General features: G+C 42.6%; 2 protein-coding genes across 2 annotated transcripts; one reads left to right on the top strand and one right to left on the bottom strand.

Annotated features, from left to right (window-relative positions):
- Positions 1-23,723: 23,723 nt before the first annotated feature.
- Positions 23,724-55,459, top strand: LOC147612194 (Pseudouridine synthase family protein). Its single transcript, XM_086784085.1, has 10 exons — positions 23,724-23,846; positions 23,936-24,155; positions 25,830-25,958; positions 52,527-52,784; positions 52,877-52,958; positions 53,054-53,169; positions 53,331-53,385; positions 53,528-53,639; positions 53,814-53,983; positions 54,152-55,459. The coding sequence occupies exons 1-10, from the start codon at positions 23,813-23,815 to the stop codon at positions 54,434-54,436; spliced, it is 1,461 nt and encodes a 486-aa protein (XP_086640211.1). The 5' UTR covers positions 23,724-23,812; the 3' UTR covers positions 54,437-55,459.
- LOC147612195 (uncharacterized) lies at positions 38,108-41,481 on the bottom strand. Its single transcript, XM_086784084.1, has 4 exons — positions 39,630-41,481; positions 39,154-39,499; positions 38,837-38,998; positions 38,108-38,712 (listed from the first exon to the last, which is right to left on the bottom strand). The coding sequence occupies exons 1-4, from the start codon at positions 41,102-41,104 to the stop codon at positions 38,290-38,292; spliced, it is 2,406 nt and encodes an 801-aa protein (XP_086640210.1). The 5' UTR covers positions 41,105-41,481; the 3' UTR covers positions 38,108-38,289.
- Positions 55,460-72,089: the final 16,630 nt, after the last annotated feature.

Genomic DNA, 72,089 nt, shown 5'->3' with positions numbered 1-72,089 from the left:
CTTGTTTCCCCAGCATACATAAGCCTACCTAGATCAACATGACATGCTTCGAAGGTCCCTGTAAAACATTCTAGAGGCTGCCATTCCACACATGTTGAAGGGAAAACACCTGCATACAATAGAATACATTGGAGTTCTTAATATTCCCATAGTCTTCATGCAAGCATTTCTCTAAAGCAAAGAAACTATAAACAAGTTCTGAAACTTACAGTTAGTTGGGAACCGTAGTGGTGAGTTCTCATCTTCAAGATGTATTTGGCTTGAGGTGTAAACATGTTGCACCTTTGCAAGCCGCTTTCCATCCTTGTTGCAAACTTTGAATTCTAAGATCCTTCCTTTCTAGTGATGGCTTGTGAAAGCCATATGTCTTCGGGGAGCCTTGTGTGCACCCCTCAAACTAGGTTGCATTGTTATCCACATGAACCGCTTAAAAACGGTAGGAATCCAATAACCTTCATCATCCTGTACTTTGGAAATAGCCATGGACTCGATAGTGGAGGATGGCCTGTGTACACACTGAAGAGCCATAGATTGCCCAAATGAAAAGAAAGTGAATGTTAAGAATATGGCAAAAAAGCAAATACCTGCTCAGAGAGAGAGAGAGAGAGAGAGAGAGAGAGAGAGAGCTAAAGCTTCAAAGAAGATCGCTGCAAATCCATACACATACACACACACAATACACACACACACACACATGCACACACACAAAGAAAGCTAAAGCTTCAAAACAAAGCTAATGAGAGATTGCATTAGGTGCCTACTTGTAGAGAGAGAGAGAGTATGATAACAGAGCTTCCTCTAGAGAGAGAGAGGCTGATAACAGAGCTTCCTCTGAGTAGCTGGTAGCAAAGAGCTTTCCTCAAAAGAAAGCTAATGAGAGATTGCATTAGGTGCCTGCTTGCACACAGAGAGAGAGAGAGAGAGAGAGTCTGATAACAGAGCTTCCTCTAGAGAGAGAGAGAGAGAGGCTGATAACAGAGCTTCCTCTGAGTAGCTGCTAGCAAAGAGCTTTCCTCAAAAGAAAGCTAATCAGAGATTGCATTAGGTGCCCGCTTGCACACACACACACACACACACACACACACACACACACACACACAGAGTCTGATAACAGAGCTTCCTCTAGAGAGAGAGAGAGGCTGATAACAGAGCTTCCTCTGAGTAGCTGGTAGCAAAGAGCTTTCCTCAAGTTGGAGATGAAGATAGGGCTGCAAGTGAGGGTGTAGAGAGTGGTAGATGGGGAAAGTGGGTTAGTCTAAAAGGGAGGAGAGAGAAACACGCCCCTACTTTTGGAGAGATGTGGAGGGAAAAGGGAAGTGAGGGGGGGTAACTTTTTAAAACTTTTCCCTTATAAAAATATAAAAAGAACAAATATTGAAGATTTTCTTTGCTGCTGCAGATCTGAAAAAGGTAAGATTCTACCTTTGACCACAAGATTTAGGTTCTTAAGCAACCTAACATTTTTGTACACGTGTATTTTTCCTATTGCCTTCACACTAATTATCTCTTTAATCTCATGGCAGCTTAAAGGGCTCCCATAGACCTCAACCTTCCCCTAATGAAAGTTTAGCCTTTTCACACTAGACCGCTAGACAAAAAAATTACAGTTTGTAAAAATATTAATCAGATAGATGTGCATGAATGGATGGATGGATGTGATGTGAATAGGGGTGGAGAGATGTGAGGTGAGTAGATGTGATGAGATGTGAGGTGAATAGATGTGATGAGATGTGATGTCATGTGAATCATGATGTAAATGATGTGAGGTGAATAGATGTGATGTCATGTGAATCAGGATGTAAATAATGTGGATGTGTAAATGATGTGAATCAGGATGTAAATGATGTGGATGTGTATGCAAAGGAATGTGATGTGATGAAAAATGATGTGATGTGACATGAATATATGTGGATGTGAAGTGATAGATATGAATGTATGAATAGATGTGGGTAGTCATACAGGTGAACGATTGGATGGATGTGAAGTGATAAATATGAATGTATGAATAGATGTGGGTATTCGTACAGGTGAACGATTGGATGGATGTGTATGAATAAGATATGATGTGGATAGAAGTGATGAGATATAATGTGGATAGAATGTATGTGATGGGATGGTTATGAGAATGTATGTGGTGGTATGAATGAACGAATGTGATGGATATGAATGAATGAGATGTGATGGGTGTAAATGGATGTGATGTTATTAAATGTGATGGACGAGAATTGAATGAATGAATGAGATGTGATGGGTGTAAATGGATGTGATGTTATTAAATGTGATGGACGAGAATTGATGTGGTGTCATGTGAATTGTGATGTGAATGAGAAAGGGAATATAGATGAAATAAATGAGGAATGATGTGGAACAATGTGGAAAGACGAGAGTTCGCTATAGAAATTATATTTATGACTTGTTTTTTTTTAATAACTGTTTTATGTCAAGAATGCTGGGGAAGCATTTTGACCATCTTGTGAATGAGGTCATGGAGACCTAATCTGATAAATTTGCAATAGCTGACGGAGAGTCAATGGAGGACGTCTTGCGTAGCAAGGTCGCAGCCGAGGTCTTTACCAGCCTTGGTTCGATTAAAATGGTGAGCTTCCGCGGTACGGTGGATGGGGGACCAAGGAAGCGACCTATGAGTGAAGCGCTAGGTGACCTACGAAGTATCCTAGAGGGTGCTGACCATACGGTGCTCGGGCTCTAGGGGGTCACCGAAGATACCCACACGTGTGTTGTGGAAGATATTGGAACAAGGAGTAAGAGTTGTTTTCTGAATTCGGGCATGGATCTGGTTGATTGGCCTTGCTGGTCCTCAACGAATGAGTCCATGGCTCTTTTATATGGATTCGTTGGTTGATCTTGCTGATCTTTAATGGAGATTCCATTTTTGATATGTGAATATATTATCGGTTATACTATGAGCTAGGAACTATCGAAAAGGCCCCTGAGTGGACAGGTGGTGAGCGTTCTGGTGCCATACATATACCGATGAAGGAATGATTGGAAATAAAGATTCAACCGGAGATTTTGAGGATTATGATCAGTGACTATGGTTTCATTAAATGATTGTTTTAAAGACAGCTGATTGTTTTAAATGATTATTTTAAAGATAGCTGATTCTGTGAAAAAGGCAATTTCATATTGGGTGTGTAAGTGGTGTGACTAGTTTTAAGTTTGCATGAATATCCAGCTACGGGGCCTAGGAACTCTTTTCCTTGGTACTTGGGACAAAACCTAATGTCCAGTTTCTTCCCCTGTAATCAATCCCCTTTCCAGAATAATAAAAGATCTTGTTTCTACTTGTTTTGGCCTAGAGAGAGAAAATGTTCTAGAGAGAGATAACTCAGTTTTTAGATATCTTTCGATGGAAAAATATCCTTTCTTATCAAACTGAATTCCCCCAAAACAGAAGTTTAAAAAGAATTTCCTAAGGTGCATTAGAAATAAATTATAATCTACTCAAAAGGCCTAAGCCTAAGGGTCGAGATTTTCTCAAAATTTTGGATTAAGGTTCTAAGGGACCAATTAGATTAATCCAAATGTAGGGAGGAGATAAATTGAAGAAATAAAGAAAAACCCCCCAAAAATGAGTAAATACTCACATAAGATAAAGAGTGGGGACTAAGGACCAAGGAAAATAGTTAAAAAACTAATTTTTGACACCTCAAAATGGGGATTCCCCCTCATGAAGGAGGCACCTTTTTTCTCATCATTGCTTTCCATTTTAAATCAATAAAATGAGATATTTTATCTCTCCTCTCTCCTATTTCAAGTTTAGTTCCAAAAAGTAAGCTGCTGAACTGACCCAAAAATGGTAAAAAATTGACCAAACTGATCTGGAAAATTCTAGAATCAGTTTGCTTGGTTTGAGTCTCACTTTTTCCTATAAATAGAAGCCTCCCCCTTTGTAAAAGCTTAATAGTGTTTATGCACTGTTACTTTACTCCTCGCCCCAGAGCCAAAAACATTGAATTCACTTGTTTTTGACTAATTCCTCTACAAAGAATTGGTGGCCACTCTTGATCCAAACAAGAGTAGAACCCTCAATCCCTCAAGCCAAAGGAAAGCTCACAAAACTCCATGTAAGTTATTAATTCTACTTTTTTTAAATTCTAATCTATGGTTTTCAGAATTCTTTGCTTTTTAATGTGATTATGGATTATAAGCCTTGATGAAAAGGCTTCCCCTTCTCTTCATTAAGAATTTTAGCCTTTCTTGCTTTATTTCATCTTGGGATAAATTTTAAAGTAAATTTAGAATGTAAAAATTAAAAAATGGTCAGCCATACAAAGGAGGTTATGGCAAAATTTTCTTAAATTTTGTGGAAATAAGTTTTATCTTTATGTTATTCAAAAAGAATAATCCCCACCGTTTGTGCATTCTAAAAGAAATTCTTTTTATTTCAAAAGTGTTATTCCTATTTTATGCATAAATCTCTCTCTCTCTCTTACTCTTTATATAACTATCTCGAGCTGGTGCTTTGGTGGAACACCTAGATTTGAAGTGGTTATCAGGACTAGTTCTTTACCTTTTCCCATGCTCCCGCTTAAATGGGAGGAACTTGAACTTGGTTGTTCCGCAAGGAAAATGGGCTCCATTGAAATGCAATATTCTTGCTTGCAGATTGGTTTATGGATTGGGGCTATGGCCTATGGGTTGCCTAACCTTGCTGTGCTGATGATGTTATAAAAGAGACATGTGTCCTAGTTATACAACAAAAAGGGAGGTATTGGGCTACATGGTGGAGGCTAGTGGGGGCCATTCCCAAGTTGGGATTGATGTAAAAAGTTTCAAAAAGTGTGGTGTCTAACATGGATTGAGTGTGTGGTGTCTTAACGTGGATTGAATACTTTGGACTAGGGTAAGCCTTGATGATCTTGGTCTTGCTCCCACTCCCACTTCCTCACTAGAGCTTCACCCAAAGATAAATATCCTTTTCATGAAGTTCAGTGAGCCTATTTTGGTGAATGTGGGGCTTGGAGGACCATGGTACCTTTCATTTCCCAGAGTTCACCCAAAGATAGGATAATTAAATGCCCTTTTTGCAAAGTTCATGGCACTATTAAGTGAGCATGTTGGTAGATTTGGGACTTGGAGGGCTGTGTTTTTCACCCAAGTCTACATTATTTAGCTCATTTGTTCCTAAGACTCCTTGCTTGAGGCTCAAACGAAGGGTTTAGGTGGTTTGGTAATGATGTTATTAAAAAAAACATGTTAAGGAACACTTTAGTTTTGAGATTAGGCCATGAATTAAATTAGACATGATGGTTTGATACATCGTATGAGCCTAGCAAGTCATAATTTAATGTGATGCGAGTGTTGTGAGCCTAATCCGACATGATGTAAGCCTACCCATATGGCATGAGCTAACACAAGTGTGATGTAAGCTCTCTAAACTCGCATGATCCAATCTCATCCAAACTCGCATGAATTTTAAAAAAGATCCATCCATTTTTACATGCAATTTCAAAACCTTTGAAAAGGCTCATGACGTTACATCAAAATTTAGCTTACTTGGCTCATGCAATTTGCTGAGTTAGGCTCGTATGTTTTTGCTTGTTATTGCACAATAAAAGTGCTCATAATTGAGAATTTAGTGCTGGTACAAACTCTCTAATGTGAAAATCTTTAGATGTTGGTACAAAATCTCTAACGTGTCAATCTTTAGGCTCACATCTTGGTTGTAGCCTGGGCTCATGTCATGTATGTGTAGACTCACATCATGATGTGTAGAAGACTCATGTCATGTCTGTTCTGACTCACGACACTTCTGATTTTTGGGAGACTATGGGCTCATATCACGTCTGATTTTTATGGTCCACCATAGGCTCACATGGCCAACCAGAGAGTTGTTACGTAGTTTTGGGCCTATTTTTCTTATTTCCCTTATTCTCTTGGGACTGTTTGGGGATGTTAAACGTTCCTACTCCTAACGAAGAGGTTTATGCAAGCAATGAAATACTTAATGGTTGTTTTTTTAAATTTTATGTGCTTTATTTCTACCAAATTCATGTAACACAAGAACTAGAAAAAACACAACTTCCACAGTCTAATCCACAAGACTGAAGCTTCTAGCTAAGATAGGCCAAGCAATCCCCTAGACACAATGCTATGAACTTGCAAATCGAATATCCTAGAACCTAATATGCAAACAAGATTGAAAACAACGCAACAAATACATTCAAGGCTTCAAAACCATATACCTTTTAGAATCAGATCTTTTACAACAAACACATCCAAGGCTTCAAAATCATGTACCTTTCAGAGCGTGACCTTGTAATCGACACCGAGTGTTATGGGTGAAACGATGGGTGTTATTGGGTGATCCAATAGCTTGGAATGGATCGGATATGGAACTAAGCCCTTAGGCTATTCCTCAAGAGTGATGCCATATATGTTCAAGTTGAAAGCTTACCTACCCTGGTTGAAACATGTGTCACTGGGAGCTTTGCCTTAGAGCCGCAAAATGCAATTTCCCAATCATGGGTGTGCTAAACCTTCATCCACCAACCATTGTCACATTAGAGAGCTCCATAGCCATGGGTGTGGAGAAAGAGCTTGAACCACCTTGATAGAGGTGAGAAGAAGGTTTCCTACATTATGGATCTCACTTGCAAGAGGTGAAAGAAGAGGGGAAGCTCATGCAAGAGAGAAAGCTACAACCACTTCTATCCAAGCATTCATCATCCCTTCCTAGGGGTTAACAAGATCTACCGCCATTATCTTACATCAAGGAGCCATGATAGATACACCAAAGGGTCATACATTCAAGATATGAAGCAATGGTGTCCAAAGCTACAACTTGGACAGGCGCTCGTAATGGTGTGACGACGGAGTATTTATGGCAATTCTCACTTTTCAAGAGCGTGCGGTAGCAAGTTAGGATGAATTCCTAATAAGTGATGTACTTCATGAATATATTATGAGAGTTGTCATTGTAATAGCATTAGGCCTCTTATGAGCCTAAAGTGCCTGCCCGACCACAGTTTATTAAGTGAGTGTGAACACTTATGGCCATGTATATAAGTGAATATCTCTCATAATACAACATACTCTCCCATTGTGCAATGGAGTCTTGCTCTTGCTAATCTGTCTCCCTAATGCATACTAGTGAGTGTGTGTGAGTGATGTGAGGTGGGAGGAGGGACGAGTACTTGTGGTGCAAAGCGGCGATATGACAATGCTCGCAAGAGACACGGTGGAATTGCTTCTCAAGGAGTTGTAAAGCTTGGAGACCTCAAGGTTTACAAGCTCGACCATTGAAAACATCCTCATGATAGTTGCAGTTCACCAGGTAATCTCTTGTTAGATGTGTTTCAATAGGGTGAGCCATAACATTTTTGGTGGTGCTATCGAGGAGCCATCCCTTGGCTTTTTCCATCGTTTTTCTCTAATCTATGCATTACCCATTGCCCATTATCTTGATTAATGGTTTTCCATGAAAAAGATGTGGATTTGATGGTGATTTATGTGTGATTTGGTGTAGAATAGCTCTCTTTTTTGTTTTTGTAAAGAATGCTTTTTGCTTAATTTTTAGCTTAATTTGTTGTTTTAGTTGTTGTTATTGTGGGTTTTCATGTTCTTAGGGCTTGCATATAGTTTGTATTAGGCTTAGTTTGCATCCATTGCATTAAACAATGCAATAGAATGCAATTCTTAGTGAATGTTAGCTCTCTTTAGTGTTAAACATAGAACTAAAATCATTAATTTTAGCTTAATTATGTGTTTTTGGTGGAATTGTTTGCATTAGAGTGTTAGCAAGCATTAGGATTAGCTTAATCTTTCAAAAAATTTTCTAAAACCATAAAAAAACCCTTGAATTCGACTAATTTCTCTTAATGGACTAGTTTTTGTCATTAAGGCTGATTAATCTTGTTCAAGGAGCTCAAAAATTAGAACATGTGTTAATTGGGGTCTAAATTGATCATGTGATGAGTAGTCAAAATCAGTGTTTTTGAGTGTTTTGAGAGCATCTAGATGCATCAAAACACCTAATTACATCAATTTTTTCATTAATTGGATAAATTTGACTCTCTTTGCTTAATTTTTCCTTAAAAAAGGAGACAATAATTAAGAGTCTAATTAATCTCCTATTTTAGATTAATTTACACATTGGTTGATGTGTATATAGATTAGTGTTCCCTTGCTCTATCCAATGATGTGCTCAATTGTGTGAATTAATTAGAGATTAGTGGTTAATTAGAGCCCTTGATTAGTGTAAAAGAGGAAAAGATTAGTGAAAGGATTAATTTTTTATTAATTATTAATCACTTTTTACATAACTCATTAAGGCTAATGAGCATTCAATGAGTAGATGCTCATAAGTTGTCAAATTGTCCATTTTGGGGGTCATTTATGAAGGGTGTAAGGGGTGTCATAAAAAGGTTAACTTTTTTAAATCCCACTTGTCTTTTTGGGAAAATGCCCATATCTTCTTAATTTTAAATTCAAAAAATATCCCTCCCAAAAAAGGAAATTTGTATTTCCACTAGACTTCCCAAAAAAAAAAAGGGTTCACGTCGTGAACCATTTCTGCACTTTCAGGCCTTAGGTTTCACGCCCTAAGAGTCCGCCCGAAAAGAAATAAAATCAAATTTAACTTTTTCGTGAAGCCCGCTTCACAACATGAAACACTTCGTTCACGCCCCCACAAAAAAAAATCGAATTTAATTTTTTCATGAAGTGTGAAACCCTAAGGTTTCACGGCGTGAAACACTTTGTTCATACACCCGCAAAAAAAAATAAAATTTAATTTTTTTGTGAAGTCCCCTTCACGGCGTGAAACACTTCGTTCATGCCCCTAGAAAAAAATCGAATTTATTTTTTTCGTGAAGTCTGCTTCGCAGTGTGAAACTCTAAGGTTTCACGGCATGAAACACTTCGTTCACGCCCCCGTATATAAAAAAAAACAAATTTAAATTTTTCATAAAGCGGACTTCACGGCTTGAAACGCTAAGGTTTCACAGCGTGAAACACTTCATTCATGCCACCGAAAAAAATCTAAATTTAACTTTTCCTTGAAGTCCACTTCATGGCATGAAACACTTCGTTCATGCTGCAAAAAAAAAAAACAAATTTAATTTTTTCGTGAAGTTCGCTTCATGGCATGAAACGCTAAGGTTCACGGCGTAAAATGCTTCGTTTACGTGGCCAACAAAATTTTTTGAATTTAACTTTTCTGTGAAGTCCGCTTCACGGCCTAAAACACTTCGTTCACACCCCAATAAAAAAATAATAATATATGAAGTTCGCTTCACGCTGTGAATTGCACCTTGCTAGTTTACGACGTGAAAGGGGGTCCATCGACGAAAAAAAAAGGACTCTGGAAAACACCCCTGTTTGGAGGCCCGTATCTCCTAAATCGTATATCCGATAAAGGCGCTCTAGGGCTCATCGGTAATCTGACATCGAGCTCTTCAACTTTGGACCCAGCTATCCAAAGTCAAAATCAATCGTTTTGGCTTTCGACCAACAGCCTTAAAATTCGACCCGAAAATTGAGGCAAAAAACCCAAAAATTTGTTTAAAAAAACAGTGCAAAAACGACGTCGAACCATATTCGGGCTGCTTTTTGAGGGTCTAAACGACAAAATCACGAACGACTCAGGGAAACAAAGTTATAGTATTCCAAAAATAGTATAACTCTCTTATACAGAGTTTTTTAAAATTCCTTTAGGAACACCCTCAAAAACGTGCTGTGAAAGACAAAAAAAAATTCCAAGAATTTTTTTCATCTTGAGACAGTGATGGAAAATAGGTTTTAGGACCTCCTCTTCCATCCTGGAAGTTAGTAGCATGTACTTTTTTCATAAAAAATATCTCTAAGAGGTCGTTCACGTGCGAGAATGCCTAAGCTAATTAGGGCAAACAGAGACACTTGTTGGACCCAACGAAGAGAATGCCAAGCCTCTTGAGGCGGATTGTGAGAAAATATAAAAAGCAAAAAAAAAAAACGTGTGCTTGCTCATTAAGGAGCATTTAGGCAATCTCACATGGTAACGATAGAGGGATTGCCAAGGATTACACAAGGACTGAACCCAATGGTTGACATCTTCGAGCTATTGAGATCTATATCGCAAATGCACCTCCCAATACCATTGGCCATGCCTACTATAACAAGAGTTTCATCGGGTTTTACACCCCCTGTCACTTCAATCCCACTGGGCTTTGGTTCCTTACCTTACATTCCCAGCAATCTTATAGGTACCAACCCCTTTCAACCCCTGGATGTCCACACCTTAGATATACTAACTAGTCTAGGAAGGGGGGTTGCCCAAGGACTCAGTGAGTCTCTCCCAAAAAGAGTACTCACATACGGCCTCAGTGACTCATACAGAAATACGGATGTACAGATTTCCAAAATTATGAGCAAATACGATGGAACAACATATCCTGTTCAGTTCATACAAATGTTTGAACAGAGATGTGAAGCTTTGGAAATCCCAACTGCCCCACCAAGGTACATGCATTGAACCTATGCTTAAAGGGAAAAGCTAGTCGATGGTTCATCACATTGATGCCAACGAGATCAAGACCTTAAAAACCTTGAAAATAGCCTTTATCCATGGCTTTTCCAAACAAGGTGATCGGTGGAGTGTAGCGAAAGAACTCTATTCAATTGAGCGTCAACCAAATGAATCCATTAGAGACTTTATCCTTTGGATAAAACTCTTGGACTCATGATGTGAGTCATGGGAAAAATTAAACGATTTTCAATTGAAGAGATGTTTTATGATGGACTTAAAGAAAAATAGCTTACACAACTTCATCATTGTATCCAACCCAAAAAACATTCGATCAATGTTGTAAAGAAGCAGTACGTTTAGATAATAACATGCTAGAAGATGATTATGCTACGAGTTGTTCCTCATCTAAACCAAGTGAAGCAATCGCTAAAGAATGATCGGTCTCGGAATTGTCATTCCCTAAATTCTATGTAGCCTTGAGCTCCTTCAAAACCAAACATCCTTAATGCCTCTATAAGTGAGTTCTATATTGCATATATTGTAAAACCTTTAACCATGATACTAAAACTTGTCCCACTTCATCCACAATTGACTCAAAACCTCCATCTCCCGTGCATCAAACAGAAATAGTCCAAAGGGTAGAAACTACTCAGGAAGCAGTTAATCGAACACTTCAGTGTTTCTATTGTTGTGGACCTCACAAGGTGGCAGACTGCATAGTTTGGAATACTTCCATGCCCATAGTCACTGACACTTTGCGACCCATGTGTGAACGATGTGGCATTAATCACATGTTCCAAGATTGCCTAAGACGAGTTGCTTCAATACAACTTGTCTCACAAAATACAACTCTTAACATCTTAAGTGTACAAAACGGGCAATTGTCCATGGTACCCTTGAATGTGCTTACAAGCCAAGGCACGAGAAACAGTCAAAAAGAATTCAAAAGACAATACCTCAACATGGGTAGAAGAACATGCTTTAAAGCAAAACCCAAAACAGAAAACAAAACCTTGTATGCTTACACGCTTACAAGCCAAGGCACGAGAAACAATCAAAAAGAATTCAAAAGACAATACCTCAACATGGGTAGAAGAACATGCTTTAAAACAAAACCCAAAACAGAAAACAAAACCTTCTAAACCCAAGAAAAACAAGGGACAACAAACTATCGAAACCAAGGTTGAATTAAAGGACAGGGAAAAGGAGCCTATGGAGGACATAAACACAAAAGAGCCAAAAGATACACATGATGCATAAGCATCCACATCAAAAGCCACCACACAAACCACAAAATCCATATGCACGACACATGATACAAAAGCCCAAAAGAAAATTCAATCTTATCATACAAACATAATGAAAAACTGACAATCCAAAGAGTCAAAAAATGAAACAAGTACGTCGCTTAGTGAGGATGAAATAAGTTTTGATTCGTCACTTAGTGCACTTCACAGACCAATGAAGAAACTAGAACCCACCCAACCACCCCAAATGGAAAATCATGATCATATGACATATGCGAAATGCAAAAAGCAAGCTCAGGAGAGCATGCTTAGCTTGGTTGAGTGTCTTGCAGGATCACCGGTTGTGATTGAGCCTAATAATACCAAACCTAAAAAAACAACCAAAATACAAAGCCTAGAGGAGTACCGCTTCCCCTTTCAAGAGGAAGACATACTCTCTACAGAGAAGAGTCATTTGAGACTGATTGCATGATTTATGCGCTTGAGAAAGCACGTGAGGAATTCGATAATTCCCTTACAAAATTAAAGCAATCTCTCAAGACCTCATTTGGAGGAATGCTCTTCTCTCATGGGTGAAGCCAGCATAATATCAGCGCTTGCACCTTTAAGGGCTCACAACATGAGTTGTACCAAGATATAAAGAGCTCCATAGAACAGGACTGTGAGGATTCATGAGTTTTCAAACAGACCTCATTTAGAATTGTCAGAGGACCAAGTGTGCCAATGTACACATTGGGTACTCTTGAAAATGTTGAGAGCCAAAAAGAGGATGAAAGTGAATGGGAATATGAAACAGAAATGGGATATGAAGCTAAAACAAAAACTGAAACATCCATGGTTCCTGTAGAAGATTCTATCATGATATGGTTGGATTTCCCTACAAGCAATGATGTTAAGCGCAAATGCACATTGATTAGCCCTCGAGCTAGTCATAACATCATGACAATTGACACTTGGGTGTCACTGGGACAACCTAAATTTATCCCTATATACAATGGTCTTGCAAGAGGAGCCAATGGACAAAACATTGAAGTTCCAGGTTATTTTAGCTATGCTACTCAAACAATCGGTGGAGATGTGGAATTTACATTCCATGTTACCATAGATTCCCTTGAGTATGATGTCATCCTTGGTGGAACTTGGATACGTACCTCGTTGTATTCAATAGATGAATCCATGGAAACAGCCACCTTGGAACTCCTATAGACAATGTATAATTGCTTACGGGAGGAAGAGACTTTGAAGGAGCTGAAACTCCAACATATCTTACTGAAAAGATCCACAGGATTCTGGTTGGATTAGGAATTTCAAATAAAATCACCACAGCTCAAGCACAGCTTTATCCAACACAAGAACACAATCTCATGACCCTTGAGTTATGGGATTTGTTAGGTCAATCAACACTCACGGCTCATCCTGAAAAGATTCCTTTTACACAAGACTTGAACATGCCATATTTGGGGTACTTTGAACATACAATGTATATTGAAATTAATCCCCTTACTTGCAAGTTTTTTGTTTTTGTGGTTGAGTATATGTTAGAAGTAGATTTGATCTTGGGGCATAAATGGACTATTGCTACCCAAGCACCACAGTGATTTGCTAGCGAGAGTCATCATGGTGGTCAACGATAAAAAGTTGACAATACCATACCAGTGTAAGGAAGAGGTTCCAACTTTAATGGATTTCTATGATGCTGAACACAAAAGGTTACAAGCCTATTCCACAAAAGCCCCTCTACACAATGAACTACCATCTGCGTCAACAATGACAAACTTCGATAAAGCATCTACTCCTTCAACCCCATCCTCACACCAACGAAGTTAGATGCTAATACCTCGCAATCAACATCTATTCTTGAAGAAGTTCCCATAGCGCAACCATCTATCTCTAACAAGGAACTCAAAGGAAAAGCCTTGGAGCCTATGCCTCTTCATCAACAAACCCCACCAAAGGAGACAACCGCATGCTCGAAAGCATCATCATCGACAACCGCATGCTCGAAAGCATCATCATCGACAACCACTCCACAAGAGACTCTAGCCTCATCATTGTCAACAATGCCCATAAGTCTCAAACTTGTAGCCTCAGCGCTAACCAAAGTCAAGGAGGGCCCCAAACCTTCCACATCAACCCAAAAGGAAACTCCACCAAGACAACCACAATCAAGGTATCTTAATGGTATCAAAATGTGGGTGGAAAAGCAGCTACTTGTAGCCCAAGACTACTACAAAGGTGCCAATCAAATTTGGGTTCCTCGATAGTCAAAGCCTCTTCCTCAACGCAGCACTCAGAGGCTAAGGAAAAAGAAAAGTACTCTGCAACACCGTCCACAAAGGCCTATGCGAGTTCCTCAAAGAACTTCACTAAGTCAGCAAAACTGTGGATAACCAAAAGATTACTGCAAGCACAAGGGTACTACCAAGATAATACCAAAGCTTGGATTCCCAAGCGCTTCACAAAGCCCCCTATGCTTGCACAAAGAAGGAAACCTCAGCACCAAACGCATCAGCCACCAATTTATAAGGTTCATCAAAGATGGGTGGCTATGCATGTGCTTCAACAACAAGGATACCATGATGGTAATCCCATCATATGGTTGCCAAAATCAAACAACGTGAAGACAACCTCACCGCCAACTTCAACCCCAACAGCTTCACCTAAAGTTCGACAAGAATGGAGGCCCAAGCAACACCAAGCAAGTCACTCAACCACTCTCGTGCATTTATACAAGAGCTTGTGTGTTTAAGCAACCCCAATGGTAACCAACGAGCAGACTTATCTACTACCTCGACAACATGTGAGCCAAAAATTCAAGAATCAATTCCCAGGTCTGCCAACGGAGACTTATGAGCTCATCAAAGACAAACTCACAATGCCCTTGGATGTGAAGCATAAGTGCACAAGAACCTTTTGCTCACATGTCATGCCCTAGCTAACCCATAGAATCATTTCAATAAAAAACCATCGAGGTCAAGCCTTGCAACTTTACGAGAGGATTAAAACTTGCACTTTCACGGGTTTAGGCCATTTCACAGAATAACGTTTCACGGCCTAAAAACCTGCAATTTCATGTAATAACCTTTCACGGCCTAAAAAAACCTGCAACTTCACGAGGTCAAAACCTGCACTTTCACAAAGACACCAGCTCATAGGTTTAGGCCATTTCATGGAATAACCTTTCACGGCCTAAAAACCTACAATTTCACGAAATAACCTTCTCGGCCTAAAAAACCTACAACTTCATGGGGTCGAAACCTGCACTTTCACGGAGGCATCAGCTCACGGGTTTAGGCCATTTCATGGAATAACCTTTCACGGCCTAAAAACCTGCAATTTCACGGAATAACCTTTCATGGCCTAAAAAAACTTGCAACTTCACGCAGGATCAAAACCTACACTTTCACGGAGACACCATTTCACGGGTTTAAAGTGTTTCACGGAATTACCCTTCACGGCCTGCACTTTCATGGCCTTAGACCATTTCACGGGATTACCCTTCACTGAATTCTATTTCACGGCCTGCACTTTTATGGGATTCCCTTTCACAGCTTAAAAACCTGCACTTTCACGATTTAAGCCATCTCACACATTAACACCTTCCAAAAGATCTTCAATAACCATTATATATTTGTTAAGCTTATAGCTTACTATTATTTTGGCTATGTTAATGTAGCAGCTGCTCCATGAGTACATATCCATACTCATGCATTGGAGAACATTTGCACCAAAGCCTCGCCATCGACAACTTCCAAGTACATCTCTGGATGGCGGGGCTATGGTGGGCGAAAGCCTGGTTAATGGTACAACCCATCTCCTAGAATTTTCCTTCAAATTCCAAACCTCTCCAAATGACGCTACCATCTTCACAAATCAACGATCTCCAATCATTAGCGAAGATATCTATCTGAACCTCACAAGTCAACATAATTCTTTCAAGCCTCGCCAACAAGTGGCGACTTCAATAAGCAACAGTTCAATAAGAGTCTATATGACTCAATTCTTGTACTTCATGTATATCTGCTTCATAAGAGCACTTAAATATACATAAAAACATAAAAGCACATGGGCACAAGAAAGTAGGAACAGGTCTAACATTTGCTAAGAATCCTGCCACACAAAGGAACATCATTGAAGGCCAAATTCTTCAAATTCAAGGAATCAAATGAAGATCTGAGAATCACCATCTCGTTTTGATGATTATGTCTATGTTCCTCCGAATCCTTCCCTCTCTTCTCTCCCATTATTAACATCTCTTAGCATCCCTACTAACACAAATCACATGTAACCTTGCTTATGATTACCAAAAATAATGTGAGCAACAAACCCTTAAAAAAATGCTCACACAAATATAAAAATTCAATCGTTCGTAAAAACCCCACCCCCCACCTCGTTAGAAATTCCCAATAAACCACTAACCTTTTCATTCACTAACTAACCTTTCTCATTCGTTTCGAAGGGACAAAGACCATTGAAAGTCACTCAACATCAAAGCCACTAACAAAGCTTGTCTATTCTCCCCACACAAAGGTCTTCAACGCGATCACGAGGACGCAATCGCCATTAGGAAGGGGGAGATATTAACCCATTCCTAGGGTTAACAAGATCTACCGCCATTATCTTACATCAAGGAGCCATGATAGATACACCAAAGGGTCATACATTCAAGATATGAAGCAATGGTATCCAAAGCTACAACTTGGACGGGCACCTGTAATGGTGTGACGGAGTATTTATGGCGATTCCTGCTTCAAGAGCTTGTGATAGCAAGTTAGGATGAATTCCTAAGTGATGTACTTCATGAATATATTATGAGAGTAGTCATTGTAATAGTATTAGGCCTCTTATGAGCCAAAAGTGCCCGCTCGACCACAATTTAAGTGAGTGTGAACACTTATGGCCATGTATATAAGTGAATATCTCTCATAATACAATATACTATCCCATTGTGCAATGGATTCTTGCTCTTGCTAGTCTCTCTCCCTAATGCATGCTAGTGCGTGTGTGTGAGTGAAGTGAGGTGAGAGGAGGGACGAGTACCCGTGGTGTAACGCTTGCGGGAGGCTCGGTGGACTTGTTTCTCAAGGAGTTGTAGAGCTTGGAGACCTCAAGGGTTACGAGCTCGGCCATTTGGAAAGATCCTCACAACAGTTACGGTTCACTACGTAATCTCTTGTTGGATGTGTTTTAAGGGGGGTTAGGGTGAGCCATAACACATCCACATCAAGCAAGCAAGGATCTAATAGAGTTCATATGCAAGAGAGTTTCATGCAAGAGAGCGAGGAGAAAAGGGAAGAGAGCTCACAAGAATTCTATATTACAAGGGGAATGATTGTGTATTGTTTAATGTTAAAATTATCTTATAGTCCAAGTGGCTTGTGTTCGCACTTAGTTGGTCATGAGACTAAAAAAATAATCCAAGTGGCTTGTGTTCACACTTAGTTGGTCATGAGACTAAAAAAATAGTCCAAGTGGCTTGTGTTCGCACTTAGTTGGTCATGAGACTAAAAAATAGTCCATGGCATCTATGTCTAGCCTTAAGCAACTATATACTGTTGAGAGCTTTGATAGCCCAAGCTCATCTACATCTTCATCTATGGCAATACATCATGAGCTTGAGAGGGGCTCTTGAGATTCAAGCTCAATGTTAGCTTGTGCCAGGTGCACTATGTGCTGGCATGTTAGGTAGCAGCATGTGTGAGACATAAATGACTGTGTCCAGTTGGTCATAGTGTGTGTTGTGTATTATGGATTATAGCTTTATGCATGGTGTGAGAAGAGAGATGACTTCCCTCTATGGTTAGGGTTTGCAATATACATTAGGGTTTGCTACTGTGTGTGTGTCTCCTCTCCCTCTACCTGTTTTTCATCATGGTATCAGAGCCTGGTGCTCTCTATTAGGGTTTATGAGTGAGTGAGAGAAGAGGGAGAAGACGCTGTGAAGCTTGCCATTGATGCTGTGAAGCTTGGAGCACACCGATTTCTATCAAATCTGAGAGCTTGGCCTACCGGGTAAGGACTACTAAACACCCTTGAGCGGATTGCAGGTGATTCAAGCACAAACAAGGCAAATCAGGGTTGCCCAAAGCAAAAGAAAATTTTGGTTTTTTGCAAGCTTTCCATTGGAGCTTGAAAGCAGTGATGTATTGGAGCTTGAAAGCGGTGATGTATTGTGAAAATAGATGCAATCTAGCAAAGGAACATGTATGTGACAAGGATTAATGTATTGGCAACTCATGTGCAAGCCCTAAATTGAATTTGGAGTCAAGATTGGTGCATTTATGTGAGAGGACACTGGTTTGAACCCTTCACAAAAATAGAGAAATGATGCTCATTGTGGATGCAATTAAAGCGAGGTTTTTTGCAAAAATCACTACACTGATGGATTGGGCACATGCCTAGGTGTGTTGGGCATCTAAATGTACCATCAATTATCATTATAATCTCCTCAAATCAACCCTACAGCAGGTGGTGCAGCCAGATATGCAGAAACAGAGCAGTTTTTCACTTTTTTACTAGGTGAAGGCCAAAAATCAAGTCTTGTGGTTGACAAATTCTAAAATTCTCTTAGCAATTGTGTGGTACATACACTTGAGAAGGTTGCTATATGATTGGTTGAAGCAATTATGCATTATGGAGCTGTAAATGAGCTGATTAAACATGTTGTCTATTGTGATTAGTGAAACAGAGGGTGATTAATCGGCTAATTACTCTCTCATCTTAAACAATTGGTCTAATTCCTTTTACATGGAGTTAGTAGACATCAATGCTAAGCTAATGAATGCTTAGTCTCTCAATTTAGACAAGAATCAAAGGAATTAGAGCCATTTTACTACTGGTCTTTTCTGGTTTTACTAGTTTTTCTCAAAACAGAGAAGGGGATCTGACAAATTTGATATGTACGCACCTTGGTTGGTGTTGATATGCAACATTGAGCTTGTTTAGGTATCAATGCAAGTTATACACACTTGATTAAACCACTACATTGCAATTTGAAGCCTTGGAAAGCGTGCTTTACCTTGCGTGGTCTTGGCAAGGAGTATAAGTCTTTTGATACATCCATCTCGGTTTGGAGTACAGGTTTACCAGATTTTGATGAGTTGGTTTCACTCTTGCTTGTTGAGGAAATCAAACTCAGTGACTCTTTTCACGATGCATCTACTAGCCATGATGATAATGGCAGAAATCAGGCTTTCCATTCACAAAGGGGATTTAGAAACAGGGGGAGATTTGCATCACGTGGCCGTGGTAATGGTCGTGGATGGCAGGAGGAAAGGTCAACACAACATGTGGACATTATACACAACATGGTGGAAATTATGCAAGTGGTGGAAATTATGCATCAAGCAGTAATGATGGCAGTGCAAATCACTTGTTTGCCATGAAACATGTTGTGGAATCTATGATGACGAATGGTGAAAGTAATGACACTTGGTATATGGACTCTGGAGCATCAAACCATATGACTTGTCATGGCGAGTGGTTTGAGCATATGAAGCCTATGGTGGATGTGAGGCTATATGGAAACAGGAGATGATACCCAACATGCTATCACACATGTTGGAAGTGTACCATTGGTTATGCACAATGGTGAAACAAAGTCTATGGCAGATGTCTTGTATGTGCCTTCTATTACAAAAAGTTTGGTCTCAGTTGGTCAAATGGTGGAACACGGTTTACAGGTTCGTTTCAACGAGCATGGTTGCTTCGTTGAGGATTTTAAAAATGGATGTAGAGTCATTTGCCAAAGGCAAGAAAGAAGGCAGGTTATTTAAGTTGGATGCTGGGATTCCTGAGTTGAAATCAGCCATGTTCTCTAAAAGCCGAAATGTGGTACAGGACATTGACATGTGGCATAAAAGGATTGGACATGTGAACATACAAAGGTTAAAGAACATGCAGGCAAGAGGCATTGTTAGTGGGCTGCCTAGATTCAAGTATGATGGGAATATGGATGTTTGTGATGCCTGTCAGTTTGGAAAGCAGGCGAGTTTGCCGTTTTCTAAAGAAGGCAATATAAGTAGCAGGCCACTTGAGATAGTTCATAGCGATGTATGGGGTCCTGCACAAAACCCATCCATTAAAGGCAGCTTGTATTATGTGACATTCATTGATGATTTCAGCAGAATGACTTGGATTTACTTTCTCAGAGAGAAAAGTGAAGTGTTGGGAAAGTTTATGGACTTCAAAGCTTTTGCAGAGAAGCAATATGGCTCTTGGATAAAATGTTTGAGGATAGATGGAGGTGGTGAATACACCTCACATACTTTTAAGCATTTCTTGAGAAAGCATGGCATAAGAAGGCAGTTAACTTGTAGGTACACACCTCAGCAAAACGGTGTTGCTGAGAGGAAGAATAGAGTCATTTGTGATGTCGCCAGGGCGATGCTCAATGAAAAGAGCATGCTAGACTATTATTGGGCAGAAGCATGTGCCACCGCGGTGTATGTCCTTAATATACACCCACAGCAGCCATACATGGAAGTACGCCAGAGATGCGGCTTACAGGTTTTAGGCCAGACATTGGACACCTCAAAGTGTTTGGTTGCATAGCTTATGTACATGTGCCTGACGAGAGAAGGAGGAAGTTGGATCCTAAGGCAGAAAAGTGTGTGTTTGTTGGTTATGCACAGGATCGCAAGGCATATAAATGTTACAATCCACAAACTAGGCAAGTGGTTATCTCACGAGATGTGGTGTTTGATGAACTTGCTCTAGTTGGTACAAAGCAAAGGATGAGGGTGTCATTGATTCCCTTGATGCTGATGTGCATGTGAACTTGCCACAAGCAAGCTCTATCTCTATGTCTAGGCCAGCAGAGTCTGAGAGTAGCACTATACGTCCATGGTCAGGACACTTGAGACATGAGAGTGTGAGCACTGGGAGTAGTGCTGTGGATAAAGGGAAAAAGAAGGTTGAAGGAATTGGCATTACAGGTTATGAGTCGTCAAGTTCAGAGAGTTTGGATGGGGAACTTGGCATACCAGTTTTACGCACACCTGGTGCAAGGCAGGATAGATATGTGCCTCCACATGCTAGAGTGACAGGTGTTCAGAGTGATCCGCATGCATTGCGGAGATCCCAAAGGGTCAGGTATCCAGTTGTGACAGGTTGACATATCGTGATTTTACTATGCATTACGCATATATGACCTCTTTCGTGAAGCATGTGGAACTTACATGCTATACAGAAGCTATTGGGAAGCATGTATGGGAGAAGGCAATGGATGTTGAGATGGATGCTTTGGTTCATAATGAAACATGGGATTTGGTTGCCTTACCATCACAAGGCAAAAATGTCATTGGTTGCAAATGGGTTTACAAGGTGAAATGCAAGTCAGATGTTTCCATTGAGCGCCATAAAGCGCGATTGGTAGCTAAGGGTTATGCACAAACCCAAGGCTTAGACTATGATGAAACATTTAGTCCAGTTGCAAAGATAGGAACAATGAGAGCAGTCATTGCTATGGCTGAGCAAATGGTTGGGAAATGCATCAAATGGATGTGAAAAATGCATTTCTAAATGGTGATCTACAAGAGGTAGTTTATATGGCACAGCCAGAAGGATATGTACACCCGAGGTATCCCACTCATGTATGCAGATTAAAGAAAGCATTATATGGTTTGAAGCAAGCACCTCGTGCTTGGAGTGATAAGATAAGCCGATATCTTATCTCCCTTGGATTTCAGGTTTCTTCAGCAGATTCTTCACTCTATGTGAAGAAAACAGATCATGGGATTGTCTTACTTGTCATCTATGTGGATGACTTGATTATCACAGGAGATCATGCTACAGATGTTATGCATATCAAAAAGGCATTGAGTGGGCAGTTTGACATGAAAGACTTGGGTGAATTGAGATATTTTCTTGGGATTGAAGTGATCAAAGACCATGCAGGTACATGGTTAGTGCAACACTAATATGCATTGGATATGTTGGCAAAACTGTGTGTGGACATAACACATAGTGTGTGTTGTGTATTATAGCTTTATGCATGCTGTGATTAGAGAGATGGCTTCCCTCTATGGTTAGGGTTTGCAATATACATTAGGGATTGCTCCTGTGTGTGTCTCCTCTCCCTCTACCTGTTTTTCATCATATACATGAAGTCATAGACTTCCCCATTTAACATTAAGCATATATAATAATATATTGCATTATTGTTTTACAAAAGATAGGCTTCGCTACAAAGAAGTAAAATGGTGAAGTGCCTTGTAGTAGGATGGGTAGGCGAGACCATGTTAACTGGAGTGGTTAACACATGCCTATAGGACTTGCTATTAGAAGAGAAAGATGGGCGCTTACACTCTTGCTCCTTTTCTCGTGCTCCTGCATAATAAATGAAGTTATAAGCCTACGAAGCATGAGCTTAATGCATAATGAGAAAGTCACAACACTTCAATTGCAGCATGCTAAGGAGCTAGTCTAGAAAGCCAAGAAGTTCATATAATGAATGAAGTTGTAAGCCTACGAGGCATGAGCTTAATGGAAAATGAGAAAGTCACAACACTTCAATTGCAACATATTAAGAAGCTAGTCTAGAAAGCCAAGAAGTTTATGTATAAAATTTGGTTTTGTAAATTAATAGTGAATATAAACTCCCCATTTTAATTCAATATTGCAAGCTCTTCTCATATCCTCTCTTCCCTTCTTTCTTCTTCTTTCTCTTGTTTGATTTGGATGCATGCTTCTTGTTTTCTTAGAAGTGAGTGTGTGCATGAGGGATGCTAGGATATCATGTTTTGAACATTCTTCTTTTTCTATTGCATGGATTGAATAGCAAAATAATTAGAGATCTCCATAGCATTGTCTCATGCTCAAAGAGCCTATATGGCATGACAACGAAGAGGAAATAATGTTTTACGACCATATATCTAAACAATCATACCAAAAAATACAAGGAACACTTATTGGGGGCATGGACTAGATGACACTACTTAAATAATTGAATCAACATTGGCAAATAGGACAAAGTCACCCTTATTTAGGCCCATGAAAAGACCTAGTCTCAAGTACACTACGCCACCAACATCAAAGCACAAAATGTCCATGTGTAAGGCCAAGACCTATTTTGTTTTGCACATATTATGAACATCTAAAAAACCACAAGACTTCTCAATGTTACACCCAACACAACGATCAAGAGCAACACCAACTCCTTTATTTATTCACTTGCTTTACCAATGCCGTAAGTTGTGCAACTTCAAGTTGCCAAAGTAGCACAAGCATCACTAAACATGCCTTACTATACAGAGGATTATTAAGGATTCCATAAGCACCCTTACGACTACCCATCTTGCCTCGACAACCACCAACCCAATTAGTGCCTATGAACTAAGTGTTGATTAAAGAAGTGCAAGAAGGGAAAGTTATACACTACGAGAATCCACGAATAGTTGAAACACAAATGCTTCATAGATACGCGGTTACTTTTTAAGACGATGTTGCTATCCCTACGTGCTCAACCAAAAGGGAGAGACATAAATAATTTGGTTAAGTGGCATCCGCTACAATGTTATCACTAAGCAAGGCCCTCCAATCTTAGAACCAACACCCTTGTACGAGCGATGGGCGTGAATTCATCATCTATATAAAGATTGTCCTATGAGGACAACGACAAGCACCACACTAAACCTTCCACCCTTAACATGCTTTAGCGTAAAGAACATCTTATCCTAAGGTGTTTGAGCACTCTATCTTTTCAGTGTGCTCATCTTAGTATGTTAAAGTTTGACCATCTTTCTTAAGAAATAATAAAAGTTCTTAAGTTTCTTAGGGTTGATTCATTTTCTACAAATGAATGCTCTCGCTTGCCCTCTCTTGTGTGTATAAGCGCCCGTGCACACTAGCGAGCTCAAACAAAAAGGACCTATTTTGTGAGAGGCAAGACATCATGAGAACTTTGAATAAGAGGATTGATTGGAGTTATTTGCACAAACTAAGAGGATTGATTGGAGTTATTTTGCATGGTCCCATAGAATTTCTAAACCCCCCTCCCTCTCTCACCCCCACACACGAGAGGAGACACACACACACACACATACGAGGCATTTCTAGTAGTTCACGTGAGTTACGAGGGTTTTACAAGAGGACGATGCAAGCTCTCAAGCTATGGCGAACCTCTGCTGGTATGTGAATGCTTACGCCGAGCCCTCCCAGTATCCTACCTATTCTGCTACATTCCCTGTTTGTGGAGACCTCTCGTGTTGGGTGACAGGTACAGCGGAAGCGGCTCTTAGAGTCGCGAGCGCTCTGCCGGTGTGCGAGACGAAGCGGTGGAGAGCATTGAGAGGAGGCGGCGAGAATGGATGCCTTGGGTGGAGCTTGGTGCAGGTGAGGAGACGAGGCCTGCTGCGGCGAGACGCACGTGCTAAGCTGCAGGAGAAGAACGCCAAGAGCTGCATCGTGCTCTCCCCAGAGGACAAGATTTCCCACAGGTTCCTTACAGCTCCCCACCCTCGCAAAAAATAAGAGTATGATGCCTGTTGGTCGTACAATACCTCTCATTCTTGACTGGGCGCACATATACACATGAGGCTTTTTAAATCATAAGTAGTAATTCGCCATTAGGCATGAGCATTGCCATGATTCACCGCATGAACTTGGAGATGCTTGATGCCTGTTATTACAGTGATTCATGTGCTCGAGCCTAAACATCAAAACATGTGTTCATTACAAGTCTGTATGCGCGTGCCATTTCGTATATTTATGTATGAGTTCTCCCTTACTTTTAGGTGCTGTCATTATTGAGGGTCGCATGATTGAGTTGACGGTGACTACTATCAAATGGCTACATTGCTGTGTGTTCTTCTACCAAGGCTGCCATAGTAGAGACGGCACGTGGTCCAAAAGGCAATCTTAGTTTCCTTTGCATGGAACTTTTCGGCTATCTGCTCTTAACTGCAGATAATTTTCAGCAGCTAAAGAGGAAGCTCTTTCTATCTATAAGTTTTGAAAAGGCTGTTAGTACACATAATAATGAAGAAGCTCAAGTATGTGCCTTGGTTAGGTGCTCTCGATGTAAGGCAAGAAAAGGATGGGAAGAGCTACGTTGTGTTTTCTCCAAAGATCCAACTTTTGAGGCAGTTCCAGGTTTATCTTTTGCAAAGGAGAGGCTTCACGATGATGTCTTGTTAAACTCTGAGTTCTAATTGATGTAATTTTGCAAACTGATATGGAGAACGAATACGGTCTCACCTCCCTATCATACAGCTCAGAGACCTCATCTCTAGGAGCTCGCCCCTATGCATGGGCAAGCACACCTATGGCTTCTAGATCCTTGGACGGTGTGATTGGTGTTTGGAGTACTGTTGAGTACATCTTATCCTCACATTTAGAATCTTTTCTGGCTCATGTAAAAGACCAGGTTGTTTCATAAACTTACCAGAGAACCTCAAGCAGGGCTGATTTCACGGAATGGAGCTCAGTATGCTGATCATAGGCATTATTTGCTGCCAAGGTTCTGGCATCTTAGGCCTATTTAAGGGCTCTAACCTCTTCCCACAGGTCACATAAGGAACATCTTATGTATCAAAGCTTTGAAGTAGAGGCACCTTGAAGCAAAAGAGCAGTCCTTAGCAGTCCCTCAGCTCTAGAGCAGCTTCAGGTTTAACTTGCAGCACATGCCGCCTCCAGATCCAGCCTTTAAGAAGCTGCATTCAGCAGCAATATGAGTGAGTGGGAAAGAAGTGAAAAAGAACCAGGTGGGAGTTAGAAAAAGTGTGAGACCCAATTTCCTTTGTCATCCTCCTACAATAATTTGCGTTCTCTCTTGGGTCAGTTTGGCAGGCAGCCTACTGACTGTTTCTCATTGTGGGAGCCCTGCGTTACACTCACAGCCTTTTTGTCACTTGACAGATTTAACTGCAGTCTGGTATGTTGTGCCTCTTTTGCTAACCATACATGCTACACTTATTTTTTGAGCTTTTACTGCTATTATATAGCATGTAGTGCATGCTTTGTGTGTTGTAGACTGTGGTTTGCCAGGTGCAGCCTGGGCCTTCTTCAGGGGTTAAGGTGGTTGTGTCTCAGAAGAAATTGATGGTTTAATCATAATGAACTTCCTCGTTCAGTTGTCCATGTTATATTTATTCCTTCTTTGTGCAGTGCAGGTCTGGCACCTATAACAGCCTTTTCCCTTGTCCACAACAGAGCAAGCCACCTCGAACAGAGCATTTGGTTTGTTTAGAAGATGGAAATGTTGTTGATGTGGTGTCTAAATCTCTCGATCTTCCTCCACAGTAAGTACTTGAAGATTGAAAATGTGCAAAGATTATTCTTAAAGTTTTTAGTTAGTCAATGTTTGAAAGATGTGGAAGTGTTGAACAATGTGCAGGGATCGGATGATGAAGTGAATAATGGGGAGGCTCCTTATATAGTGGAGATGTGAACCTGGCCGACTGCTTTGGAACAGGCCGACTGCTTTGGAACAGGCCGACGTGCTCACGACTCATAATACAAGGAGAAAATAGATAAATGCCTAATAAATAGGCACAACCCAAATACACTGAGATGCACTAATTCTAACAATGGGGTGGAGCTGAGGTATCTTGTGGTGGACCCAATGGGTCCACTATGCTGATATCCTCTCCTTGGGCCAGGAAGAAATTGGTGATGGTCGGCTGGCAAGGAAGGAGGGGTGGTGGCTGTGCCCGGCACTTTGTTAGGAGTGTATCTTTGTGTCTACGAAGCTCCAGTAGGAAGAGTCCCAGTCAGCGCTGGTCTGGGAAGTCTATGATCTTGGATAATGGGCCAAAACCTCATGGAAGAGAGACAGTGGTATCTCAGGGATCATAGTACATTGGGCAGTGACATGTATAGTGCTCCTCTGTCTTGTAGGCAGTGGGAGGATACCCGTCGCTAGCCAAGCGATCCGCATGGCATGTGACATGTGAATACTGAGGTAGCGTGGCTGTTGGATGAAGCCATTCTTTGTGAGCGTGATGAAATGATTTCTGCAGAAGTGCATCTTCGGTGGGAGCTCCGAAGGTGCAATCTATGTGCTGTGTATGTGGAGGCTAAGGAGGTCGAACTGGATAGTTCGATTGATGACCTCATGGGGGAGCTAGAGAAAAGGGGAGTCCAGGCTATACTGAAGAGGTGGGAGGTGGTCCATTTGGAGCCCGTATCGTCCTGAAAACCAGCTGGAAACTCAGATGTACCATGCTTCAGTGCCCCCCTCAAGTGCGAGCTATAAACGGAAGGGCAACTTAAACACGGAAATCTAATCAATCATGAAAACTGAAAATACACATAAGTATGCTAGACCAAAGAAGATGACAAATATGCACAGTACACCACACTAGGGGCCAGAAGATGGGCTGACCCCCCCCCCCCCCCTAATGGCTAGATTACCATAAGGAGTGTGCTTCCAAATACAACTTCACGGGTGCCTAGGGATTCTCCATTGGCTAGCACCTATCTCTTTTAGTACTAGTATGAAAACAAGAAAACATAACATGAACTGAATTTGCTGACAATTATTAGCACAAGTGAGCATTCCCAGCATCAAGCACATGCAGGACAACTATAGACAGCCCATAGAACTCCCACATCAGCCCGGGACAACTCAACATCATCGTCTTCTTCCTGTCTGGCTCATAGAGGAAGCCGATCAGCCCTCAAAGGCTGTTTACAGCAGTCAACCAGCCCTCAGTAGCCACATAAGAAATCGACCAACAGCTGCACACAAGCTAGAAGGTCTTCAAATAGTAGAGGATCTGTTCCCTGCCCTTCAACCAGCTCTTCCTCTCTGTTTTTATATGCCTTGGCCAGCAGCTTTTTAGACCTGTAAACAGCCGGCCAACAGTAGGAGAACCTGCAAACACAGTTGGCCAGCCCTCTATTGACATTCGATAGGCTTCTGTCCCGAGATAGATGGCTGTGTTAGAAGTCATCTCCTGTCTATTTTTATACACCAGGGCCTTTGTTGTGGGTGCCCGCCCTTATGAGGTGTTTTCTCATTTTTTCCCACTCCGCATTTTTCCCCTATTTTTCCCATTTTTTCTGTGGCTTGGGAGGCAGCCCTGAGGTGGCAGGAGGACCCAGTAGCTGGCCGACTGGCACTGGTCCACGACTCCATTACTGAGCTGGCCGACTCTTGACACCTGGCCGACTGGCTGTTTTTGCTGGTCGTGGAGATTCAGCACCAGTTGGCTGCCTGTAGCACAGGCCGACTGGTCTATGGGGCCATATAAATAGGCCCCCAGCTCCCATACCATTTTTGTATATCACACCGGGATCTTCTTGTGTATATAGAGCAGAGTTGCACGCCTATATCTCTCTCTCTCTTGTGCTGTATTTTTCTGCATGCGTTTTTGCTCTTGTGTTCCCAGATCTTGTCATCATCTCCGCTGCATGGTATCAGAGCATAGGCTCTAGATAGTTCTTGGGATTTGTGTGAGCAAGAGGGGGATTGTTGTGTGGTTGATTGGTGGACCGTACGGGACTGTTCGGGAAGAGGAGAAGCAAGAGGACGGCGGGCTGATTTGCTGGACAGCCACTTGCAGGTGTTAGTTCTTCTTTGTTCCCATCCACCCACCCTTTTCAGAGTACATCCCTACAATGGCAGATCTGTTTGAGATGGCCGAGAGGCATGTGAAGATCCCGACACTCCCCACGTTCCCGGTGGACCGTCAGTTGGACGGGAGCAACTACGGCATATGGAAGGTTATGATGGAATCTGTTCTGGAGTCTTACGACCTCGTTGATTTCGTCGTTGTTGGAGTTCCACGGCCGCCGGAAGTTGAGGAAGGGGAGTTATCGGTGATCCGAAAGGACCGGGAGGCTCAGACACAGATGTGGGATTGTGTCAACGCCAGGGTTCGTTCGTTTATCTTTCTCAATTGCACACCGCAGGTAATCAATCATGTAAAGCATATGACGCTGGCAAGAGGTATATGGCAGCATTTGGCCTCTCTTTACAACAGGGTATCGCCCATGAAGAGGATTTCCTTGGAAGTACATATGCGGGTTATGAACCCTGCAAAGTCGTCGATGATGCGGAGCATATTAACAAGCTGTAGGCTCTTCAGTAGGAAGTTCTTCAGGCTGGGAAGGAGATATCGTCAGAGGACATGGCCATAACGTTGCTATCACATTTGCCCTCTTCGTACTCAGCATTTTACTCGTCTTTGATTACCAGTGGTGGCAGGCTCAACACCATCACGTGGGAGGAGCTTGTGCCCATGGTCCTGGACCAGGAGGAACGATTCACGAACCCTCCTCAGGGTGGAGGTTCGGAGGCCTTGACTGGCCAACGGTTGAAAGGCCGTAACACGGGCAATGGGAAGGCTTCATCGGAGAAGTCTTCTGAGAAGAAGTCCGTTAACTGACCACGAGAAACTAAAGGCAGAGAGGACCTGTAATGATTGTGGCGAGAAAGGCCACTATTGGAGGCAGTGTCCCAAGCGGAAGACCGAGAAGGGTGAAGATTTCTCAGCAGCAATCATGAAGACTTCGGCTTTTGTGCACCTGGAGGTGGTGGACACGGATGTTTCATTTTCTTCAAGCAGGAGATTGGAGGATTCTCCGCAACGGATACTCGGGAGTGGATTCTAGACAGTGGTGCTTCCAGGCACATGACTCCTTCCCGTTCCGGTTTACAGGATATCTGCAGGTGTTCTGGTCACATTCTTACTGGGGATACATCCACTATCCCAGTTCACAGGGAGGGCAGGATGGAGATAGTTCCCGATGGCAGAGGGGGGAAGCATTCCTCCCAGGTGTTGTATGTTCCGTCACTTGGTTTTCATCTGTTGTCAGTGCATCAGGTTTGCAAGACTGGCGTACGGGTGGAGTTTGATGAGCATTTTGTTGCTCTCCAGGACAAAGCAACAGGCCAAGTGGTTTGGGAAGGCGGAGTGGAGAATGGAGTTTACAAGCTTTCAGCACTCTCTCTCCCAGTTCCTCAGGTTTGTGATGAGTGGCACTCTGGTATTGGCCACTTAAGTGTGGATACGTTGTAGGTGTAGGCTTTTCGGGACCAGATGGTGGATAGCTTGCCAGTAGATGGCAGCAGTTGGCAGGAACTCTCCAGTATTGATGTTGGTAGTTCTTGTGTTCGTCAATCAGAGGAAACTGAACAGGTGACTTATGCTCTGATGTCTCGTAGTATTCGGGACAAAGAACCTCCTGTAGATGAGGATGTTCTTTCCACGGGGACCTTTCGGAAAGCCAGGCAGGTGGCAGTTGATTACTTGCAGAAGGAGGTGGTTTCTCCAGGCTTTGTGGTTCCGGATTCAGAGGGGGTGGTTGACAGGTTTCAGAAGGCCTTGCGTGGTCTTCATCAGGTTTCCAGGACTTGTTTTTGCACGGTAACAAGTGTTGATCCTTGTGAGCAGTGTGATGCCTTTTTGACTCGGAAGCAGAATGGCTCCTTGATCTGGTTGATGGACACCAGATTGGACGGGAGCTTCCTGATGAGGCAGTTGAGCTCATGGTTGCGGATGACTCTTTGGGAGGTAGGATTGCGTTTCCTGTGGTTTCTACGGCATGCGAAGGATCATGGACTCTTGTACACAGGAGGGGGATTGTTGGATGGAGTCCGACTCCACGGTTGGAGTGACTCAATTTGGGGAGGAGATCCAGACACGAGGAGATCTACTTCAGGCCCCGGAGCAGTTTTATGGAGCAGTAAGAAGCAGTCATCTTTTGCCTTGTCAAGCACAGAGGCAGAGTACCGGGGTGCTTGTGATGCTGCTTGTGAGGTGGTGAGGATGCAGAGGTTGCATTGCAGGTTTGGGCTTTCACTGGAGGAACCCATGGTCATCCAGAGGCACTTTGTTCGTGAACAGATCGTTGCTGATGACATCTTGCTAGAGTTCTGTTCGACAGAGGACAAAACGGTGGACCTCTTCACGAAGTCGCTCTCTCAGGATTTGCTCAGGCGCGGCACCCCAGCTCCCTGTGGTTGGTGTCACAGCCAGGAGCTGAGAGGGGGTGTTAGAAGTCATCTCCTGTCTATTTTTATACACCAGGGCCTTTGTTGTGGGTGTGCCCGCCCTTATGAGGTGTTTTCTCATTTTTTCCACTCCGCATTTTTTCCCTATTTTTCCCATTTTTTCTGTGGCTTGGGAGGCAGCCCTGAGGTGGCAGGAGGACCTAGTAGCTGGCCGACTGATGGCACTGGTCCACGACTCCATTACTGAGCTGGCCGACTGCTGACACCTGGCCGACTGGCTGTTTTTGCTGGTCGTGGAGATTCAGCACCAGTCGGCTGCCTGTAGCACAGGCCGACTGGTCTATGGGGCCATATAAATAGGCCCCCAGCCCCCATACCATTTTTGTATCACACCAGAGCAGAGTTACACGCCTATATCTCTCTCTCTTGTGCTGTATTTTTCTGCATGCGTTTTTGCTCGTGTTCCCAGATCTGGTCATCATCTCCGCTGCGTATTCTGACAGGCTGCAGGCAGGCTGTAAAATAGAGGGAAAACTAGTCGACCAGCTCTATATACACTAGAAAAGCATGCGCCCAGCCCTAACTGGGGTTCTCTTTCAGTAATAGAGTCCCACCGCCAGAAATAGCTATGATGGGTTCTTTTTAGGTCCAGAAGGGGGCGCCTACTTGAAGAAGGCCCAAATATTGTCCAGTGCCCAGCTTTTGGTGGCCATGTGTATTAAATATGTCCTGCTTAATGTGTACTCACTTATAAGTTGCATGCAGCGACATAACATGTTGACAGACCTACCTCTTATGGAGAAGCCTCCAGATCACATATGTGAAGGATGTATTTTGGGAAAAATGCATCGGTTATCCTTCCCACGTGATCAGGCTCTACGAGCAACTGCAAAGTTGTAGCTTATACACAGTGATCTTTGTGGTCCCATGCAGACGAAGTCATTAGGAGGTTGCTTCTATTTTGCTACATTTATTGATGACTTCTCTCGTATATGCTGGGTCTATCTGTTGACACAGAAATCACAGGTATATGATGCATTTTTGGCCTTTGTAGCACTTGCTGAAACAGAGTCAAGATGCAAGGTTAAGACTCTCCGTTCTGACGGAGGGGGGGAATATGTGTCACATATGTTGAATTCCTTTCTTGAGAGTAGAGGTATCAAACATCAGTATACTACTCCTTATACTCCACAGCAGAATGGGGTTGCAGAAAGGAAGAATCGGTCACTCATGGAGATGGCCAGATGTATGTTAAAGGCAAAGAAGCTACCACATATCTTTTGGGTGGAAGCTGTAATGTGTGCTTGTCATATTTTGAATTGATGTCCCACAAAGGCATTGGTTTCCATTACTCCTTTTGAGGCTTGGCATGGCCGCAAGCCTTCGGTATCACATTTTCGTACTTTTGGGTGTCTTGCATATGCACACATAAACGTGGGGAGTGTCGGGATCTTCACATGCCTCTCTGCCATCTCAAGCAGATCTGCTATTTCGGGGATGTACTCTGAAAAGGGTGGGTGGGTGGGAACAAAGAAGAACTAACACTTGCAAGTGGCTGTCGAGCAAATCAGCCCGCCGTCCTCTTGCTTCTCCTGTTCCCGAACAGTCCCGAACAGTCCACCAATCAGCAACACAACAATCCCCCTCTTGCTCACACAAATCCCAAGAACTATTTAGAGCCTAGGCTCTTATACCATGTCAGAATACGCAGCGGAGATGATGACCAGATCTGGGAACACGAGCAAAAACGCAGTGCAGAAAATCACAGCACAAGAGAGAGAGATAGAGGCGTGTAACTCTGCTCTATATATTATACACAAGAAGATCCCGAGAAATGATACAAGAAATGACAAGGGGTTGGGGGCCTATTTATATGGCCCCCCATCAGCAGTCGGCCTGCTGCTGTAGGGCAGCCGACTGGACACAAGAAACCTCCACGACTGAAAAATCATAGTCGGCCAGCAGCAGAGTGGGTCAGCCAGCAATCAGAGAAGTCCCACGACTTATGCAGTGCAGTCGGCCACTTCCAGAATCTCCACAGATGCAGTCGGCTAGGTTCAAGGTCCTTCCGCCACTACTAGACTGCCTCCCATGCCACAGAAAAATAGGGAAAAAATGGGGAAAAATACGGAGAGTGGGGAAAAATGAGAAAACACCTCATAAGGGCGGGCACACCCACAACAAAGGCCCTAGTGTATAAAAATAGACAGGAGATGACTTCTAACACATACATGTCCACAGGGTGCCCAGGCATCCTCGGCCCATGGACAAACATAGGTAGAAAATCCAGGCATTGTCCAGGCAAACAAAACAAGTCATCCAAAGATAAAATCAAAGTCATGTATACACATGAGTGCAGCTAGACTGGAAGAAACACCCATCTGCTCAGTTATATCCGATAACATGTCCAGGGCTCATGATCCTTCCGGAACCTTCCCATAACATAAATATAGAAGATCTCCAAGATAGCTAGTCCCAAAGAATTCCATCATGTCAGGCTCCATGAGCCATACATGTACACCTTGTCAGGCCCCACAAGCCACACATGTACTATCATGTCAGGCTACACCAACCATGCATGTACTGTCATGTCAGGCTCCATATGCCACACAGACGCACCATGTCATGCTACACCAGCGGTACATGTATGTCATGTCAGGCTCCACATACCACACATGAACAATAGAAAAAAATAGAAGCTGTGGGGAATTTTGTGACATGAGCTGTCGTGAGGACTTCAAGGCAAGCCTCGGGTACTTGTGGGGCCTCATCGTGCTGACGTGGTGGAGGTAGGTGATTGTTTGAAAAAGTGCATACACCACCATCAAGGTTGCAACGATTCTACCTGAATGATCACATGTGGGACTGATGTTTTGCTGCAAATCGTACGAGAGAACATAATGACATGGGGCCTTTCCACATGCTGCCAATCATGCTTTGATAGTTTTGGTCCCCAAAAAGGTGCTCCATACTTGGGCTCCTCGAAATGGGCCTGGAAGCATTGTCTCTCAAGTGTGGCCAAAGCTGCATATCCTTGTCACTCTGGTGTGTGCTGCTGTGGTCATGGTAAAGTGGGGGGCACTAAAGAGCGATGATGCTCCAAATCAAGTCGGATGGAACCCCGATGTCCTGCAGGCGCTTGAGTAGTCGGGCCCAGGGTCAGTCCACAAAGCAGCAATAGAGATTTTTTCAACATCTACTAAATACCCAATGGGTCTAAGACCAAAAAGTGTTACATAGGTTCCATGTGTAAACTAAACGTCATAACATCAAATGAAAGTGCCAAAAGCAAATAGACCCACATACTACGTGGGTCCTAGATGCATAATGAGTAATGGGTTGGTGTAACCAGTGGTGCTCATCATGTGTCATCCACCTCTACTATAGTACACATGGAGGTAATGCCCACATTCGGGGTGGGGCTGCTCTATGGGGCTGGAGTATATCCCAAATTTTTAGCTGATGGGAAGACGGCATGGATCTCGGAGGGCCTGAGAGGGCAAGGGTATCTAGCTCTCTGGAGGGATTGTTGTCACGTGCATCCCGCACTTGGATGCCACGTAGACACATCTGTACAAGAAGGTGCTGGACTTGGATTGGAAAACTGGTCCCATGTGAGCCCAGTCCGGGACGAGTTAGCTAGGGTTCCACTCTATGTGTCCGAGGCCAGGTGTGCATTGTTTTGCCCATGGAGCACTGCCAGTCCGCGCTGTGAGTCTCCCTCTGGAATGATGTCAGTTGCTTTGTGTGTTTGGTTTGCGAACAAGCGCCAGACCTCTGTGTAGAACTAGGCCAGCCCATAGGGCTAAACCAAGGATTAGGTTTACTTTCATAGAGTGGGCATGGGGGAGGTGTAGAACCACCCCCAAAGGGCTGTGCCCCCAGCCATGTTGTGGGCTGGTAGGTGCTGTCGGCCAGCCCTAAGGGGGCCTCGACAGCTAGCCGGCTAGGCCCCAAGCCTAGATTGGCTGCGGCCAGGTGTCGGACAGCCCACACTGGCTGCCCCCAATCTTTTGGTCCATGCGTAGGGAAGCCCGGCAGCCCAGCAGCCCAATAGATAAGCGCATTATGGACAGGAACTTGTAGTTGTGAAAACACATGAAATTATTAGCATAAAATGCTATTGGACCTAGTCGTGGAGAAAATATTGCTGGCCGCCTATGATTAGTTGGTCAACTGGATGGAATAAAGGGTATAAATACCCAGCCCAGTGCAGCGTTTTCAATCATCTGATTATTCACCAACTGCTGAAGCTACTCAAGGGGGCCAGGACAGCCAAGGAGGAGTTAACACAAGGGTGAATCCTGAAGGTCAAGGGTAGAGGATTTTCCTCAGCCAAGAAAGTCAAGTTTTCAGTCTTTTATTTTCTGATTTGCATTTGGGACCGAAGTGCACTAGGCAGTCCATCTAGGGCATCGAGGGCATCAGGCATGAGTGTACCAGAGATGTTCCAAAAGATGATGTGAGCAATCGCAGAACAGGGTACCAAATTGGAAGAGCAGAAGGCGCAGATACTGGCTTTGGAAGAGCGCACCTATTCTTGAGCTCCTCTTTTTTTGTCTCCTCCCTCCTCCCCTTCCGTTTCCTAGATTCCAGATCCTCTACAAAGGGACCCTTTCAAAGGGTCACGATTGCACCGAGTTCGATGCTTGAGTTGCAGATGCGTGCAATGGAGATTCAACAACGTGAAGAGGATGCCATGCGACGCGTGGAACATGAATGATACCTTGCGGCTTTGATGCAAGATTGACACCAGCGGCTTCCTCAAGTCATTTTTCCGAGAAAATGAACTTCAGTAAGTATAATGGTAAACTCCCCCACAACTCTTTATTCATGGTTGCATCAGTTTGAAGCTTATTTTGCCGCAATTCGAAAAAGTGATACTCAAGGTGATCTTAGCTAGTTGGTACTTGGAAGGTGAGGCCATTCCTTGGTGGACCCAGTGGACTCATGCCCACACAAGATTAGGTATAGCAGCTTCTGTTTGGGACGAGTTTGTCCTTGACCTTAAGCGGCGGTTTCTTTCGCCCCGTTGCCTTGAGCGACTGGAAGACGAGTTTAGGGGAGCGCGTCAAAATGTACAACCAGTCCTTCAGTTTGCCAATAAAATTTCAAACTTATGTTTGCAGTTGAGCTTATTTGATAAGGATAAGAAAGGGCAATTCCTTTATGGCCTTGAGACACAAATCCGGTGGGAGGTGTGTATGTTTAGGCTAACCACCTTCCAAGACACACTCTCACTTGCGCAAGAGTGCTGAAATGAAGCACAATGGCAGAAAGTCCAAGACTTCCCAGCCTGCTACTCCCAAGGCTAACACCTCGGGGAGGAAAGGCTAGAACCAGACAGGGTCTTCCCCAGGACAAAGCACGGGAGCGTCTGGCTCCAAGAACTCAACCAATGCGCCTAAGCTTACTCCAAACCATAAAGGTCAGGCAGGCAAGACCGGTGGCAAGTTGAGTGCTGAGGAGACCGCTTGGTACAAGGAGGGTAGGTATATACAAAAGGACACTTCTAGGGAGTGTTCTAAGAAGACTACCACTCCACAGACCGCCACCCTAGACTCCACGGCTTCAGTAGCAGTGAGCCTAGCTCTCGCACAGACCCCAGCGGTTGTCCCTAGTTCTTCGGATCCCAAAGCTTCGATTGGAGCAATCATTAGGCAGGAGCTCAAAGATAAGCAGAAGAGTGTCCATGACCAGGAGTATGAGCGCAACGAATTTCTCAAGACCTTTGGCTACATAGGTGGCCAGAGAGTCGTCTTGTTTGATAGCAGCAGCACGGATGATGTGGTCATGGAACAGGCCACTCGGCTTGCCCATTTTGTCCTAACTTCGGTGGACAAGCAAGCTGAGGGTTTTAGCACAGGCATGACGACGAGCATCAAGTTTGAAGCTCTAGGTGCTAAATTAGTCATTCAAGGCATAGAGTTTGTGCGTGATTTTATGGCTGCCTCTCTTGTAGGAGCAGACATAATCTTGGGCATTCAATGGTTTCACAAGTTCCTTCCTAATGTCAAGTGGGACAAGCACACTTTCTAGATTAGCCGGAATGTGTCCAACGCTCCAATGACCATTAAGTGTGAGCCAGAGATCCCGAACTTTCCGCTCATAAGCCACTTGCAGGCAGAGCAATGAGGAAAGACACACGTTGTGCGATGATTTACATCCAGACTGCCCAGACAGTGGCCAGTGCTTTCGAGAAGTATTTGGCTCTTCATGAAAAGTTCCAGAAGTTTTTTCTTCGGGACAATCTCCCTCCCCAGCTCCCCCTCGTCTAGACTGGAGGACCACAATATCAACCTCCTTCTAGGCTCGGAACCCCCGAGCAAGTTTCCATATCGCCTTTCCAAGGCAATGGAATCGGAGTTGGACCGCCAACTCCAAGAATTATTGCAATCTAGCTTCATCCATCCCAGTGTGTCGCCATTTGCAGCACCAATCTTGTTTGTCAAGAAGAAGGATGGGTCTTCTCGATTGTGTGTCGATTATCATGCACTTAATAAGTTGACTATCAAGAGTAGATTCTTGATGCCTCGAATAGACTATATTCTCGAGAGGCTGAATGGGGCTAAGGTGTTCTCAAAACTCGATTTGAAGAGTGGATACCACCAGGTGAAGATTGTTGAGGGGGACATCCCCAAGACAACCTTTTGTACGAAAGGGACCCACTATGAATTTGTGGTCATGCCTTTTGGTTTGACGAATACCCCAGCCACATTCAACCGCATGATGATGCGGGTGTTATAGGAATTGATTGGAAAGTGTGTGTTCATATTTCTGGACGACATATTGGTATTTTCAGCTATTGTTGAGCAGTATGACATTGATGTGGAGAAAGTCCTGAAGTTGTTGGAAAGCAACGAGCTCTACGTCAATGAGAAGAAGTCAGAATTTTATTTGTTCGAGGTTCATTACCTTGGATAGATAATTAGTGCAAAAGACATCCGACTTGATTCGGCCAAGGTGGCCGAGATTATCAATTGGAAAGTACCTGTAACTTGGTTGAACACAATGCTAATCAATACACTTAAATACACTAAGATTTGATGGACACTTGCTCAAATACAAGAAGTAATTTGCTAAATTGACAGGAGACACACAATGAGCCGGAATGGTCGACCCCTCCCTCAAATAAAGTATATTGATCTTGGGAGAATCAAGTACATAGTGTCATGGGCATTTCTGACCAGATTTTGATACCAATGCATATGAATACAGTATTGCAAACAAGGTTGATGTGTACGTACTGTACGTTGTGTATATGTACGTACTGTACGGTGTTCCGTACAGTAAAATTTTTTATGTACGTAAAAATACGTACCATTGGCAAACAATAGGACATTCAACACCTTTCTACATTTAAGGTACATAAAAGTTTGAAACATTCAAGAATCAAAATAAATTATAAACCAATTTGCATGTAGTATGTACTAATTTCAAAACACACATCATATACTTGACACAATGGCTGTCAAGACAAAATAGACGTAGAAAGGCTCATACTAGAGCATACAAATAACAAATGTCTGATGTCAACCTAAAAGGCTCATACTAGAGCATACAAATAACAAATCATAAATGTCTGATGTCAAGAGTCAAGACTCAAAAGTAAAAAACACTAAGCAATAACAAAGTCTCGACTCGACTCTCGAGACTCTACTCTTTGAATCTCAAAACTCCTCATCGGATGAGGATGATGACACTCCTGAAGAGAGCAAGTCCCCATCTGTCACGACGTTGCCCTCTTCATCATACTCTGGCTCTGCCATCATACTCTGCTGTCCTGGATCATCATCCTCCGTAGGCTGAATGAGAGGAACAGCCTCATTTGCCCGTCTCCGAGGAGTACGGACAGGAAGCTTTCCTCGCCGAATGGTCTCTCGTCGTGAAACTTCTGGACCTGCATCTCGCCCGACTAACGGGAGACTGAGAACTCGCGCACGTGACCTCGTCACACGTCGATCCACACTCTCCAGCTCTCTGTGCAGCATGCGAATAATCTCCTCCTGATCGTTTCTCACAAGCTGCTGCTGCTGCTGCTCAGTCTCCTCTGCACTCCCCTCCGAGACCAACTTCAATTTCGATGGATCTGTCTGTTAAAAAACAAAATGCAATTCAGTGTTCACATTATTAACAGCGTAGAAAGTAGTAATTAGTAATTACAAATATTCGCTTGTAATATGTATAAACGCTAGCCCAAAGTTTCAACTTTCTAACCTGCTTGGGTGTCCCCAAAGCGTGGTAATCTCGCACAAGCTTCATATTTGCTCGGCAGTAGACCAATCTCTCTAGCTGTGCAGTGCTGAGTCGATTACGGATCTTCGTGTGAATTAGCGAATAAGCGCTCCAATTGCGCTCGCATCCACCAGCAGAGCAATCCTACATGTCACATGTGCATTGTGACGTGTCAATGGTGACAAATTACAATGGACATTGGACATGGTCATAGACAATAGACATTGATGATTGGACAATGAACCATGGTCCCAGGTCCAAAACACATGTATGAAAAATGTAAAGATAGAAAACTTTACCTGTGAGAGGACACGTAAAGCGATACGAGTGAGCTTTGGAAGACCTTGTCTTCCATAACTCTGCCACCATGTAAGAGAGAACTTCGTTGCCTCCGGCCTCAACGCCACAGCTCTAGTAAAGGATGACCCTAAATTATTTTCATAGCTTGCGAGCTCTGCATCAATGTCCAACTGCTCATCCTCCTCGCAAATCAAGCCAATGTACGCATCCTTGCCCTGTAGTAGACTCCTGTCATTAAAAAGAGTTGGCTTCTTGTAGAAAGGATGAAGCAATGCAGCCATCGCATGAATGGGCCGACTCATAAATGTCCATCTCTTGTCTACAATAGCCAAGATCTCTTCCCGACTGTAAAAGCATTGACGCAACATTAGTTAACAGGCTGAATTTTGATTATAGTATTTACTATTATACATTATAGTATTATACTAAATAGTTAATAGACTCGAGAGTAATCATTGCAGAAGCAAGTACATACCGATCAAGCGCCAGTGATCTGCAGCCTCTGATGTGTGTCTTCATCTCTGAGAAGAGATGATAGACTAGGCCCATGGTGGAGCCCTCCATGTCTGTGACACGCAGCAACACATAAATTGGCTGCAATGCTACTATCATAGCCTGCACCTCCGACCAAAAGGACTCATCAAGCACCCGCCGCTGTATGTATCTAGTGGACTCCTCCTGTGCGTGATGCATCTCTCTCCACTTCGGGTCCACTACTGTCTGTAGAAGTGGATCCCTCACTGCATAGAGTCGCTGCAACACAAGATACATATATGCAAATCTGGTCTTCAAGGGCCGCACCATGTCAAGTGTACTGTGACTCCTAAAGATAGCCAATGCCTTGTGCTTTTTGCGGAAAAAAGTAGTCATTTTTGTGGCATCGGAAACAATAGGCAACACCCATGTTAACTTCCCAATGTCCTCCATCAACAAGTCAAGACAGTGAGCTGCACATGGAGTCCAGACAATGTTCTTAAACTCTGCCTCAATCATCTCACCCATAGCCTTGCAGTTGGAGGCGTTGTCAGTAATAACCTGCACCACATTCTCTGGGCCAACCTCAAGTATAGCCTGCCGGATGTGCTCATAGATAAACTCACCTGTAATCCGCTCTCCAGCCTTTCCTGCATCAACAGCACGCAAGAAGTACGTGCCAAGGCAAGACGACACAAGAATATTAATGATGTGTCGCCTACGAATGTCACTCCAGCCATCTGAAATGATGGTGCACCCAAACTGCCCCCAACCTGCCTTCACTGGTACCAATGCCTTATCTATCAATGCTTTCTGCTCCTCAAGCGAAGTGGTCCGCATCTTATTGTATTCCAACCCCGACCAATCCTCTGTGTGTCCAACCTGGGCTATGGCTCTGACCATCCTCTGCCACTGCTCAGTCCTCAAGACATGAAAGGAGATGTTGCACTCAATGAGAGTGCGAGCAATCTCCATCTCAGCCACTTTCTGGCGCTCCTTCACCCAAGAAAGAGAGGCAACTCGAGAAGGCAAGGTAGTCTGCCTTGGTGCATGCATCTCTCCATCATCCTCCACATAGTCCTGCTGCTCATGCATGGTACGAGCCCTCTTCCTACTACCAGTGGGCTGCTCCTCCTGAACCTGTGAAGAACCACCCAAGTCTCCCAAGAGTGCATCATGGAGAGCATCCTGTGTCTGTTGACTACCTTTCACCTTTTTCCCTGCACCCATTGCTGGAAAATTCTCAGCAATCAACTTATCCCTAATGTCCTTTGGTACTGCCTTGCACCCTGCACAGTTATTGGTTGTGCCAATGCCTGTCAAGTGCATAACGACGCGAGAAATGGTACTGGTGAGCTGAAAGTTGCAATACTTGCATTGCCATCGTCGCGTGCCAGATCCAGCTTGCCCTGGCGTGTTGACAATGCGGATCACATTGGTGTGCTCTTGCCAATACGGGTTAGTTGGCTTAGGCATGATGGCTCTTGAGACTTTTGTCTGCACCTGCCAAGTGCGCAGCACATATGCAAGAGAAAGAGATAAGACTCAAGACTCAAGAGGGAGAGAAAGAGAGAGAGAGGAAGATGCTCAGTTTACCTACACGCACGCCTGGCGGCAAATTTCCAACGCTGTGGTCGCCTGGGCTTTTTCGAAATCTTCCTGCTCTCGCCTCTCTGTAACGCACGCTCTCTGGAGTCTAATAATTAAACTTGAAAGGCCTAGTATGTACCCAAAGGCAGCCGCCAGGCGGGCGCCCATTCATACACGCTCGGCGATTTTCAGCATTAAAAAACCCACACGTACGGATCGATCCGTACGTGTACGGATCCGTACAGTACGGCCGTACGGTACGGATCAGATCCGTACGTACGTATATATCAACCATGATTGCAAACAAGTGGTTGTTGATGTAGACTTGCAATCCACACTACCCTCAAGTGCCCATGTTCCCTACCATCTGCTCTCTATTGTTCCACCAACACATGGTAGCAACAATCTGCAAGAGAGCACGTAGGACAAGAGAACACTACAAAGGGTATGTGATCTTATAATCTGGTTCCTCCCTCCTACTACTTGCTTCCATATTTAAGCATAAAAGCTTACCAATTGCAAGTAGAGTCGATGACAACGGAAGTCTTCGCGATGAGTGATGAGACCTTCGATTTGTCGCATTTCTTTGCGACAAAAGTCTTCAAGAGGATGAAGGAAACCTTGGGAAAGCTTCCCCTATGGTTCAACTTGAGAAAGGAGGACTGAAATTAGGGTTCTCAGCAAAAAGACTAGAAATTACAGCAATAAAGAGAACTGTTTTGCTGAATTTCAGTCATTGGGAGTGTGTAGGAGAGTGATTAGCATCCGGAAACACCCTTGGAAGCTTGAGAAACACCTTAGCAAGCTTGGAAATGGAGTTGGGAAGGAAAAAGTGCAAAAAATGCAGCCCAACAGTCCTCATGAAGGAGGCGCCAATCTCTAGAGAGAGGAGGAGGAGTGAGGTGGTGAGTTGTCCAGTGTAGGTGGCAGGCAAGTGCTTTGTGGAGCAAGCTAGAGTGGACACATGGCTGGTTACTCCCTTTGGACAAAGGGGATAAGGTCTGGGCGGTGGACATTGGGTTGTTGTCACGTGCACACCAGTTAGGTGTACAGTGACATGGCATCATTAGCCTCATCAGGTATTTTACTGGCATTTATGCAATTTTATAGGTATTTTATAGGCATTTATGGGGCAGCCGACAACATTTGTGGACATGGCATCTGGCCGACAGCACTTATGCTGGCCGACCAGCAGCATGCTTGCATATATATACAGGCGCCTCTCCATTCAGCAAACCAAGCTCATCATAGCAGCATTCAGCCCAGTGTGCTCCAACGCATCTCCTCCAGGAAGCTTTGGGAGCAGCATTTCCAACCAACGCATCAGCATATGCGGTAACGCATCATCATCAGCATCATTTTCAGCAACGCATCATCATCAGCCCTCAGATCTGCAAACGCATGGAGCATCCACCTTCCCATGTTGGAGAGCATTTGCGTTTCATCATCAGGTCAACATAGCATCTGTTCCAAAGCATCCCTTCAGCGTTTCCTTCCCAGGAGACAAGGGAAAGATAGTGGACAGCAGTTCATTCAGCATATTCAGCATATAGGCAGCATATTCAGCAGTATAGATCCATTTGGATCTCATTGTAAACCGCATTCATCATCTAATATAGCTGCATTGCATTGACACATATTTGTCTATCTCTTAAACATCATTAAGTGTAGTTTAGTCAGACTAAGGTTGTGATTACTACGGTCTTAAGCTCTCACATGTCACATTGGTATCAGAGCGTTACAGGGTAACCAGCCTTAGAGCATGTTCAATTCATCAGTCATTCAGTCAGTCATCATTTTTATCGCTTCCGCAGAGTTAAACCCAGTTCTCAAAATTTTGCAAGCCACCCTTAGGGATTTTCCCTTAGGTATGCATCAGTAACCCATCCATCTGCATTCTTGCACAGCATATAGGGTTGCACATGGCTTGCATAACAGTCATCTTAGCAGTCAGTCTTGCATACATGTTGCCCATGAACTCTCTGGGAAAGAATGACATCCATCATCAAAGGAGGACATAAGTTTTGGGCTTCAACTGGAACAGCAGGGGGTTTCTCTTCCACAGAAGACGGAAGTTTGCTCCAACATCGCCTCAGGAGGTTCAGAGCTTCAGGAACGACGGAGATGGTAGGTGAAAGGTTTCCAGAGGCAGGTCAAGGGTGACTCAGGCATTTGCCATTCAGTTCCCGTAGTACATGGAGTCTTGGCTCAAAGGATTTCACTCCTGCAGACGACCTCGGTCCCGGCAGCAGAAGACAGAAGGGGGCAGTGGTTCGGAGGAGAAGGATCACAAAGGAGTCGAAGGTTGCCAGGTATACCACCCAGCAACAGTTTAGCAGCGGGGAATGTCACGTGCACACCAGTCAGGTGTACAGTCACATGGCATCATTAGCCTCATTAGGTATTTTACTGGCATTTATGCAATTTTATAGGTATTTTACAGTCAGGTGTACAGTCACATGGCATCATTAGCCTCATCAGGTATTTTACTGGCATTTATGGGGCAGCCGACAGCATTTGTGGACATGGCATCTGGCCGACAGCACTTATGCTGGCCGACCAGCAGCATGCTTGCATATATATACAGGCGCCTCTCCATTCAGCAAACCAAGCTCATCATAGCAGCATTCAGCCCAGTGTGCTCCAACGCATCTCCTCCAGGAAGCTTTGGGAGCAGCATTTCCAGCCAAGGCATCAGCATATGCAATAACGCATCATCATCAGCATCATTTTCAGCAACGCATCATCATCAGCCCTCAGATCTGCAAACGCATGGAGCATCCACCTTCCCGTGTTGGAGAGCATTTGCGTTTCATCATCAGGTCAGCATAGCATCTGTTCCAAAGCATCCCTTCAGCGTTTCCTTCCCAGGAGACAAGGGAAAGATAGTGGACAGCAGTTCATTCAGCATATTCAGCATATAGGCAGCATATTCAGCAATATAGATCCATTTGGATCTCATTGTAAACCGCATTCATCATCTAATATAGCTGCATTGCATTGACACATATTTGTCTCTCTCTTAAACATCATTAAGTGTAGTTTAGTCAGACTAAGGTTGTGATTACTACGGTCTTAAGCTCTCACATGTCACAGTTGTCCACCTCGGGACATCAGTGTGTGAACACTGGGCTGGTCATAATTTGTAAGTGAGTTTTGGTCGCCCAAAACTTAATGAAGTGTGTACACACTCACTTATAAATTAGTGCTAACTCCTAAGGCTAGGTTTATGACCAATACTTACCACCTGTCACATGCCACATAACCATGTCAGTAGATAGTTTCACACGCACGATTCGCGGGCGGGCGTTCCCTCACTCGGAACTACACATTGGTCAAGTAAGCATGAAAACAGCATGCAATTTCAATTGCAAGCAAGCACATAAAGATGCTATGCAATGCAGCATTGGTATGGACAATCCCCGTTCATGAGACTATACCAAAATAGACGTGCTCCAGGCAAGTATACGAGGTACCAGACCCAATGGAACACCAATCCACCAAGCATTTCCGGGCATGTACATAGAGGCACAAGTCCCAACGGAAAGCCAAGTCCACAGTATCACATGAGTGGCATCAATCCCCGGCATATACACCTGCCATGGACACCAGTCCAATGTACATACATGATGAGAAAGCATGGGTGGACCAATTGGGTGGCCAAATGGTGACAGTACCACAGACTGCTTATGACATCAGATCCTTTGTGGGTATATGCCAGGCATACTCCACTCACATAGACAAGTTTTTTGACCTCTCGGCGGATCTCACTGTTGTACTAAAGGGTGTCAAGACTAAAAGACAGCGGATTCGAACGACTCCACGAGCGTTGGAGGCATTCAAGAACCTCAAGGTGACTTTGTCAGAAGGGCCTTGTCTAGCACTTGCCTTGTTGGACGAGCCGTTCCAAGTGATTACCGATACGAGTAACATCGCAATTGGAGGTGTATTAAAAGAAAATGGCCATCCAGTAGCTCACATGTCTCCTAAGTTACTGCCCACGGAAAAGAATTACGCGGTCTATAATCAGGAACTCCTTGCAATTATTCAAGCCTTGAAACGTTGGAAACATTTCCTTTATGGCCGGGAATTTGAGGTTCACACGGACCATAAGGCATTACGCTAGATCCAGACAATGCCAAGTGCACAGTGGAATGACCGACAACATCGTTGGAGCTAGATATTCCAGCAATTTGGTGGTATGATTGAGTACCTTCCAGGAAAGGCCAATCCCGTGGCCAATGCTTTGAGCCGGAAGGGACTAGTGACTTTGATTTAGACCACTAGACTCGACCTTGTTGTACGGGACTAGACGACATGAAGCACACGTATGCGGATTCCGAGGAATTTAGTACATAGTGGGAACATGCATTTGGATGCCACAGGACCATGCCACTTTTTGATACGTGATGGTTGGCTTTTCTACAAAGGCCAACTGTGTGTCATGAAGTCATTTAGGGTATCTCTTCTCCATGACGCCCAGGACGCCATTACTGGTGGTCATCGGGGCATGAATTCGACTTTGGAGAAGTTAAACGGCAATATTATTGGCCAAAGATGAGGTGAGATGTGTTTGCACATGTGCAACAATGTGACATTGGTCAAAAGGTGAAAGCTCCTCGTGGGAAGAAGATAGGGTTGTTATAGCTCTTACCAATTTCTAAGGGCCTTTCCAAGATATATCGATGGATTTTGCCACGAATCTGTCTCCCAGTCCGGGTAAGCGTAATACTTGGTGCTTGACTATAGTTGATAGATTTAGCAAATTTGTTATGCTTATTCCATGCAGGGCCAATGTGACCGCCGAAGATGTTGTCCATTTGTTCATTCGGCATTGGTACTTGATTGGCGGGATCTCTAGGACCATAGTGTTAGACGGAGATGCCAAGTTTACCAGTTTTCTTTTGGAGGTCATTGTTTGATAACTTTGGTACTAAATTGAAATTTTCCAGTGCATTTCACCCATAGACTGATGGCCAAACAGAAATCTAACCAGTTGGCCTTTGATGTGCTGAAGTGTTATGTCCACGACCAGCAGGATGAGTGGGATGTTTTGAATAATTTCTTTTCTTTAGCTATTGGCAGGACTCCATATGAAGCAGCGTTTGGAAGACCATTCCAATCGCTATTGACCAGAACCTCATCTTGAGTACCTAAAGCGAACAGATTGACGGAGTCTTACTAGGAGATTTTGGAGTCAGTAAAAGACAGGTTGGCTAAAGCGCAGGAGGCCTACACTCGACAGGCCAACAAAGATCGAAGGGATACGAAGTTTTCGGAAGGTGATTGGGTTTATCTTTGGATCATGAAGCAAAGATTGAAACAGGTGGGCAAGCGGTGTCCAAAGTTGTCATTCAGGAGCTTCGGACCTTTTCCCATCTAGAGAAAGATTAACGAGGTTTCAATGAAGTTGAAGCTATCTCCGAGCTGGACTATGCACGATGTGTTCCATGTCAGTTGGTTAAAACCATATCAGGTCCGATTCCTTCAGAAGTGAAAGGCGAAGCGGAACCAGATGTCATTGATAAAGGTAAAGTGATAGTTCTAGAACAAGTTCTTTTGCACCGCTTCAAGCATGGCTTAGGCCGAAGACAAAGACAGTTCCTCACAAAGTTTCAGGACCGAGGGACCCACGAAGCGGTATGGCTTGACAAAGAGTTCTTCGACAACTATTCGGCTTTATTGATGGACTATTTGGAGGCTATGCAGCTTTCGTCAAGTTAAGCAGAAGGGGATGTCACGTGCATCTCGCACTTGGATGCCACGTAGACATATTTGTACAAGAAGGTGCTGGACCTGGAGTGGAAAGTTGGTCCCATGTGAGCCCAGTCCGGGACGAGTCAACCAGGGTTCCACTCTATGTGTCCGAGGTCAGGTGTGCATTGTCTTGCACATGGAGCAGTGCCAGTCCGCGCCTCTGGAATGATACCCAGCCCAGTGCAGCGTTTTCGATTATCTGATTATTCACCAAGTGCTGAAGCTACTCAAGGGGCCCGGACAGCCAAGGAGGAGTTAACACAAGGGTGAATCGTGAAGGTCAAGGGTAGAGGATTTTCCTCAGCCAAGAAGGTCAAGTTTTCAGTCTTTTATTTTCTGATTTGCATCATTCTAATAAAAGCAAATACACCATTCGTGGTGGGGGTCCTACAGAGGGTATTGGGGACCCAATACTGTGTCCTCTTCTCCCTCTCTCTCTCTCTCTCTCTCTCTCTCTCTCTCTCTCTCTCTCTCTCTCTCTCTATTTTTTGCACATCTACTTTCAGTTTTGTGCATTATTCTCGTCGTGAACGATTGCTGATTTTTGAGCATTGAAGTTACCAACCTACCCTGAAGCTTCTGCATGTTACAATTGTCCTCGATCCTGGATAACTCTGCATTTATGGGGTGCTAGTGGGTCTTGGGTTCAAAGGGTACTCTGTTGGCGAGTGCAAGCGTCCCGTCCATGTCCTCTTAATCCCTCGGGTGTCGGCTGAGCTGAGAATGTGTCATACCCATAGACATTTCTGGTATCTATAATGTATCACTTGTGGTGGCTGGGAACTGAATTTCTCTCTGAATTGACAAAAGAGCCTCCCAGTCTCTTCTCCTCTTCTGAGCATGACGCTGAGTCAACCGAGGAGGCTATTGATGAGGACATCGAGGATATTGAGGATTGAGTTCCTAGACTCCAAATTGAGGACTCTAGTCTTTGGGGCTATCAAGCCCTCTAGTTTGTCATGCATGATTGCATCTATCAACATGTTTTACTTTGTGTATTTCAAACTTCAGTTTTCTTTTTTTGTATCAGCTCAGGATTCAGACTTTTTGTGATCACTTTGAGTGCTCAATGGACTATGTCACTCTTTCCTACAGGATGCTTTATATATTATTTCTTGAGTTTTGAGCAGTTGCCATTATTGATGATGGAATCTGGATCTTGATTCTTGATGTTGCGAGTTCATTTATGCCAATTGGTTGGTTGGGTGCCCACTATAACTGGCCACCCAGATTCTTTAGTTTTACCTTGTAAACATGTCTTAATGAGTAAATGATGCATGCTTAATATTGTTTTGCAAGGAAGGCAACATATTTTTTACATATTATAAACTTTCTAATGCAAGACCTAGGCTAAGGCTGACTGCAACATGCACTAATTTGATGAATTCTCCAAGTGGGTTAAGAGGATTGACTCCAGATTGACCTCTATGGCTCGGAGACTGACCTACGTAGCTTGTGCCTGATTGTCCTTGGATTGAGGGCTCACAATGGGCATTGCATGCGTGGAAGCCTTTGCTATATTGATCCACAACCCTAAGCTTGATTAAGAACAAGATGCTGATTTACACATGATTAAGACAGAGGAGACAGATTGGTGTCAGGGTTTTTCTTGTATTTATATTGTACAAAAGGTTACTGATGAATGTACGTGGTCAGGCCCTTGGGCAGCCCCGAAGGGGTGATCTCTGGTGGTTTACATGACTTCTTCTGCTAACTACGATGCTGAATACTGAATACTGAAGGTGACGTATAACAAATATTCTTAGAGAAAAGTATTACTTCTTACAAATGTTGCATTGATAATCATGTCAGTGTGTCATTGTGTATCCCAGTGCAGGGTGCACGTGACAATTTCATAGGCCCGTGTCTAACTTTGGTGTCCCATACCTCCGAAGCCTGCTCGTAGGCCTTCTACACACCAACCTATGTACTTGCCATGTGGATGGCATGAGCATGTCTTCTCTTTTGGTCCAAGGATTGTTAAATTCTGAGCATTGAAGTTACCGATTCTTCCACCAAGCTTTTGCATGTTACAATTTCACACATTCTTCTAACAAATTGGATGAGTACTTCACTACTATCAAGCGGAACACTTCAGTAGATACTATTCAAGTATCATCGAGAGAATTCATGGTTGAACCTTCAGATTCTTCTACACCGCAACCTAGCCAAGTCCACTTCAAGCCCAACATTTGGAAGCCGACAAAGAAGAAGACATTAAAGAATGATGCTACAACTTGGGATTTAGCATTTAAAGCACGACATCAAGACAATAGAGGAAACGTTTTCTATATTTCTCAGTGGGAGCTTCACTACAAGCATAAACGCTCTGATGTCAAAGAACTCAACTCTGACATGGCACAATGACGAAGAACTTCAACAATATCTACCAATATTTCCACGACTCTTTCAACATGAGAAGTCTCTTATTTAGCTAGAGTCTTATTTTAAGTGGGAGGGAATGTCACGATTGTGACTTGATCTCTCTAACTAGTCTTGATTAGCCTTCAATTGTCACATGGGTCATCACCAAAAGACACGTCTATTCTAAGAGACACATCTATTGATCAAAGGACACATCTCTACGTCCAAAGGACATAACTATTCATTCAAGAGTCACACCCTTTCGTCAAGGATGTGCCTCTTCATTTGTACCTAGGCCTTGTGTCTCAATGCAACAACATAGCTTTCCGCTCTTTGCCTCATGTTTACTCAAGTATTTAAGTATTAATCTCTTTAATTATGTTTATGAATGCTTAATTAAGCTAAAAGCTTAGCATGTAGTGCACCTCATCTTCCACTTGTCCGGTGGTGCATACTTTGCATATCCTATCCTCGTGTGCAGTAGCATCAACTTTGCCACTTTTGAATTTAAGGCGGTGAGAACACACCTTGAGCTGGCCAATCATGATACGCATGGCATGTGACATATGGATCTGTTTGTTTTTCGAGATCACAGTAAAACCATCCTCAGAGACTCTCAAGAAGTGGTCCCTGTAAAACTGGGTTTCCATGCCAAGCTCGGAGGAAGGAGACACCCATGTTTGATGTATGTAAAGGGTAGTAGATCCAACTGGATGATTCGGTTGAGCTCCTACCATGAGAGGTCCAAGAATAGAGAGTCTAGACTCTAGACTATACTGAAAAGGGGTGCATCAAACTAGTCGACTACCTTCGAGTACCATGTCGGTGAGGATAATGATGGCGATGGTGCTGATGAGGTGGATGGCAGTGCAGCCAACCTAACCTTGTCCCTCTCCCTCTCCCTCTCCCTCTCTTGGTGTAACTACTTAGGCGACTCTAGTGCCAGCCTCGTAAGGCGATCCCTATCGAGAATGTTTACATGCTGGATGTAAGTGATGGTTTGAAAGAGCGCATCTATGGCAAGTGGGGTCACCTTGAATTGTGCTAGCAAAACCTTATGTGGCACCGACATCTTACTTTTGATCATACATGACAATATAATGACTTGTAGCCTCTCTATGCTACTGGGGCCTCTCTATGCTCTTCTTGGTAGCCTCCCCTAGTCTTGGTCCCCCATAAGCTACACCATATACGGGTGCCGGGCGTACTAGTGCCAAAAAGACAACACTTGGTGGAGGCTTCTGGAAGTGGGCGTGGAAACACTGCCTCTCTAGACGGGCTAGGGAGGCGTGGCCTGTGGCTAGTCGATCTAGTCGATCAGTGGCGGCATGGTCATACAAAAGGTCGCTTCGAGGTGTACGTACCTATTGACAATCTCCATAGGGGCAGGATAGCCGGGATGCAGCATCATAGGATGTGTTAAATACCATGACTTTGGTCTTGCCAAGGTTGACAGTAAGGTCTCTCTTTGCGCAAAACCTCTCCAGTGCATCCAAGTGTCTTTGTAAACCCTGGACTGAATCTGAGATCAAGACAATGTCATCTGCATACAACAATATGGGCATTACTACATGAGTGAACTGTGAGCCTCTGTCTATAAAGCTTAGATCAAAGAGGTGTAGGAGAGAGTGGGCAACCCTGTTTGACCCCAATAGTATTGCATTTGTCCCAAGAGAGTCCACTTGGGTGTAGGAGAGTGGGCAACCCTGTTTGACCCCAATAGACTCACTTGGGGACTCCTATCACAATGTCCCAACGCTTGGCTATTTCATCAGTTCCTCTTAGTCTGACTAGAATAATCCTTACACAAAAAAAGTGAATGATTCCTGTGTGCGCCGGGGGGGGGGGGGGGGGGGGGGGGGGGGGGATGGGCAGCTTGACGGCGGCGACGACTGCAGGCAGTAGACGATGACAGGCCATGTGGACAGCAGGCTGCGTTATCTAGGCGGCAGGCTATGGACTAGTGCTGCTGTCCATAATTCTGAAAAGAGTGTTTCTCCCTCAGAGAATCCATGATAACTTGACTTTATCTACCCAGGGCTGGCCTGAACTGATTGCCCCTTGCCTGGCTGCTGGATGCACCTCCTAGCCCTTGGGTTTGGTTTCACAGGTGCTGAAGATGTGCATTATGCTTGGACTGGTCTGGACACTTTTTGCTCGCAAGAGAATGTTGTTCAATGACTTAACTATTATCCCATAGGGACTGAACTGACACGAACTGCATGGGACTGATTCTGGACCTGATTTGGGCTTGAGACGACCTCCTCCTGCTGAGCATTTTGCTGCCCAAGCAGGCCGCCCTGCTGCACCTGTTCTGTCTGCCCTTTGATGGTGCGTTTTCTACTCTATAGGCTACCCTATGGTGTGTTTTGCTTCAGCCTGCTAATTGCTGCGTTTTGCTTCTCCAGGCTGCCCTTAGGATGTAACATCTTCTGGACAGCTTTGTGATGTGCAGGAATGATAAGACATGACCACGGGCTGTGTGGACAGTAGCCGTCTCATGGAGAGGTACACAGGGCAGCACTGATGAGAAAGCATACATATTCAGAAAGGAAAAACGCAGCATTGACAGTGATGATGGCGGCAGCTCTGATGAGAAATGCACAGTTTAGAAAAAATTGCAGCATTGAAGGCGTATGGAGCATAGCTAAGGTGGCTTTGATACCATGTTAGCGTGCCAAGATGGAGCATGTGCAAAGAGAGAGATGGAGGTTCAAGCCATGATGAGTTGATGCACAGAGATAGAGAGGTAGAGAGAGAGTAAGAGGGGGAAAGAGAGAGGTGACAAAGCTCAGGAGAGAGTTTGCACGACTCAAATGATACTCCATGCTAGTAGAGCCACCCAAGTACATGCTTTTATAGGCATCAAGCCTTATGTTTCGACCAAAACTAAATAAGGGCTGTTTACACCCAAAGAGGTGTTCACACCAACTAACTCTGAAATCCCCGGCACCAATGGCTTGTTGGCCAGTCTTGCAGAGTGTTCGTGGCTCACAATAGAGCGTTTTGATGTCAACCTATCTAGCCCCTATGCCCGTAGTCGTGTTCACATGTATCTGTGCAAGTGATGCATGCTGCAACATCATAGCTCATTGGCAGTAGCCAGTGCATTAACCAATAACATTTTTTAAATTGGGCATTTATATTTATTCCAAATTTTGACAATTGTCTCTGATTTTATGTATAGGTTTGTTGAGGAGCTTATCCATTTTGGAGCTATATATTATGCCCTTGTATGCCCTCCCCCACCAAAGGGTTCTCTTACTCCATTACAATGGGAGCTTTACAAGAAGGCCGCTGCGCTCTCTCAAAACAAGAAACGTCCTTCTCTGAAAGGGAAAACCATGACAGAAGCACAGAAGACATTTCGAATCACAAGTATTCATGAGGGGATAGAGGCTGGCTCGTACTTGAGAGTGCATGTACACATCAAGAGGTTTCCAAGGTGGACCACCTGATCTGCATGGAACTTCATGTTTCATTAACTCACAACACATGCCATTGGTTTCTAATCAGAACTCATACTTGCCTTTGAAGATGCTATGAAGTGGATTGGAAATCAAGAGTGATCGCACAGACGGAATCCTATGTGGTTCTGGACAAGCCAGCTGGTGTGCCGGTGTGTGTGTTGTCTCTGATACCGAAACAATCTTGGCAAATGATATGGATGTTCTTACATTGTGACCTCTGATACCGTGCTGGCAAAAACTGTAGGTGGGAAGTGCAGTTGATAACATTATCGAGTGCTGTGCTGTATTCACTACTCGCTCATTGTGCTTAAGTGATCCTTTGAGGCTTACTCACCAGCTTGACAACTGCACAGAAGGCTGGTAGGTCTGGAAAGTATCTTGTAGCTTCTGTTTTGCCTGTTTTATTCAAAGCTCTTCTAGAGTCATTAATTATATGGATGACTCCTGTTGGGGTCCTTATCAACCTTGGTTTGTGTCGGTAGAAGTGGCTGATGGCTGTATCATCATTGATGACCTTCTAGTGTGGTGCTTGCCAAGACGAAGGAGTTCTCATCAGAGTTTCATTTAAAGCTGAGGGTGAGAATGCGTTGCACTTCAAACCTAATGAACTTAAATGTTTTAATTAGCAATTCATTCTCTCAGCTAAAGTACATATATGAAGGGACTTCAAAATTGTGTGCCTGCAGCTAACTTGCCTGTGTGTTTTATCCTAATACAGAACAAGGAGGTGCAGAAGTATTACCTTGTTCTTGCAGTGGCTCCAGTGCCTCTAGGGATGGTTACACATTACATGCGCCCTGGTCCACGTCATCCTCGGATTGTATCCCCAGGTAATATATGTTTTGCACTTCAATGATTAATTATCTAGGTAGAAATGTCTTCTCGGTGTCCCCATATTGCAATGCATGTAAGACAAAGATGTGTTATGTGTTTGTTAAGCTCTATGATTATACTGATTGGTTGAATTCCAGTTGGCTTAATGTATCCTTTTGAAGTGACTGCAGTACCTTTGCCTGGTTGGGTCCGGTGCCAGTTGGAGGTTCTTGAATGTAAGGAGGTCTCATGGCCAGTGCCCGAGGTAGAAGCTAGATATTGCATGCAAGACATGGGATGGGAAGCAAAGACTTTTGCCTATGAATGCAGAGTTCAGCTCTTCACTGGACGCACACATCAGGTCACTAAGTTGCAACTATGTTAGTTCACATTTGCTTTTCCAACATGAAACGTGTCGCATCTGAATCCTAATGCTGGTTAGCCTTTCACAAATACAAGTATTTGGAGTGAGTGAGCACAGAAGCAGATGTGATTCTTACAGCGTTTGAATGCCTTGCTCTGTGTGTAGGTGCGAGCACAGTTTGCAGCCTTGAAAGCCCCCCTTGTTGGTGATTCCATGTATATGTCTGCCGTATTGAGTCTTTTGCATTCTCCAGAAGTTTATCCCTTTCCCACAATGCCAGCTGATGATATTGATGATGATAGTGAGGTGAATGTTGATGAGAGTGCTATGGAGAAATGGGTTGCACTACATGGCATGGAGCCTGAGTGTGCTATAGGACTTCAAGCATCCCAAATAAGTTGGGATGATGGTGCTTGTCTCCATAAGGCAAAGGATCCATGGTGGAGATGATTGTGCTCAAGGTTTTACAAGCCAACAGGCTTGTTTTTTGGAGCCTAGCAGACTGCTGCTGTTATTGGGGACTAACTTGCAATTGTATTCAACGTTTTTGTCGGTCACATGTATGTGTCAACCTAAACTCTAATTGGGTGGGGGGGCAGATTGGCCCAGGAGATCCAGGATAGTACATGGTGACTAGAAGTACAGTGATAGAAGATGCATAAGGCTGTTCCAAAATCCTACTACAAACATCAAGAAAGAAAAGATAACTGTCGAATCACTCGAGTCTCCCGTGAGATGAAGGAAAGAAAGAAACAAGGATGTTAGTAATGTCTACGGAAGACCCAAGTGTCTTATGAGACCAAAAGCTGTTACCTGTGATCCACAAGTAAACTGGATGTCAAGACAACGTGAGAGAGAGAGGTCATCTGTGCAGCTAGAGACCTAAAGCGTGTGCTTGAAGGAAGAGAGTTTGAAGCTATAGAGGGATTATAGATCATGCCTTCGTAGGAGCTGTTGAGAGAGGAAGAGCTCTCACTATTTAAAGGTAAAATGCCACATTTTGCCTTTATATTTGATAACAATCAGGCTTCTTTCTTGCATTTTCTTTTTGCTGGCACATAGGCTTCATTATGCTCTCTCTTATTCCTACTCTTTGGCTTGCCATTTTCTGATTGGATTTTGTATCACCGGAGTAGTAAAGTCATTGTTATTCAGTAGCAGTATGAGAGAATGGCTGGTCGAGGGGAAAAACGTTGAATGCAGGGCCGGGGTCACGGACTTCCTGACACTAGCTTGCAGAAAGGAAAGATTGCATCTTTATAGTGACAGCTGGGATTTGTGTTTGTGTGCTTGCATGCAAAGCAAGTACACAGAATATACTTTTACCACTGTTGATGACTTGATGCTTAAATCTTTAGAGTCACCAAAAAAAAAAACCCTAGAATTGGTGTGTTCATTCAAATTTTAAGCTTAGCTTGCTGCTTATAAAATTTTCTACTGCTGTGGATGAAGACATTACATTTGAGAATGATGCTCAAGTTTGTGCAGTCTTGACCCGATGTGTTCCGGTCGCTTTGATGGTCCATGTATAGCTTCTTTGTGGTTTCTAAGGGGTTTTTCCTGACAACCGGGTGCACTTTGATGGTGCATGTATAGCTTCTTTGTGGTCTCGAGGACTGGTGTTTGCTCCAATAAATGTTAATTAATGCTAGTCTGGTAACATAACAAAACATAAATAATGGCATTTTACGGATTACAGAAAGTCGGGGGGGGGGGGGGGGGGGGGGGGGGGGGGGGGGGGAGCTTGGACCAGTTCGCATTTCAGGCATGAGGAAATTTTGAAGTCTTTAAGTGATGCTTTCCGTAACTTGTTGAAATAGTAGTTCACGCATTCACATTTAAAAACTATGATAAACACCCTAAAGATCTCAGCAATCCGAAAATACTAAGAAAAAGGTCCCTAAAACGATGTAACAAGAAATGCAACATCTTCACACGTGCAAAGAATCTATAACAAATCAGAAGAGAACTCAGAACTGCCACAACATGAAATGGAGACTGTACAATCTAATCATCATTTGAACATTAGAGGGATGAGGCCCCTAGTATAAGTGCAAAAGTCAGTATTGTGCATATAAGCCCCATTTGAAAGTTCACTAAAAGAGGGTCCTTCATAGAAACATCCAAGTGTAGAAACATTAAACCACCACATACTCTAGAAAGACTACATATAGATATGTATGATGCTTGCAAGTCTATCCTAAGAAGCTTTATAAAGCCTTGAAATTAAAATTAGCTTTGTTAGACATAAATGCAAGCACATAATTGTATCTATATGTATGAAACTATTTCTCATGAGCTTCCATTCTTCTATCCCACCTAGGTATGCTTGAAAAAGGAGGTCTTTTAGTTCAACTTCTAGCAACCTTTTGAAGAAAAAAAAATGTAATTGCATAAATAAAACTTAGAATGAAGGTGTTGATTGCACAATAAAGGTCTTAAAATGGAGGTTACCATTCTTGCATTAAACAACAATTTAGCAAGAAAGTTGGCTTGTCAAATCACTAAAGCCTAGAAATATTAGGATAAATGAGAACCCTTGGATCATTAAGATTAATTTTAATCCTAGGGCTCGATCAGTTTTTGAATTAGATCCCCCACACACTCCTTTCTCCACACACTTTTTTCCTCTTGTTTTTGGTTACAAAGAATGTAGGTTTTAGATTCTCTCATGAATCTTTTTTTGAGAATAGAAGGTAACCATAGCATGTTTAGAGATGAAGTTCAAGTCTTAAAAGTTCAACATGATAAAACCATGCTGATAGTTCGCAGCTACTACAAATGTCGCTTGAATCTTCTTGGCACCTAGATGAGTGTTCTTGAGCTACTTGGCCAAGAAGTTAAGGATCCAAAAACATTGGCACCATCAATGAGCCCTACAAGTATATCATTGGAAACCCCTCGTGTGAATATTTGATAATGAAAGCATGAAAGCTTACCCATGTTTCATGCTTAATGGCCTTTTAGAGTCAATTTATGTTAATAGAACTATTTGGGATACCCATCTTAAGTATTTGCACTTGTATCTTAAAGGCTATTCTCATTAGCAATTCAAAATGGAAAAAGAGATTGCTTGTGTCGTCATATTATGTAGCATAATAACCTAATAGTTTTGTTTGGTGCTAATATATTAGGAAACATAAAATTCTTTACTTTAATACTTTATAGGGTGGTTATAAAAATGTGTACTACATAAACTAAAAATAATATCAAATAGTTCTAGTCAATGGTATCTGCTAGTGAGATGCTCTATTTGGACAAGCATTTAGTTAAATATATGACAAGCACCACAAGTACCACATGTAGCGCTAGCTTTCACTAGTAGAAAGAAAGCAACACAAGTTAGTGTCTTTACTATTGCTAATTAGTGCTAGTCTACATTATTAGAAGTGCTAACTAGTATTGTGCTATAAAATTATCATAAATCAAAACCTTTTGCCACATATTAGATCTAGTACCTTAATATACAGGTGTTAAGCACTTATGACAATGCTAGTATACTAGTACCTCAATTATACACTTATGCCACATGTTGTGTCAAGCACTTATGACAATGTTGCTTAGATTATACTTATGCCACACGTTAGATCTAGCACGTCAATTATACACTCATGCCACATGTTATGTCACGTACTTATGATAATGCTGGTTAGATTAGTACACTAATGCCACATAATAGATCTAGCACCTCAATTATACATATGTCAAGTACTTATGACAATGCTAGTTAGATTTTCTAGTTAGCTACTAAGAAGCTAAGTAGAAACACTAATGGCATTGAGTTGTTGCTAACTAGCTATTATGGATTATGAAAATTATTGAAATATTTTTGTGGCATATTCTTATGGATATTTTTTATTATTTGCCACATGGTCAGTGACTTACCAATAGGTATTGGTCACACCATGTTATCACTGGATATAATCTTGTGCATATGTTTTTGATAGCACATCAATGGCAGGGCTAGTGTGGGCTACATGATGATGGTTACACATTTTTGGCGTGCATATTGGATGCATATTTTGGCATCACTATGTTTATGGAGATATTATATTTTTGACAACATTATATTTATGCGACATTTTTTGTAGTGGCTTGGTGGCCGTCATTATCTTGTACATAAAATGGCGGCACACATATTTACTATGCACATTTGTTATAGGGACATATTTATTCAAATGGCTTGTTTACCTCCCTTAGTAGATAGTCCATATTAATTTATGCATGACACTTTACTAAAGTCAAGACCCAAGGATGGTTCACATTACTTCATTTATAATACTTTCCTAAAGTTTAGAGGCAAGGCCCAAAGTGGAGTGTAAAAGTCATTTTTGGGTCACAAAATAATATATCTAAATACACTTTCTTAAAAGCGTGAGTCATCAAGTAAGTAGGGAGAGATTGTACCCAATGTGTATGTCGTGTATCTTCTCTTCTTTCATGTTCATGCAAGTTTATTTTTCAATAAGCTATGGTGTTTTGAGAGAGGTAGAGTGAGCTTTGTCCATTATTATATTGAATTTGTGCATGAGAATCACAACCCTCTTGCAAACAGTGGTACTAGAGCTAGACCTACATCCTATAGTGCTACATCAAACAATCCTCAGGAAGCGTGCGATCTGTCGAAAAAAGCTCTCGAGAAGCGTGTGATCTGTTGTACATAGAAGCATCCCAGAGACATGCTGCACGAACGTGGTGGGCGCTAGCGCCAGAATCAGGCACACCCAATGGCCCTGCAGGTACATCCTAGCACAGGCCCATAAAGGCACGAACGCCCAAGGCCTAAGGCCCTGTGTAGAGGATCAAGGTCATTGTAGGAGCAAGTGAGTAAAAGTCCATAAGAGCTCTCTCTTCTCTTTCACCTCTTGGATACATGCAAATTAAACCAACACACTATATATACCCCTCTTCCCACTTCCCATGTTTTGGCTTATGGGATTTGTCTTTTTCCTTCTCCCCTCTCCTCACTTTTTCATATACCCATCTCCCTCCAAAATTTCTCCCCAAATTATACTATTTTGCTTCTAAAATCCACATCGCACCTCCAAATTCATCTATGTAAATCCCCCCGCCCCCTCTTTTATCTCATTAACCCCGTCGCTTTGAGCTACTACACTCCTATTTTATTTTACATAGCAAAAAAATATCATTGTTAATTCATGTGCAAAGTGATTTGCAAGCCTCATAAGCAATGTGCTTGTGAATGCCAACCTCTCCATCAACAATTTCACTCTCAAATCAACCCTTTTGCTTAATCAACAATGCCTTCAAATCTTTTATTTATGGTGCAAAAGCAACAAATTGAAGCAGATTAGTCGTGGAAGTATTACCTCTTGTCCTTGATCTATTTAAAGCAAGGTAACCCTCTCCCCACATTTATAACACTCGGCATCTCTTTTCTCAACCTGATCGTGATTTGCATTGTGCAAACGAGGTTATCAAATTTTCAAATCCAAAATGAATTCTTATTCAAGTGATGATTTACATATGGACAATGCTCATGGCTTCACTAATTCTCCACTTCCTGAGCCCACACTTGATCAAAGACTTTCTCTGATCCAAGCTCAACTCCAAGAAGAGCAACGTCGCATGCACACGGAATCCTTATTAGAGCATGAGAAGTGTGCACGGGCCAATGATTCTTTAGAAGATGATCGTCTTACCAAGATTCTCAAAGCAGTTTTTGAAGCCCAAAGCACACGTAGGGAATCAAAGAAAAGTCATCGCTCTTTCACTTTTACAAAATTTGATAGTAGAAAGAATGGCCGCATTGTTGTTTCATGGGTAAGTCAATTTGATTACTTTGCTGATGAAAACTTCTTCGAAAAACATAAAATTAAATGTGCCACTAATCACATGGTTGATAAAGCATCTCTATGGTTACTTTGCTGCTGCTGATGAAAACTTCTTCGAAAAATGTAAAATTAAATGTGCCACTATGGTTGATAAAGCATCTCTATGGTGGAATGTACTCCACAATGCTACTGACAAGCCAACCACTTGGCTTGCCTTCCAAGAAAAAGTCAAAGAGTCTTTCCTTCCACCTCAGATTCATTCACAGAGTAGTAGGCATGCCATGCATGGAGCAAATTCTCTTGGAATGATCGTGACAATGTGTCACAATATATTGAGCATTTTTTGCAAACATTATTACATCTTTGCATGCTAGAAGATGTGCGTGATGACACTTTGCAAACAGAAGTATGAGGATGGTCTTGAAGAAGGCTTGCAAGTAGAGGTTAATATGTTTCAACCTTCTTCTTTCTATGAGGCTATTTCTCTTACTCATGATGCAGAGAAGAAGCTTCGTTCCATCGGCAAGTTTGTTAGGCCTATGCAAGGGCCTAGTTCAACAAATCAACAATCATCTTTTGTGGGCAATAATCGTCCATTTAGACGATTTGTTCCACCTAATTCTTTCAATTCAAATCGCACTAGCAATGTTCAACACCACTCACGTGCACCCACATTTCCTCCTAAAAATGTATTTAATGGGACAACTTCAAAGCCAAAATTTGTAAATTCAAACCCCAAGCCTAGTCACAATAGTGCTCACAATGTCCCATCAAAAGCACCTAGGCCTACTCCTACTTGTCATTGTTGCCTAAAGCCAGGCCATATTGCAACAAATTGCTTTACCGAGTTACCACCTCCAAAGAAACCAATTGCCGCGGTTCACTACATCGAAGAAGAAGCTTGTGAGATTGATGATGACACCATTCTAGATGGACAGAGGATACTCTTCATGATAAGGGTAATCAAGAATCAAACAACCCTCTAGGTATTCTTCAATCTATTCATTCATTATTACACATGCAAGGTTCTATCGCTCGATGGTCATCAAGTTTGTGTTTTGCATCAAACAACCCTCTAGGTATTTCTCAATCTATCCATTCATTATTACGCATGCAAGGTCCTATCGATGGTCATTAAGTTTGTTTTTTGCATGATGACGGGAGTTTGCATGATTCTATTTCAGAAAATCTTGCAAGGAAATTACAATTGCACACATCTCCCTCTACATATAAAGTAAAATCTGCATTCCAAGGAACTCGTTTACAATGGCACTCGTGAAGTTAAAAATCTTGAAATTCAAATTGGGTCATATAAAAAGCATCGTGATTTCTTGATTGCACCTTTACATTCCTATTTTTAGTCGCTCCGAAAAAGAACACAAAAACCATTAGAGAATTGTTTTTTAGCTTCTTAAAGAGAACCATTTGTATGCAAATCCCTGATAAAAGCTCTTTCTTTCAAAGTGAAATTGAATATCTTGGGCACATTGTTTCCACTGATGGCATTCGTGTTGACCCTAAAGTGCATATTGGATTTTTTGATGCTATATGTGACACTTAAGCCCATGATGTTGATTAAAGATTGGATTGGAATGCACTTGTTCATAATAACTATTTTCCTCTCAATAGTTATTCATATGTTGATGGTTTCCTATTCTTTGAGAAAATATTGTGTATTACTACACCATTTAGGCATCTTGTTTTGCATGAAATGTATGAACCACCTTATGTTGGGCATCATGGCGTACTTTCTACTTTGACATCATGTGAAAAACTTTTTTATTGTCCTAACATGAAAAAATATATTGCACAATATGTCTCTGATTGCATTGTTTGTCAACGTGTCAAGCATTATCAAGGAAAACCATACAGACTATTGATACTGCCGATTTCGAATGGTCCATGGGAAGAAATTTCAATGGATTTCATTATGGGATTACCTACTACTTCCTCACATAATAACATGATTTGGACCATAATAGATAGGTTTAGCAAACAAGCATACTTTGTGGCATGCAAGAAGACATTGACTGCTCCACTTGCTGCTGCAAAGATATTTATTAAAATTATTTTCACTCATCATGGTTTTCCTAGACTAATTGTTTATGATAGAGACTCTCGCTTTTGCAATCGTTTCTGGATAGATTTATTTTCAAATTTAGGCTCTAAGATGGACTTTAGTTCTGCTTTCCACCCAGCAAGCAATGGCCAGACCAAAGCTACTAATAGCACTATCATGGACCTTTTGATGAGGGCCTATACCATTGGCAAACCTTCTAATTGGGATGAGCATTTGCACATTTTACAATTTTCTTATAACAATACCACCCACTATGCAACAAGAAAGGCACCCTTCTAAGTTATTTATGGCAAGAAGTTACCTACTTTGACTTCTAGAATCGGAGCCGCGCATATCATTTTTCTCGTGACCATACCCAGATTTTGACTGAAATGACTCAATCTATTCAAAAAGCTCAAGAACAGTATACAAAACAAATAAACAAGAAGCGAAGACTTGTACAATTTCAAAAAATGACATCATTTGGTTAAGAATTGAAAAACGTTGACTTAAGAGCATTGAAAGCACCCCAAGCTTAAACTCGCTCCATGTTTTTATGGGCCTTTCAAGATTCTCAAGAAAATTAATAACAATGCTTTTAGATTGGACGTCCCACCTCACTGGCGTATACATAACTCCTTCCATATCAGCTTGTTATGCCCCTTTAAGGACACTCTTCCACTTTATTCTGTTATAGATGACCCACCTCTTTTACAAGATGACTTAGAAATTTTAGTCCTAGAATCTATCCTTGACCATGACCAGACCACCACTCATACAGGTATTATTTATCATCGATACTTGATTAAATACAAGAATCACTCTATTGAGGAAGCACAGTGGATACCTGAATCACTCTATTGAGGAAGCACAGTGGATACTTGATTAAATACAAGAATCACTCTATTGAGGAAGCACAGTGGATACCTGAATCATCATTGTCCATCTACCGTGCCGCCCTGATTACTGCCTACCATTAACACTCGCCTTGATTCTCGCTTTGTGTGTACAGACTCGCCAATTGAGGCAATACACTATATGTTGAGATATCGAGCTCTAGTGAGGCGGTGGACACTGATGACCCGCCTGGGGGATAGGCGCCACACTTACACCACTGGCATGGTTGGTGAGATCTTGGGTGATATGCGGCCAGTGGGATGACAGGCTGTGTGACAGCCACTCTAGAGACTGGCATAGTTATAGCGCCAGCTCATTTAGTCGGGTTCACACTATAGAGAACCCGTGTATGTATTTGGTTGAGTACCTTTCATATTGTGTGTACTCTTATCTTGTATATGGTGTGTTGAGTGTTGAGTAGAGAAGAAGAAGATTTTCAGCCTCTCACCTTGTGTGTTCTCTATTAGGGTTTTGTGAGTGTGTGTGTGTGCTTGCAAGAGCTCAAGCTCTCTTCCCCCTGCATCTTTTCATGGTATCAGAGCCTGGTTCGTGCTAAGGGTTGAGCTGCAAGCAAGAGAACCACAGGAAGCGGTACGAGGGTAAGAGCTTCAACTACTCTTCCCTATTGTGTTGGTGACTACACCCTTGTCGGGAGCTCTACGGGAGGCACCGGCAAACGATCTCCGATTGAGGAGCTTTCTTCGCGGGAGTGAAGCTATAGGGCAACTATACAGTCCTACGGACTAAAATTTTCGGGCCGAAACCGCGTTTCGGGCGCGTCTGGACCTCCGTTTTTCAGAAAGCAGGCGATTTCGAGCACTGCGGGTAAGTCATCGATTCACTGCAGAACTCTGTTTTAAGAACTGCAGGAAGACAGATTGACTGTGCAGACACTGTGGGTGCTGCAAAGAGGTCTACAGTTGCCATTGGGTGTATGTATGTGCATTGAAGTCACTGGTTGTGACATTTGAGAGTACTGCAGTACCGCTGTGCAGAAAATACAGCATTTGTGCAGAAAAACCAGAGTGCAGTTTCTGGTAAAATTGTGTGTTTGGCAAGATGTCTAATGATGGCATAACACAGATTGTGGCTGAGAAGCTGGATAAGAATAACTTCCATGCTTGGAGGTTCAGGTTGACGAATTTCCTGATGGGAAAAGGTTATTGGGACTACATAGAAGGTGAGCATGAAGAGGCACCGGAGATACCGGATATAAATCCGACTGCTGCAGATGTGAAAGAGTTTAAAGACTGGAACCAAGGAGCTAGGAAAGTAATGTATTGGCTTTCCATTAGTATACAGGACACCATGATTGGGCACATTCAGGATGCCAAGTCCCCCAAGGAGGCGTGGGACACCTTGGTAAAGCTTTATAAAACAAATACCAAGGCTTGTAAGATACAGTTGAAGAATGAACTTCATACTGTGGAGAAAAAGAGCATGTCTGTGAATGACTATGCGCTGAAGATAAAGGGTATTGTGGAATCCCTTGCATCTATTGGTGTGTCAGTAGATGATGATGACAAGGTGGAAGTCTGTCTACGTGGTCTCGGGCCACAATACAAGGCATTCAAGACGTCCATTCAGACTCGGGAAAACATTCCCAACTTTACAGATTTGGTGTCTATGCTGATTATCGAAGAGAAGAGCTTGGGTGAAGACCAACAGTCTTCACAAAGCAAAAACAGTTCAGAGCAACAGGCCTTCTACACGAGTTCAGGAAGAGGACGAGGTAGAGGAGGCCGTGGACGCGGTCAAGGAGGTGGCCGAACAGGTAATCAGAATTATGGCCAGCAGCAGCAGCAACAACAACAGTCCCAGAATCAACAACAACAACAACAACACGCAGGTGGAAGAGGCAAATTCAGAGGCAGGGGGAGTCAAAGAGGCCGTGGAAATTGGCAAAGGCAATATAATGATACACGTGAATGCTATTATTGTGGTAAGCCTGGACATGTGCAGTCAGAATGTTATAAGAAGCAGGCTGACATGCAAAATGGGAAAGTGCAGCAAAACAACTATGCATCCTCAAGCAGAAATAATGAGGATAATGAAAGGTTGTTTGTTATGCAGCATGTCGTGAATGCCATGTCTGAAAATGTTGATGCAGCACAAAAAGATAATGTATGGTATGTGGATTCAGGCGCTTCGAACCACATGACGAGTCATGGGGAGTGGTTCAAGGAGATGAAAAACCCGGAAAGACCAGGTTTTGTGGAAACAGGGGATGACACTGCTCATCCAATTGCCCACGTTGGAGATGTGCCATTGTCTATGCAAGATGGCAAAGTGAAGTACCTTGCAGATGTACTTCATGTACCGAACATAACAAAGAATCTGGTTTCAGTTGGCCAGATGATTGAGCAGGGTTTGCAGGTTCGGTTTAACCCTGATGGATGTTATGTCGAAGACTTCAAAGACAAGTGCAGGTTGGTTGCAAAAGGCAACAGAGTGGGCAGAATGTTTACGTTGGATGTAGACATGCCTGAAATGAGTGCTGCGATGTTTGCAAATGGTTCAGGAGTTGTTGCAGACACAGACATATGGCATAAAAGAATTGGACATGTAAATGTGCAGAGATTGAAGTCTATGCAGACAAAAGGAATTGTGACAGGGCTGCCAAAATTTAAAGTGGAAGGTATGCAGAAAATATGTGAAGCATGCCAATTTGGGAAGCAAACAAAGCATGTGTTTCCACGTAACAGATATGTGAGCAGAAATGCACTAGATGTTGTGCATTCAGATGTATGGGGTCCTACGAAGACCGTGTCTATGGGAGGCTGCAGGTACTATGTCACTTTCATTGATGACCACACAAGGAAAGTGTGGGTATATTTCATGAAGGAGAAGAGTGAGGTGTTCACTCACTTTCATAATTTCAGAGTTTTGGTTGAAAAGCAAACAGGGAAATATGTAAAGTGCCTAAGGTCAGATGGAGGGGGAGAGTACTTCTCCAATGAGTTCTCTGAATTTTTGAAGAAGAATGGTATTCGGAGACAGTTCACATGCAGATACACTCCGCAGCAAAATGGAGTTGCTGAGCGGAAAAACAGGCACATTGCTGAGATTGCGCGAGCATTGATGGAAGAGAAGAATATGCCGCATTGCTATTGGGCTGAGGCTGTTTCTACAGCAGTATACATCATGAACAGGACTCCAACTGCAGCCATACATGATGTAACTCCAGAGGAGAGGTTTACTGGCAGAAAACCAGATTTGTCTCATCTGAAAGTCTTTGGATGCATTGCATATGTGCATGTACCAGATGAGCTGAGAACTAAGCTGGATCCGAAAGCTGAAAAATGTGTGTTTATTGGATATTCCCTTGAGCAAAAGGGATACAGGTGTTATAACCCTGCTACACGTGAGCTGAGGGTAAGCAGGGATGTTGTGTTTGATGAGATGAGCAGCTGGTATGCTGCTGAAAAAGAAACTGTTGGGGCTGATGTGAGTGGAAGTGTGGTTGCACAGAATGCAGGTCAGCAATCACAGTCTTTGAGTGGACCAGGAGAGTCCTCATCTAGTGGGTCTGTTGATAGACCATGGAGTGGCAGGCTGCGTCACAATACCAGCCTTGCAAATGTGATTAGTACATCACGTAAAGGAAAAGAGAAAGTGGTTGAGCCCCTTCGTATGCCTGACATTTCTGCAGGGCATTCTCATGTTGATGGAGAGTCTAGTGGCTCAGATATGAGTCTTGATGAGGAGCTTGGGATCCCAGCTATGAGAACACCTGGTGTAAAGAAGGCTATGGAAGCCATGAATGAAAAGCTGCGAAGATCAGGGAGAGTGAAGAACCCTGTGCAGAGATTTACATATGATGGTTATGTGGCACATCACTATGCATATATGGCAAAGGTTGTGCAGGTTGTAGAGCCCACATGCATTGATGAGGCTGTTGGAAATGTGTATTGGGAGAAAGCTATGGATGAGGAGATGGATGCACTATATGGAAATGAAACTTGGGATTTAGTGCAATTGCCAGAAGGCAAGAAAGCCATTGGATGCAAGTGGGTGTACAAAGTTAAACATAACAGTGATGGAAGCATAAACAGGTACAAGGCTAGATTGGTAGCCAAAGGATATGCGCAGACATATGGGATTGATTATGAGGAAACTTTCAACCCAGTTGCCAAGATGGCAACGGTGAGAGTTGTGATAGCAGTGGCTGCATCAAAGCAATGGTCTTTACATCAGATGGATGTAAAGAATGCATTCTTGCATGGGGATTTGCAAGAAGAGGTGTATATGTTGCAGCCACCTGGTTATGAGGATGAGGGTCACCCCGAGCATGTTTGCAGGTTGAAGAAAGCCTTGTATGGCTTAAAGCAAGCACCAAGAGCATGGTCTGACAAGATTTCTGAATATCTTGTCACTATTGGCTTTCATGTAGCCAATGCAGATTTTTCATTGTATGTGAGACATGGTGATAGAGGGGTTGTGCTTGTTGTCATCTATGTAGATGACTTGATCATTACGGGGGACCATGATGCAGAGATCTTTGATGTAAAGATCTTGCTTAGACAGAAGTTCGAAATGAAGGATCTGGGAGAGCTCAGATATTTCTTGGGCATTGAGGTGATTAGGTCACCACATGGTATTGGATTACTGCAGAGACAGTATGGCTTGGACATGTTGTCCAAGTATGGTATGACAGGCTGTAAGCCTATTTCTGTGCCATTAGATCAGAATGGCAAGTTGAGTGCAGATTCAGGAGAGATCTTGGAGGATCCTACTATGTATAGACGCATAGTAGGAAGCTTGATCTACATGACGATCACCAGACCAGATTTGAGCTATGCTGTTGGGTTGGTGAGTCAGTTTATGCAGGTTCCACGGAAACCGCATTTGGATGCAGTGAGACGCATACTGAGGTATGTGAGGTCTACTTTGCATTGTGGACTATTCTATGAGACTGGGACAGAGATATGTGTACATGGGTACACAGATGCTGATTGGGCTGGTAGTATCTCAGACAGAAGATCTACCAGTGGATTCATGTTTTCTTTGGGGAGTGCTGCTGTGACTTGGAGCAGCAAGAAGCAGCCTACGGTTGCTCTATCGAGTACAGAGGCCGAGTATAGAGGAGCTGCTATGGCAGCATGTGAGGTAGCTTGGTTGAGAAAGCTACTTGCAGATTTGGGTCTATCAGTGGATAGACAAGTTGTCATTTTCTGTGACAACATTAGCAGTATACAGTTGGCCAGGAACCCAGTCTTTCATGCTCGTACGAAGCACATAGAGGTTCACTACCATTTCGTCAGAGAGAAGGTCTTGGCAGGAGACCTTGACCTTGTTTATGTCAGCACAGAGGATCAGGTAGCTGACATCTTCACCAAAGCATTGGGTACAGAGAAGCTCCGCAGATTCAGGGCTTCACTTGGTGTACATGAGATGGAGTTGAGCTCGAGGGGGAGTGTTGAGATATCGAGCTCTAGTGAGGCGGTGGACACTGATGACCCGCCTGGGGGATAGGCCCCACACTTACACCACTGGCATGGTTGGTGAGATCTTGGGTGATATGCGGCCAGTGGGATGACAGGCTGTGTGACAGCCACTCTAGAGACTGGCATAGTTATAGCGCCAGCTCATTTAGTCGGGTTCACACTATAGAGAACCCGTGTATGTATTTGGTTGAGTACCTTTCATATTGTGTGTACTCTTATCTTGTATATGGTGTGTTGAGTGTTGAGTAGAGAAGAAGAAGATTTTCAGCCTCTCACCTTGTGTGTTCTCTATTAGGGTTTTGTGAGTGTGTGTGTGTGCTTGCAAGAGCTCAAGCTCTCTTCCCCCTGCATCTTTTCACTATATGCAGACTTGCCGATTGAGTCAGCACACTCTTTATATGTAGACTTGCCGATTGAGGTAGCATGCTTTCGTGTAGACTTGTCAACTAAGGCAACACGAGTAGAAGAAGAAGACTCACCAATTGAGGCATCTTCCTAGCTTTATGACCAACTGAGGTCAGTTGCTTCCCAACCCCGGGGCATGTTATGGATTATGAAAATCATTGAAATATTTTTGTGGTATATTCTTATGGATATTTTATATGGTATTGGCCGCACCATGTTAGGTAGATAATCACTAGATATAATCTTGCGAATGTGTTTTTGATAGCAGATGAGTGGTAGGGCTAGTGTGGGCGGCTTGATGATGGTTACATATTTTTGGTGTGCATATTGGTATCACTATGTTCATGGAGATATTATATTTTTGGCGACATTATATTTATGCGACATTTTTTGCAGTGGCTTGGTGGCCATCATTATCTTGTACATAAAATGGTGGCACACATATTTATTATGCATATTTGTTATAGGGACATATTTATTCAAATGGTTTGTTTACCCTTAGTAGATGTAGCCCATATTAATTTATACATGACACTTTGCTAAAGTCAAGACCCCCCCAAGGATGGTTCACATTACTTCATGCATGATACTTTCCTAAAGTTTAGGGGCAAGGCCCAAAGTGGAGTGTAAAACTAATTTTTGGCTCACAAAATAATATATCTAAATACACTTGCTTGAAAGTGTGAGCCATCAAGCAAGTGGGAGGAGATTGTACCCAATGTGTGTGTCGTGTATCTTCTCTTCTTTCATGTTCATATGCAAGTTTATTTTTCAATAAGCTATGGTGTTTTGAGAGAGGTAGAGTGAGCTTTGTCTCCATTAATATATTGAATTTTTACATGAGGACCACAACCCTCCTGCAAATCTAGCACTACTGTTTCTATTGAGTTGTAAGTTTTTTTTAAAAATGATTTAATGCCATTCATATGAATGATCACCTCATTAGACATGGGAAACACTATTGCAAAAGTTGACTAGCATTGCTTACACTATAAGTTTGTGTGCTAGCATTGCTTACACTATTAGTTTGTGTGCTAGTGATAGTGCAAATGAGTTTGCACTAGTGATAGTTCTAGTAAGTTGTAATGCTAATAATAACAAACTCCCAACACCACTAATCACACTGGTGCTATTAACCTCTAATGCTACATGTGTAATTTAACACCTTGATTAGATTTTTGGAAGACACTACTATTAATGCTCATTAGTGATGTATAAAAGTGCTAGTTAACACTTTTAACCCTACTGATTGATGTAAATGTTCTCTATTGTGAGAGTATAAATTAAAATTTAGTGGTATGCATTAAATCTAGCATCTTAATTCAAGTACTTATGATAGTGCTATTTAGACTTGCTAGTTAGCTAAGTAGAAATGCTAATGGCATTGAGAACTTTGTGCTAACTACCACTAATAATGCTATTGAGTTGTAAGGTTTGAAGAATAAGCTTTAATTCCATTCATATGAATGATCACTTAAATTATACATGGGAAGCACTATTAGAAAACGTGTACTAATAGTTTGCAATGGTGGTGGTGCTAATGCTAGTAGGTTAGTAAATCGAAACAAACTACCAAGAGTGCTAATTACCATTGGTAATAATGGCACTAGTAACCTCTAATGGCATATGTATAATTCAACACCTTGATTGGAAATTTGGTAAACTCTACTATCAATGCTAACTAGTGATGCATAAAAGTGCTAGTTAACACTTCTTGCACCAATGTTAATGTTAACTATTACTATATGTGGTGCCAACTTTCACTACTAGAAAGCACAAAAACAAATGTTAGTGCTTGTTACCATATCAGTGCTAGTTGGAATTATTAGAAGTGCTAACTGTTACTACTAGTGCTAGTAAAATATTATATATTATAAATCAAATTGTAATGGTAGCATGCACTAGATGTAGTGCTAGTAAAATATTATATATTAGGAATCAAATTGTAATGGCAACATGCACTAGATCTAGCACCTCAATTAAACACATGTGAAGAAATTACTATTTGAATAAATCATATCATATGTTTTATTAACTTAATTACATGCATGGCAAACATTCTAAGGGTGGTCATTCGGACTACATATAGTGCTAGATTCACTAGTAGTAGAAAGCATAACACAAGTTTGTTACTATTGCTAATCATTGCTAATTGCCATTATTAGAAGTGCTAACTAGTGCTAGTAAACTACCATATATCATAAATTAAAATATAATGCTAGGGAGCTATAAGGTTTGAACAAATATGATATAATGCCATTCATATGAATGATCAACTAATCAGACATGAGAAGCACTATTAGAAAAGCTTATTAGCATAGCTTGCACTATTTGTTTACACTGGTGTGGTAGTGGTAGTGGTAGTAAGTTGTAATAGAAATAAACTCCTTGCACTACTATTAGCATTGGTTTGACTGCTCAGCAATAATACGCTCTAGCACCATATATCTAATTCACAACCTTGATTAGAGATATGGTAAACACTATTATCAATGCTAACTAGTGATACATATAGGAGTGCTAGTTAACACTTCTAGCCCTACTAATTAAATCTCATGCTAGCTACTCTAGCACTACACACTAGTTCTAGTTAGTACCAACATTTAAATTATTTCGTTATTTAGCACAATTCATGCTAGTACAACAGCAGTAGCTAGTTCCGACTTCTGATCCTCAAAAACATTAACTTGGGCATTTTGACTTACCTTAATCATTTCATGATGGAAAGGCATCATTGTTTCTACAACACATGCAATAGCCACCTCATCTACTAGGTGCACAAGAAGTGCAACTAAATGACCAAAATGCTTAATCAAGCTCATCACTTTGATTGATCCTCCACTTGCCTTCCTCCACTTGCCTTCTCAATTACCAAGATCTCCTTTTTAGAGATCCATTTGGTTGTATCCAAGTTTCATAAAATAACCCAATCAACGAGATCTCCTTTTCAAAGATCCATTTTCATAATATGTAAGTTTCATAAAATAAGAGTAATGGAAGGAGAACACCACCAAGGATATGTAATTTCATTTAGAAGAGAAGATTAATGCACGTTACTAATTATGCATTCCACATTTGAAATCTTTCATCAAGTAACTCTTCACCAATGTTGGAGCATAAATAATTTATATTATGACATACATAAATATATGCATTCTAGTATTAGGCATGGAAGTTCATGCAAACATCTCACTATGAACAGAACCATTACTCACATCACGTGTAGATATTTGTGCCAAGCATGAAACTTTAAGCTATCAAGTGTGTTATACTTTTTAAATATCCCTTCAAATAGTACATACGTCGTCCTATTGGGGGGGTGGGGGTCAAAATGACCAAATGAAACCTTCTTCACAGTTCATAAACAAGACACCTCTTATAAATGTAAATTTTAAGTAGACCTTATTTACAAATGGTTTCCTATGCACACATGTGATATTATACAATTCTTTTAGTGAAACTCCCGAGGCAAGATCATGCACATCAAGTACCTTGACTCC

This window comes from Cibotium barometz, chromosome 46 (genome assembly GCF_041138505.1).
Source record: "Cibotium barometz isolate CiBa-2024 chromosome 46, ASM4113850v1, whole genome shotgun sequence".
NCBI lineage: Eukaryota > Viridiplantae > Streptophyta > Polypodiopsida > Cyatheales > Cibotiaceae > Cibotium > Cibotium barometz.
The sequence above is the reverse complement of the archived record's forward strand: the minus strand, read 5'-3'. Positions and strand labels throughout refer to the sequence as shown.

What these genes read in the sequence shown, in the direction of transcription:
- LOC147612194 (XM_086784085.1), top strand. Translation starts at nt 23,813, where the DNA reads ATGCAAGCTCTCAAGCTATGGCGAACCTCTGCTG. An exon ending in GCTATGGCGAACCTCTGCTG is followed by an intron (nt 23,847 to 23,935) that starts GTATGTGAATGC and finishes GTTGGGTGACAG; the next exon opens with GTACAGCGGAAGCGGCTCTT. An exon ending in ACAAGCCAGCTGGTGTGCCG is followed by an intron (nt 52,959 to 53,053) that starts GTGTGTGTGTTG and finishes CAAAAACTGTAG; the next exon opens with GTGGGAAGTGCAGTTGATAA.
- LOC147612195 (XM_086784084.1), bottom strand. Translation starts at nt 41,104, where the DNA reads ATGCCTAAGCCAACTAACCCGTATTGGCAAGAGCACACCAATGTGATC. An exon ending in AGATCACTGGCGCTTGATCG is followed by an intron (nt 39,500 to 39,629) that starts GTATGTACTTGC and finishes ATGCTTTTACAG; the next exon opens with TCGGGAAGAGATCTTGGCTA. An exon ending in CTTTGGGGACACCCAAGCAG is followed by an intron (nt 38,713 to 38,836) that starts GTTAGAAAGTTG and finishes GTTTTTTAACAG; the next exon opens with ACAGATCCATCGAAATTGAA.